Source organism: Hyperolius riggenbachi, chromosome 5 (assembly GCF_040937935.1).
Source record: "Hyperolius riggenbachi isolate aHypRig1 chromosome 5, aHypRig1.pri, whole genome shotgun sequence".
NCBI classification, from domain to species: domain Eukaryota; kingdom Metazoa; phylum Chordata; class Amphibia; order Anura; family Hyperoliidae; genus Hyperolius; species Hyperolius riggenbachi.
Genome location: NC_090650.1, coordinates 57231250 through 57303338, shown reverse-complemented (window position 1 = coordinate 57303338; position 72089 = coordinate 57231250). Strand labels below are relative to the sequence as shown.

At 43.6% G+C, this 72089-nt stretch overlaps 2 protein-coding genes across 2 annotated transcripts; one reads left to right on the top strand and one right to left on the bottom strand.

Moving 5' to 3' along the window:
- The first annotated feature begins 1617 nt into the window (after positions 1-1617).
- On the top strand, positions 1618-9990 carry GJD4 (gap junction protein delta 4). The gene is made up of 2 exons (XM_068238593.1): positions 1618-1681; positions 8960-9990. Exons 1-2 carry the CDS (start codon positions 1618-1620, stop codon positions 9988-9990), a joined length of 1095 nt encoding a protein of 364 aa, XP_068094694.1.
- A 22082-nt stretch (positions 9991-32072) lies between these two features.
- On the bottom strand, positions 32073-50824 carry LOC137519618 (patched domain-containing protein 3-like). Its single transcript, XM_068238592.1, has 4 exons — positions 50072-50824; positions 47070-47191; positions 44768-44913; positions 32073-33801 (listed from the first exon to the last, which is right to left on the bottom strand). The coding sequence occupies exons 1-4, from the start codon at positions 50822-50824 to the stop codon at positions 32132-32134; spliced, it is 2691 nt and encodes an 896-aa protein (XP_068094693.1). The 3' UTR covers positions 32073-32131.
- Between the last annotated feature and the right edge of the window lie 21265 nt (positions 50825-72089).

Sequence of the window (72089 nt, the reverse complement as noted above, 5' to 3'; positions counted from 1 at the left end):
CGGAAAGTACGGATTTCTCGTCCCTGGGGGTTAAAGGATGGAAAAAGGGACGGAGAAATTCGTACGGGCGGGAGTAAAGTGGCTAATAAATTGTGATACCTTTTTCCATACCCTTGTGTAGTGCTGTTCATGGGCTGTATAGCGGTCTTTGTGGTGGATGTTGTCTCTGGGCCCTGGCACACACTAATTGCTGGGTGCTGAGTTTAGTTGTGTATACCATGTTTACCCATTGTAAAGTATTTCCTTTCCCTGATTTACATAGCAAAATGTATCACAGGTAGTGACATCTTTAGTTCTGCCAGGTGATCTGTGCGGAATGTTCGTTACTGAGAGTTCTATGTGCAGAGGGAGATATTGCTAGCTTGGCAGTTGGAAAAAGCTGTTCTTTCCCACAATGCAATGAGGTTCACAGACAGGAAACTGTCAGGACCTCGGTCAGTATATCACACTATTCGTCTACATCTATCTGTCTGCTGCCTGTCTATCTATCTAGAGCAGGTGTGTCAAACTCAAATACAAAGTGGGCCAAAATTGAACACTGAGACCTAGTCACAGGCCAACCTCAATGTCTAGTGGTTAACTTCCTCACTTATAAAGTTCTGAGGTGTCTAATGGCCTCCCTCCAACCCCTTTACAGTTCCCTGTTGTCTAGTGGTCCTCACTCCCCTATACAGTTCCCTAGTGTTCAGTGCTTTCCCCCATATGGCTTCCCTGGTGATCTAGGGCTTCACCTCCAATATAGCTTCCCTGGTGGTCTAGAGTGGGCCACACATAATGCAAAGCGGGGAAACCACTTGAGGGCCAAATTTAATGGCTCTGAGGCCCAGATTTGGGCCGCGGGCTGGAGTTTGACATGTATGCTCTAGAGAGTGCAATGAGATGCAAATTTCCTGGTAAATAGCATGCAACTTGCATCTAATTAAACTCAGCAGCTCTTTTATGCTGCATGATATTTGCTTGCAAATTTGAAAAATTAACATTCCCTAATTGATCATATCTATCTATCTATCTATCTATCTATCTATCTATCTATCTATCTATCTATCTATCTATCTATCTGTCCTCCCATTCCGGCCCATATAGCAGTAGATAAGATAAACAGACAGATATATGTATTTGGCAGTACACAATGTTAATAGTATATACTGACATGCTGTGGCATAAGACAAACATTCTGTATCCTATTGCATTGGACACCTTGCTATACAGGATAAGTATCAGGAAGTGGCATTCTGACAGTGATCAAAGTGGAAGGTTCTATCAGCACGGGGTGGGATATGTACCCCCTGTGGAATTTATAGACGTGTGTCATTCCCTGTTGTGATCTCTTTTTCCGACAAATATTTCAGTAATTTTCAGATACTGGAATGCTCTGGGGTGGTAAGAATAGCCACGATCCCTGGATGGCTTGTCTAGCCTTTTGTCCTGTAGCAGTTGTCAGATGCCTCAGAGGTAAGAGGTGCACACACAGCCCTGCTTATGTCCTTTGCATCCACAGTAATGTGTCTATGGATTGTTTGGTGATTTTTCTTGCTGTTTATAATATGCCACATTTGTCTTCTTTTGCTGTCACTTGGAAAGCCAGCACTGGGGGAGGCAGCGTCATCTGATGTGACAATGGAATATTTCGACTCTATGGGATATGTGATCATCACCTTCAGCTACAATGTCACTGTCACCGGTAGGTAGAATGTATCTAATAATGTGTTCTGAATGCATTTGACAAATGTTCTTGTATTTACATATTGGTCTCTATCCTATATAGGCTGTGCTAAAATACTGTTTAGATTGACAAGTCTGTGTATCTATATTATTATTATTATTATTATTAATTAGTATTTATATAGTGCCAACATCTTCCGCAGCCCTGGACAGAGTAATTTGTCACCTAACTGTCCCCCAGAGGAGCTCACAATCTAATCCCTACCACAGTCATATGTCTATGTATGTATTGTGTAGTGTATGTATCGTAGTCTAGGGCCAATTTAGGGGATGCCAGTTAACTTATTTGTATGTTTTTGGGATGTGGGAGGAAACCAGAGTACCTGGAGGACACCCACGCAGACATGGGGAGAACATACAAACTCCATGCAGATTCACCACCACTATGCCACCATGCTGTCCATGTGTATGTGTGCTTGTATGTGTGTGTGTATGTATATATATATATATATATATATATATATATATATATATATATATATATATATATATATATATATATATATATATATACATATATATATACAGTATATATGCTATAATATTTGAGAAAGGCTAATATGTTTGTAGTATAAAGGTAGCTACACGCCATACAACGTTAATTTATTTTTACAATTTCTCTGATTGATTATAACATTTCAAAAATCTGATCAATGTACCACACACATGTTCAATCCTTCCCCAATTATCAAAAAAAATGGTTTAAAAATCGAAAATTGCTTGGGTCTATAACTCAAGAAATTGACAATCTACCCTACACCATTCATTTTTCAGTTTTATTGATTTGCCCTAAAACTGGGTCATCTTACTGATTTTTCTGATTGACTTCTGGACAATTTGATCACTGAGATTGAATCTGCTGGTCATCTATTGCACCAACGTATCTGATCAATTTAATTTTGTTCAATTTTGTCCTGTTAATCAATTGAAAGTTTCATCGGAGACATGTTGGAAAATCTCTGTGTGATGATGGCAGGAGTGGGGTGGAAGGGGGGGGGGGGGAATCAATAACGTTGTACTGCGTGAAGCAGTACGAAACTTGCGGTTCGATCAATGCTTGATAGATATCTGCTGGAATCTTTCAAAACTTATTTTTCTGTATTGCGTAGGAATCGATTATCAGATAGGGATCAATCGACTTTGCCTATTGAGCCACAATTGACCCATCGATGGCTAGCTCTAAGTAATACTGGGGAAAAATGTAGAATAATTATTAACAATTTTATTTTTAAACACAATTAAAGAAGTCTGTAAAATATGGAATTTATTGCAATAGAAACTTTATGGCTACATTTGTGAATTTTAATTTCTTAGCCTTAGACAAAAGTCTCCGAGGTGAAATTTAATTGTATTTTAGGAGAGCATGAGGGATTTTACTTGATCAAGAGATTGTACTTTTTATTTTTAATTGGCTCAATCATATCAAGCAAGAATCCTATAAAGAATGAATTAAACATATCCCCAAGTTACATCAGCTATTGCCATTCATGGATAAACTGGAGTTCTGTAAATATATAATTGATATAATTACTATTAAATAATTTCTATAATTACAGGTGAAACTCTAAAAATTAGAATATCGTGCAAACGTTTATTTTAGTAGTTCAAATTAAAAGGTGAAACTAATGTATGAAATTGACTCACATGCAAAGCGAAATATCTCAAGTCGTTATTTGTTATAATGAGAACCCCAAAATCAAAATCTCAGACCATTAGACTATTCTGAAAATGTTCAATATTCTAGGCTCAAAGTGTCAGACTCTAATCAGCAAAATACCTGCAAACGGTTCCTATTTCATAATTTAGTTGTACCTTTTAAGTTGAATTACTGAAATAAATGAACTTTCCACAATATTCTAATTTTTCAAGTTTCACCTATAATAGTAGAAATGATTTGATAGTAATTATATCAATGCTATATTTACAGAGCTTTGGTTATTATCCAGTTTATCCACGAATGGCAGTAGTTATGCACAATATTCTAATTTTTCGAGTTTCTTCAGTATATTATACAGTGACATAATTATATAATTAATAACCCTAATCATCTTAATCACAGTTCTGTAAACATATAATTAATTATTTTCTATCATTATATAATTAAGTTATGTTATATAAGTATGTCATTATATCATGAATAGTAATTAATAAATGATGGGGGTAAGAATCTGGAGTGTGCAGAGATTTGTAGAAACATCTCCCACTAATCAGCTTGAAAGCTAAAATGTCATAACATCATGGAACTTTATTATAAACATTATAAACAAAAAGGAAAAACATATAAACAAAATTACATAAAATTACACAATAACTGAGTATAATTTGGGTGATACTGTATATATCAGGATATCAAGTAAATTGACAATATTATTGATGTAGAGGCTCATTTGAAATGTTCTTTTTCTCCTTAATTTTCTTGGGACCCGGGATGGGAAAGTAGTCTGCACAACATACTACGCTGGGAAAATAGTGACAGGGAGTGAATAGACTGGCAGGGCAGTGCTGAACTAGGGATCGCTCTGTATATTTTATCGTTATAGCTAAATGTATGGAGGGAAAGCATTTTCACAAGCTTCCTGAATGTAATGCTGCTGACTTTTGTTGCTAATAATAGAGGCTCCTTCTTATCTAAATAACCTTATTTCCAGATACCATCCTACACACAATCTCTGCTCTACCAACAGTGTTCTCCAGTCTTCCACCTCTGGTCACTTTTCTCACTCCCGCCTAAAAGACCTCTCTCCATCCTCTCACCTTCTCTGGAACCCCTTCCCTCAACACATCTGCCAGTAACCCACACTTACCCTTTTTATGCACAACTTAAAAACTCACCTTTTCAGGAAAGCGTACCTCTCACCTATTGTCTTATCACTTAACTCTTTAGACTGTAAAGCTGATTGGCCAGGGCCATCCAATCACCATACGGCATCAGTCTCCGCATGGCGACTGGCTGGCTGCACGCAGTGCACACCACTTGAAAACTAACTAGGAAATGAGGGGAGAAGACACGTGCGGCGGGAACAGGTAATGTGTACCCTTCTGCTGCGCTGAATACTCTGCATACAGGACTGCCAGCCTTCATTAAAGTGCCGCTTACTTGTCTGCAGGCATGGTCGGAGTAGCCCATTTCCGTTTCCGGCACAATTCCGCATTCCGTCATATAGAAATTCCGTTACCGTTACATTCCGACGGTATACCGGGGCAGTTCCGCGGAATTCCGACTTATACGGAATTCCGTCGGAAAAATTTTAAAATCTCTCTCTCTCTCTCTCTCTCTCTCTCTCTCTCTCTCTCTCTCTCTCTCTCTCTCTCTCTCTCTCTCTCTCTCTCTCTCTCTCTCTCTCTCTCTCTCTCTCTCTCTCTCTCTCTCTCTCTCCTCCTCCTCCTCCTCCTCCTCCTCCTCCTCCTCCTCCTCCTCCTCCTCCTCCTCCTCCTCCTCCTCCTCCTCCTCCTCCTCCTCCCCATCCATCCATCCTTCCATCCATCGCAGTAGGGAATTGCAGATTTTCAAAACAGCTTATATACCATAGCTGGGATTTGAACCCAGAACCTAGTGTGTAGTAGGTATCTCTCCTCCTCCTCCTCCTCCTCCTCCTCCTCCTCCTCCTCCTCCCATCCATCCATCCATCCATCCATCCATCGCAGTAGGGAATTGCAGATTTTCAAAACAGCTTATATACCATAGCTGGGATTTGAACCCAGAACCTAGTGTGTAGTAGGTATCTGTCTTAACCTCTAGACCATGACCCACACTACATGCTAAAGCTGGCGGTAGCATAAACCATACTTCCATTATGATCAATTCGATAGAAAAAGTAGCATGATTAAGGATTTGTACTTTTTGAAAAGCATGCTTATATACCATAGCTGGGATTTTAACCCAGGACCTAGTGTGTAGTAGGTATCTGTCTTAACCTCTAGACCATGACCCACACTACATGCTAAAGCTGGCGGTAGCATAAACCATACTTCCATTATGATCAATTCGATAGAAAAAGTAGCATGATTAAGGATTTGTACTTTTTGAAAAGCATGCTTATATACCATAGCTGGGATTTGAACCCAGGACCTAGTGTGTAGTAGGTATCTGTCTTAACCTCTAGACCATGACCCACACTACATGCTAAAGCTGGCGGTAGCATAAACCATACTTCCATTATGATCAATTCGATAGAAAAAGTAGCATGATTAAGGATTTGTACTTTTTGAAAAGCATGCTTATATACCATAGCTGGGATTTGAACCCAGGACCTAGTGTGTAGTAGGTATCTGTCTTAACCTCTAGACCATGACCCACACTACATGCTAAAGCTGGCGGTAGCATAAACCATACTTCCATTATGATCAATTCGATAGAAAAAGTAGCATGATTAAGGATTTCTACTTTTTGAAAAGCATGCTTATATACCATAGCTGGGATTTGAACCCAGGACCTAGTGTGTAGTAGGTATCTGTCTTACCCTCTAGACCAGGGGTCCCCAATCGTTTTGGGTTGAGGGCCGGGTCAACATACTTCAGACCGCTGGTGGGCCGGAGTAAACATAAAATGATGTAGAAGTCTTTGCGGACCAGACAGTGAAGCATACCCAGGTGACAATCTGCAAGCCAATTGGGAGGGAGGGAGGGAGGGAGAGAGAGATTTTTTGTGCTATTCCGGAAAATTCCGTCGGAATTATAAAATTTCCGCGGAATTCCGTTTGAGAGGTATAGGAATTCCGATTTGACTACCGGAATCGGAATTAACCTAATTCCGGCCGGAATCACGGAATTTATAATTCCGCGGAATTTTCCGAGCATCCCTACTTGTCTGACGCCAAGTGCGTCTCCTCCCATATCCAGTGTCTGCTCTCCGTGCTGCAGTGCTCCTTTCTATGTCTTCTCTCCCAGGGTGCTTGTGTCATGTACCAAAAGGTAGAGGCCAAACACTAGAGACCCGGCGGCATACGAACCAGACCTCTAGTGTTCCGCCTCATTTGACATAGGGAGGAACCCCGTGGCATGTAGAGAAGCCACAGGGAGAGGCTCCACTGCCAGCATTCTGCACAACTTGGGAGTGGAACATCACATAGGGAGACCTGATGGGTATGGCAGGCGGTTCTCAGCTCCACAGATTTTCCACAGATTTTCAATAGATTTCATGCTGAAATCTACTGAAAACCTGTGTACAGTGTGTGGAAGAATTCAATCCTTCACAGATCAGATTTGATCTGAGAAGGTTTAATCTGCAGGTCGGATCTGGTGGTTATCTATTACGGTGGCCATAAATCTAGCGATTTGGTGTTCCAATCGACTAATTGATTTGATAATTTTACTGAATCAAGAGAGAGTTGAGTGTTTTCCATTGTGCGTGATCGACAATAATTAACCGATATCTGGGTGAATTGCGTCGACTTGTCGATTGAGCAGGATGGAAGATATTGGTCGATTGTACAGGAATCAGTTACTGTTCTTATGATTTCTATTGACAAAGAGTCGATTTTTGGATTCACAACATGGAGGCACAACATTATTCAGATAAAGTGAAGGTGAATTGTACAGTATATTGGGTGTGTGTTGGGGGCCATGAGTCGATCAACTTTCAATCAACCACACTATAGTTTACCGCTCAATAAAGTCAATTACTTTGCTCGATGCAAAAACGCTCGATGTATGGCTGCCTATAGTGTATGGCCACCTTTAGGCTTCTGAGATGCAACCTTTAACCCCCTCCCGACCGCCTAACACCGAAAGGTGTCAAGTCCTGGGGCGGGGTTTTGCAGAAGATTGCAGACGCCGATGCGCTTGCATCTCTCTTCTCCATCATCAGTCTCCCATCGGTGATCGCCGGTAGCAGACTGTTAGACAGTGAAACCGCCGTCTATTTACATTGTACAGCACTGCAATCTACGGTAGCGCTGTGCTGGGGACAGCCGTGTCACTCGGCTGTCCCCTAGAGAGTCTCAGGAGCGATCGGCTCTCATAGGCTGATGCCTATGACAGCCGATCGCTGTCATTGGCTGGCGGGGGGTAGGGAGGGCTTGCCAGGGGAGGGAGTGTTGGGAATAAAAAAAAAATAGGACATTTTATTTAAAAAAGAACAAACAAATAAAAAAATAACTAATAAGCCAGCAGCGATCAGAGCCCACCAACAGAAAACTCTGTTGGTGGGCAGAAAGGGGGGGGGGGAATTCATTTGTGTGCTCAATTGTGTGGCTCTACAGCAAGCCATTAAAGCTGCAGGGCCCTAATTTGTAAAACATAGCCTGGTCACTGGGAGGGTAAAGCCTGTGGTCCTTAAGTGGTTAAGGTAGCCATACATCTAGCGTTGATGGGCAGATTCTACCAAGAGACAAATCTCTCTCTGACCAAATCTAAATAGAGAGAGATCTGCCTGCTGCCCATATACCACAGGCCAATATCCGATCGATTTCAGCATGAAATCTCTTGGGAAGCGGCTTTGTGATGCCCCATCCCCCGCCTAGCTAACCTGCTTCTGCGCCCTAATTTAAAATGTGACGCCGAGACCCCTCCCCTAACCTGCTTTGGTATACTTTACCTGTCCGTGTCCACCGCTTGCTCCGGGCTCCGTCTGCAATCCACTTCCACACACCCAATGTGGTTGCCGGCATATACGCAGGTGTGTGTGTGTGTGACATCACACATGCTTATGTTACTCTGGCAACCATGTGTAGCGTGTATGCAGATTGCGGATGGAGTCCGGAGCCAGCAGCTGACATAGACAGGTAAAGTATGCTGCACCAGGCACCTGAGGGGCACATTTTACATTAGGGGACAGCACGGGGGTTTCGTCACGTTGGTCGCTCATCCCGATATTGCTCGCTGTCACCGCCGTCCACCTGATCGAGCACAACAGCCCGACATCTTGCAGCATGTTCAATCGATACATGCGACCAATTTCGGCCTGTCGATCAGGCATGCTCTCGGCAGCTCCGATTTTCATCCGATTCGAGAACAGTTATCGAAGCGGATGGTCGATCAGCCGCCAAGTCGATAGATGTATGGCCACCTTTTCTGTTCCTGTATATTATTTTAACTTGCTAGTGTGCTTTTACATATATTGTACTTCAGCAGTCTATTTAACTGTCCAACTGGAGTTTGTTAGTACTTTTTGTACATGTTTGTTTCTGGAATATTAGTGATGGTATTGTGACATCATTTATCAAAAGAGATTTGGTGCTGAAGTGACAGAATAGTCCCAGACTACATAATCACTAACTCTAGTCTTCTGCTATTTCAGGCAAGATCTGGTTGACCTTAATGACTCTCCTCAGACTGGCTATGGTGGTTCTTGCTGGATACCCTCTCTATCAGGATGAACAGGAGCGCTTTATCTGCAACACATTACAGCCTGGATGTACCAATGTGTGCTATGATATCTTCTCGCCAATGTCCCACATGCGATACTGGCTGATCCAGACAGTGATTGTCTTTCTGCCTTATGCCTTGTTCAGCGTTCATGTGATGCACAAGGTTCTTGCTTACATGGCCAGTGCAAATGACCACTGCAGAAAAAGTAACTCCTCCACTTATCACGGAGTGGGCATACAATTAGAAATACTTGATTTTTCTCGGGCCTACCTTGTTCATGTTCTGCTGAGGTTATGTTTAGAGGTTGGCTTTGGTGTTGGCCAATATTTTCTTTTTGGAATTTTGGTTCCAAGCAGATTCAGCTGTTCCCAGGCTCCCTGCACCAGCAATGTTGACTGCTACATCTCAAGACCAACTGAAAAATCTCTAATGATGATCTTTATCTGGGCAACCGGATTCATATCGCTGATTCTGAGCTTGGTGGATCTGATTGGGGTTTGTCAAAGGAGAAGGCACTCAGAAAAACTTAAAAGACAACTCCTTCTCCTCGAAAATGACTCTCTTAAAGGAGGCTGTTGCTCAGATACTCCGCCACATACAAAATTAGCCACAACACCAGATCAAATGATCTTGTATCCAAACTGTCCTTCACACAACCTTGAGAAAATGGAAGAGCAAGTTAAGGGGGATTCTCATTCCCTGCCATCGTTCGAAGGTGAAACGGCTTCTTACCAGACTGATACTTCTCATGTAGGAAAGTCTAACGCAAATGCGAACAGCAACAAAGCCTGTTCGTGGCAAGTGAACATCACAGAAGACGGCAATGAAACTGAACACCAACTGCTCACCCATCGGCAACCAAAGACTAAGAAAGAGAACTGCAGTACAATTAGTCCAGTGGAGTCACCTCAACTAGAAAAAAAATTAGGGTCGAAAAACAAAAAATCAGAGTGGGTCTGAATCACTTAAATGTTGGTTTTGAAGTACATCTTTCTGTAAGTGCTGCTGTTGTGACACAACAGAATGTCATTGGGGAGATAATGATAGACAGCTGTATAGCTATCAGAATATAAATAATGATTTTACTTGACTTTCCAGATGTACCTTGTTAAAGTCGGTGTGGTCATGTTACTTTACTATGTTACTATGATCTTCCCCAAAGAACACATAGAGTACTAGCCTAGACCAATGATAACACTAGCTTGGGAATGTGAAAAGGAGTTAAACTATGATTAAAGCATACACACCTTGCACAGTTGAGCCTATGGAATAACAGCCCTATACAGGGTTAGTTAGGGCCACAATTAATGACCACAATGCTGCCTCCTTAGCTTGGATAGAAACTGAAATTATATTCTACCTTCTATTACCTTGCATTAATCTGCAGATTAATGGATCAGTGCCCTGCTACAGATTCATGAGGCTACTCCACTGATGTTCTCCACTGAGTGCAGGGGGGATAAAGAGGCACCCAGAGGTACTGTATATAAAATTAGACCAAACAACTAAAGGTGAAAAAAAAGAGGTGGCTTACCTCAATAAAGACAACTTCATATAAAAATAAAAGTAACAATGCACCTCCAATGCATTTTGTGGGTCTGAGCCCACTTCCTCAGGCCAATTAATAGTGCCTAAATTATTAAACACTCGAAACTCAGTGCTCAAGCACACAAAATATGAAGCATAAAACAAATCCAGATATATATATACAAGCTGTTTTTTTTAAATATTTACCTACACAAGTAGGGTGTCCCAATTACACATAGTGATATAGAATGTATATTATGATATAAAAATGTATGATACCACAAATGCAGTATCATTGAGATAGTAGCATAAAAAATACATAAAAATATATAAAAAAGTAAAATTAAATTGTATGTAATAATTTTAGGTACAATTATTTGGCATGAGGAAGTGGGCTCAGACTCATGAAACGCGTAGCCAGTGCATAGTAAAATTTCATTTCTATGAAGTTGTCTTTATTGAGGTAAGCCACCTCCTTTTTCCAATTTTAATCATTTTTAATCTCATTTTATGTACTCCTAGGTGCCTCTTTATCATCTCCATGCTTATCACCCTCGATTGGAGGTTCTTGGTCTCAAGTGGCACCACCATGATTGGTGCCTGGTGTTTTTTTTCCACAAGAGAGCTTCCCTTTTCAAGATGTACAGCCATCTCCTCTTCCACTGAGTGGTAGCTTGATGTAATTTTTGTAAAGCTCCTTGACTAGCTGATGTCACATACATTACTCTTAAAGTGCTTTGTAAGGGGTCCTTGCTTTGCACCAGCACAGACTTCTATAGCTGTTGGCTGCAACTGTCTCACTGAGTTCAGTCTACAGAATACTCAGATAGCTCGTGGTGCCCCAGAACTACAAGGAAAGTATAAGGAGCTATAAGAGGCCAAGTTCCGTCTGTGGCCTTTCGTCTCGGTGACTGAACAGAATGATGATGCAATCTAAGCAGCAGCACCCACCAACATAGATTCTAGCTGTTTCAGGTCATGTGATACAGTTTTTGAAAAAGGACTAAAATAGGGGGGAAATGAATAGAAGCCTCATTTTACACCAAAAAAGGAAACATTTGGGCATACTAAGCAATCATATGGTATATTTAGCCTTATGCCTAGATATGTCCTTTCCCTTTCATACTGACAAATTATTGACAAACTATTTCATTATTTTATACTGTTATTTGCATGTTTGTGTTTTGCTTTATTATTTTCAATGTCAAATTACCTTTTCTTTGTTTTTTAAATGTTTTTTAAATGTTTACTCCGTTATTTTTCCTTTTATCTGTTTTTGGCCCTTATTCAGTTATCTTTCTCCTGAGTTTTTGCACATGACATGTTTTCCTACCTTATCAATAAAATGCTTTAAAAGCTGCCAGTTGCTTAGATTGTCTCAAATTGACTTTTGTTGGATATTACTTTTAAACTACTTGAACTTTTTTGACTTGCTAAGAGCTGAAATGTATTGTGTAGATAAGATAAGTGAGTTAATTAAAAAAGTTAACTGAATCAGGGTCAATTTTTGGTTTACTGACTGTAGTGATACTTTCTTGAGAGTGGTAATTGAACAACATACCACAATTTTAGAGAGAAGACAAAATTATTCATTTACAACCCTCTACCAGGCATGGAGGGGTAAACTAGAAGCCCCCCAGCCTAGTTGCACACACCTAGCTGCAAAGTATATGCAATAACTGTCACGAGTACTGCCTTCACAGAAGGTATACTGTAAAGTGCTGGAGGAGAGTAGTGGAAAACACAGGGTGCATTTATATACAGTGCCAGTGTCTAATCGACTAGTTTCACTCTAATAAAGAGCTTCGTCAGGAAATGAACACAGTGCAAGAAAAATGATAAACAGATAAACCCTCCACCAACAAAAATCCCCCCAGCATCAGCCCAAGTCAGAGCTGGCGGTTTATCTGTTTATCATTTTTCTTGCACTGGGTTCATTTCCGGACTAAGCTCTTTATTAGAGTGAAACTAGTCGGCAGTACTCTTGACAGTACTGTGCCAGTGCCCCTCTCTGTCTTTCCCACCTCCCCCCTCTTCCCATTTCTCCCTTCACACCCTTTCCCTCTTATCTGTTTCCCTACGTTTCCTTCTCACCCATCTCTTTATTCCCTCTTTCTACTTCACTCTCTTTATTACCAAATATCACCCTTCTCCCCTTCTTCACTTTCTCTCCCACTCTATCTCTCTCTCCTCCCCTTCTTCCTCTCCCCCCTTCACAATATCTCTTTTCCCTTTCCCTTACTCTATCTCTCTTTTTCTCCCTGCCCCCTGCCCCCCCAAATTACCTGAAGGGGCGCAGTCTCAGTGCCCCTGGTGGTTTGAAACAGTACCAATACTGGCACATTTGATAAAGTACAACATAAACAAGAAACACTAGTATGAGGTTTCTGACCTTGCGAGCTTGCAATCTAGAGGGTAGTGGGGTGTAGACATAAGGGAGGAGGAAAAAGGGTTAACCGATAAGGCAGTATGCCTCCAATTATAACAAATCGTAAGGTTGTCTGAAAAAGGTGTGTTTTAAGAGTACGCTTGAAGCATGATAGACAGGCTGTGGTAGATAGACAGACACAGAACATTTATATTGCACCTTTTCTCCTGGTGGACTCAAAGCGCCAGAGCTACAGCCACTAGGACGCCCTCTGTAGGCAGTAGCAGTGTTAGGGAGTCTTGCCCAATGTCTCCTTACTGAATAGGTGCTGGTTTACTGAACAGGAAGAGCTGAGATTCGAACCCAGGTCTCCTGTGTCAGAGGCAGAGCTTTCTTAACCAGAGTAAGGCCCCATTCACATCTAAAACCGCTAGCGTTTTGCGGGAGTGATTTTTCCGCGATTAATGCAGAAAATCACTGGACAAGTGTTTTGTGAGCGATCTCGATTAGTGTTTCTATACATGCTAATCCCGGTCACTCAGGAATCGCCGGCAAAACGCTGCATGTAACACGCTTGCTGTTAAAGCTAACCCGGCAATGAGAACACTGCCATAGGATTAAATGGCTAGCGGTTTTAAAAAAAAAACGCTAGCGGTTTGCGGTGAGCGGGAATTGCGCGATTCCCGCTCAAGTGTGAACGAGCCCTTAGAGAGTTCTAAAGGAGAGGTGAGACCTGTGAGAAGTCCTGGATGCGAGAGTGAGAGCATGTGACCAAGCAGGACGACAAAAAGGTCTCATGGGTAGAGAGGTGGTATCTGGAGACTAATAAGAAATGGGGGGAAATTTTGCCTGCCCACAATGCAATATATGGTTATGGATTCAACTGTAGCTGTCGTATTTTGCATTGTGAGTCGCCCTGTACTAGTGTTGGGCGAACAGTGTTCGCCACTGTTCGGGTTCTGCAGAACATCACCCTGTTCGGGTGATGTTCGAGTTCGGCCGAACACCTGACGGTGCTCGGCCAAACCGTTCGGCCACATGGCCGAACTAAGAGCGCATGGCCGAACGTTCCCCGAACGTTCGGCTAGCGCTGTGATTGGCCGAACGGGTCACGTGGTTCGGGCCCGAACGCGCTCTGATTGGCCGAACGGTCACGTGGTTCGGGTAAATAAATACCCGAACCACGTCATATCTCCGCCATTTGTCTGTGGGTTTAGCTTTGGGTAGGCAGGCAGGGTACTTCGCTCTCCAGCCACGCTAGCCAGGGTCCCCCCCAGTCATTGTGTGTCGCTGCTGGGAACAGTAGTACACCGCTCGCTCAGCCACACTATATATAGCATTGTTTACTGCCACTGTGTACCTCGCTCAGCCACGCTATATATATAGCATTGTGTTTTCTGACACTCTGTGTACACGGCTTAGCCTGACTAATATAGCATTGTGTGTACTGCCACTGTGCACCTCGCTCAGCCACACTATATATAGCATTGTGTTTTCTGACACTCTGTGTACACGGCTTAGCCTGACTAATATAGCATTGTGTGTACTGCCACTGTGCACCTCGCTCAGCCACGCTATATATAGCATTGTGTTTTCTGACACTCTGTGTACACGGCTTAGCCTGGCTATATAGCATTGTGTGTACTGCCACTGTGCACCTCGCTCAGCCACGCTATATATAGCATTGTGTTTTCTGACACTCTGTGTACACGGCTTAGCCTGACTAATATAGCATTGTGTGTACTGCCACTGTGCACCTCGCTCAGCCACGCTATATATAGCATTGTGTTTTCTGACACTCTGTGTACACGGCTTAGCCTGACTAATATAGCATTGTGTGTACTGCCACTGTGCACCTCGCTCAGCCACGCTATATATAGCATTGTGTTTTCTGACACTCTGTGTACACGGCTTAGCCTGGCTATATAGCATTGTGTGTACTGCCACTGTGCACCTCGCTCAGCCACGCTATATATAGCATTGTGTTTACTGCCACTCTGTGTACACGGCTCAGCCAGACTATATAGCATTGTGTGTACTGCCACTCTGTGTACACCGCTCAGCCAGACTATATAGCATTGTGTGTACTGCCACTCTGTGTACACGGCTCAGCCAGACTATATAGCATTGTGTGTACTGCCACTCTGTGTACACCGCTCAGCCAGACTATATAGCATTGCGTACTCTGCCAGTCAGTGTGTATATTGCTGGGATCAGTAATACTCCACTCACCGCCAACCACTATATGAGCTCACCATGAGTTCCTCAGAGACCTCCGCTGTGAGCAGCACTCCCAACAACAGCAACAGCCAACGCCCCACGCAAGCTATAACATCCACTACAGCAGCCAGTGGTCAGCAGCAGCCCTCTCCGGAGGAGAATGTTGTGTCCATCGGTCCGTCGCCAGAACGATTAATGAGGGCTGCCATTGAGGAGATGATGGGGCCTGATGTGGAGGAGGAGGTCGGGCTCAGGCCAGCATCCCAAGTTAATGTTGAGGACGATGAGGGGTCTGTGTCTGGGGATGTTGGGGTGGCAGAGGTGGTGGGTGGGTCAGACTCAGGAGAAGAGTTGTATGATGAGGATGATGATCGGGACCATCTGTATGTGCCTCAGAGTCCGACCCCGGAAAACATGTTGTATCGTGTGTTTAGGTACTAAAATCTGCGTTCCCACTTCCCAGTACTGCCTGCAGTGCCCGGGTCCACGGATCCATATAATTTTTTGGGCAGCACTATCAAACTGTGGTACTATGAGTGAGTTGCCATGGTCCTTCTGTGCTGCCTGTCACACTCACCGTCTGTCTGCAGATGGATTGTTCAACACAGCTACGCCATCTGACATGTAGTCCTGGACCTTGACCATCTTCTCTAGGCGATTGGTGTTGGAGGACGTGGAACTGCCCGATTGCTGTTCTGTGGGCTGCTGCATGGGTGTCAGAAAATGTTCCCACTCCAAGGACACTGCCAATACCATTCCCTTTTGGGCACTAGCAGCAGCTTGTGTTCTTTGCTGCCCTCCTGGTCCTCCTGGGTTTGCTGAAGTCAGTCTGTCGGCGTACAACTGGCTAGAGAAGGAGGAGGATGTCAATCTCCTCTCTAAAGTCTCCATCCTCAAGGGCCTGCTGGAATTGTTCCATTTTTGACCTGTCTGACACTTTCTTCAATCAGTTTTTTAACATTGTGTTTGTATAAACTGGGTATAAACCCAGTAATTGGTGTTGTCCAGATTCCAGAATAATGAATAATAATGAATAGTGAATAATGCGCGGGCCGCTTTCAATGCAGTCTAGCATGAATTGAGCCATGTGTGCCAGAGAGTCCTGCCAGACTCCTCTATCTTCATGTTCTTGTAAGCGTTGTGATTGTTGTGATGCACCATATTCGTCACCAGCATCACTTTCTTCCTCTTCTGCTGTCCTTTCCCGCTAAATTGTGGAAGTCCAACGTGCACCGCTCTGTCCCTCGGCAGTGGGGGCATCCAATTCCTGCTCCAACTCCAGCTGTTCCTCGTCCTGTTCTTTGTCATAGCTGGGACCAGCGTTTCCTGAGGCAGGTTGCCTGATGTTGGTATCATCACGCTGATCGTTTTCATCTTCAGAATCCCCCACTTGCATCATGCCAGCGGTTTCCATCTTCAACATTGATTTCTTCAGTAAACACAGCAGTGGTATTGTAATGCTGACTGTAGAGTTGTCACTGCTCAGTCACGCAACGTGGATTGCTCAAAATTTTGGAGGACTTGGCAGAGATCCAACATGGTGGCCCAATCAGATCCACAGAAGCTTGGTAGCTACTAGCTGCTGGAATGCGCCTCGGCACTGCGCAAAAGCGTGCTAGCATGTGCAGCGTAGAATTCCAGCGCGTAGGCAGGGACATCACCCAGCGAGCGATGGTGCGCTGGATTGAAGCGCTCCTGCATCTCTTGGTGAGTCCTTCAGAAGCGGTACTGGACTTTTAACAATGTTTTTTTTTTTTTCCTTCAACAGAAGATCTGCCACGTTGGAGTGAGGAGGACGCCGCCGACCCCGACACCAAGCTGAACCCCGGCGAACTCCAAGCAGAGGATCTTCAGGAACCCTCAAGGCTTTGAGCAAGCTGAGGAGGATCAGCAGTCCCGACGAGACCTCTCCTCATATGCGACTGAGTGCAGTGGAGCTCCCCAGAACAACCTCTCAGTTGTCACTTTGTCACTGGTCACTTTGTCACTTTGTCACTTTGTCATTTTGTTACTTTGTCAGTTGTCACTTTGTCACTGGTCACTTTGTCACTTGTCACTTTGTCATTTTGTCACTTGTCACTTTGTCACTTGTCACTTGTCACTTTGTCACTTGTCACTTTGTCATTTTGTCACTTGTCACTTTGTCATTTTGTCACTTGTCACTTGTCACTTCTCACTTTGTCACTTGTCACTTTGTCATTTTGTCACTTGTAACTTTGTCATTTTGTCACTTTGTCATTTTGTCACTTTGTCACTTTGTCACTAGTCACTTTGTCACTTGGTCACTTGTCCAGATGATCTCGGTACACCTCCTGAGATTCAAATTCCTGCACACATTGCTCTGGGATTTGGGTGTGATGAATGATGCATCTAACTGGCCACCGGAGGCAATTAAGGCCTTCAAAACATTGAAAGCAGCTTTCTGTTCCGCCCCCATTTTGCGTCATGTTGAGTTGTTGACGTCATGTTCATCCTCGGCCTCGCCTTGCATTTCAGTGCGAGGTGCATTTTCCACAGAAAAAGGTTGTGAATCCGGGCACAACATTTGTGGCTGTTCCATTGACCTTTCACAGGTAGAGGATTGTGGGGGTGGGAATAGCTCCTCCGAATAGCCCATTGTGTCCTGAAAACTACTCATTGCATTGCTTTGCGCACACATTTTTTTGTCCTCATGCAAGGCCTGAGTTGCACCTGAAAGCGTGGCCTTCTCCTCCTGCGCCTCCTCCTGTTCCATCACGTCTGCTGCTGCTGGGTTAGCGTTGACGCCCGGTCCCTGTTTATTGAACCTCTTATCTTTATTACATTTATGACTGCATGGCGGTAAAAAGCATGCTATCCGCACGCTTCTTGTCCTCATGCAAGGCCTGGGTTGTTGTGTCTCAAAAAGCATGGCCTTCTCCTCCTGCGCCTGCTCCTGTTCCATCACGTGTGCTGCTGCTGCTGGGTTACCGTTACCGGTCCCTTTTCCTGGAACCTCTTCTCTGTATTACATTTATGACTGCATGGCGACAAAAAGCATGCTACCTGTGCAAAGAAACATGACATTTTCCACATTTAAAAGACAGTTTTTCCTTTGAAACTTTACAATCAATTTTCTCAAAAACTATAAGCTCTTTTTCAAATATTTTTTTCCTCTTGTACCCACTCCCAAGGTGCACATACCCTGCTAATTTGGGGTATGTAGCATGTAAGGAAGCTTTACAAAGCACGAAAGTTCGGGTCCCCATTGACTTCCATTATGTTCGAAGTTCGGGTCGAACACCCGAACATCGCGGCCATGTTCGGCCTGTTCGGCCCGAACCCGAACATCTAGATGTTCGCCCAACACTACCCTGTACCCGCAGCAGGCACCCAAATTGCCCCAACAACTACTATTATATGGGCATATGCTGCAGATGCTGCAGCTGCAAACATCAATGTCAAAGACTGGTTTTGCAATCCATTTTTTAACGGGCTTTTACCAGTGGTCACGGACGGTATTGCAGGAATTTATACACTTATTTATTAAAGTGGAACTGAAGTCTGTTTATTTTCTTCACTTCCTATAAGAGCATATTTACTTCACTTCCTATGAGAGCACAATTAATGACATACACAAAAATCAGTAATGGTTACATGTAAAAATATATTTCTACCATTAAGTAATCCAATTTACAACTTTGGCCTCCCCTTCTTTATTTATCGGCTGCTAAGGAAATGTAGCATTAACAATGGTTACAGGCTTGAAAGTGAGAAAGATCACCAGTGAGCAACCAGCACCTCCTTGTGGTTAGCTGCAAAAATAACATATGATAACACAGTGATGACTGAAGAATGATTTTATTACAATAATAAATGTTAAAGCCACTTTAATCTGCTCAAACCGCTTCCACCCATCTAGTTCCCAGCATCTACTTCTGGTATCCATGTCAATGGGGGTTATGTCACTTCCCCTCTCGCCACTGTAGGTGCAGCATCTTACACAAAGCCTACCTCCCCAGAAGGCATTCAGAATATATTAATTAAGATTGGAAAAACTTTTAATCTAAAATCGAATACCCCATACTTGGGGGGGGGGGGGGGGGGGGGGGGGGGGGATTACCATAATAGGGGATCTTTCACATTCATATAATACAATGAATTTAATTAAACGGCAGCAGCTTCTACAGTGTCTTCCAAAGAATCAATAATCTCTATTCACAGTACTCTGCTGCCACCTGCTGTCTCATTACAATAAAGGCAACTTAACTGCACGAAATGTCATATCATATTCTAACCAGATGTTCCAATCCAAATATGAATGTCTCCTCAAAATACATTACAAAATATGCATCATTAAGAACATATAAATATATGATAAAGACATATAAACATGTACAGGGACTCTAAACCTCTAACAGAAAAAAAAATCTGCTTGTTAAATAATAATTTTACATTAATCATTAGATGATATCAAGCCCAATATTTAGTACTCCAGAGGTCAAAGTAAATAAAATATCTAGCGAGTTTCAAGATTGGAAATCTCTATAATTTTATTAGATCCTCTCCAATTCCCCAGATATCTTTGAATACCACAAAAATTAGACCTGTCAATTCCTTCGGACGAGTTAAATAAAAAATCATCTGACAGAGACTTTCCTTAATTCCCCTCTTTAATATTAGTCTGGTCTGGTCTAGTCTAGCGCGTCTCCACAGCAGGAACTGCTGAGGGCTGTGTAGCGCACACGCAAGGACGCCTGCAAGAGCGGACAAGTCTAGGGAAGGAGTGAGGAGCGCGTTCACAGGGGATCAGTGGCGTAGCTAAGGAGCTGTGGGCCCTGGTGCAGGTTTTACATGGGCCCCCCCCAAGAACATTATACATAGCAATTGATACAGCGCACCAAAACTTGCCAAGGACAACCACAGTGTCAGAGGTGCAAGAAGGGGATTGGGAACAGTGTGTTAAGGATTACTACTATTCAAAGCATCTATAGAAGTGATTATTACCAGCACAGGACCAATAGAGAGCTAATACTGTGATAGAGGGTGGACCCTTCGGGGCCCCTCTGGCCCAAGGGCCCCAGTGCGGTCGCTACCTCTGCACCCCCTATTGCTACGCCCCTGCAGGGGATAATTACCTTACTGGACAGACGGGTTGGGAGCCACAACGGGGCAAAAGAGGGGAGAACGGAGGCATACAGATTTTAAAACGGAGCGGTAAGTGAACACTGACCCCCTCCCACCAGCACAACAAGTTTTTTTAAGCAGAGCAATTTGGGCTCTGGCATCCTTTAACCATTTAAACTTTTTGGACGTAGCTGCTACGTCCAAAAGGCTGCTGCCACGCTGCTATGCACTCCTGCAGCTGATCGCCCACTCCCATGCCACCGCCCGTAAGCTCGGAGATCAATAAATGGGAACATAGTTCCCAGTCATTGATCTAAGTCCCCGTTAGAAAGACCGACATCTTCTATGAGAAGCTGTGATCATTCTAAGTGTTATGTCCCCTCTGTACTTCCTGTAAGTGTACATGGTACACTTGCTGGACCAAAAAAAAAATGACTGAGGCTATCCTGTGGCCATATAGTAATACTACATCTGCATACTTTTTTTTTTTTGAAAATAAATACACACAATTACATTTAAAACTAACTGTTTACCTCCCACACTCAATTACAAAAAGTACCCAAGGGTCTGAACTTTTTTTAATATGCACGTCAAAAGGGTATATTACTATTATTTTTTAAATTATAAGCTTGTAAATAGTGATGGATGCAAAACTGAAAAAATGCACCTTTATTTCCGAGTAAAATATTGGCGTCATACATTGTGATAGGGACATAATTTAAATAGTGTAATAACTGGGACAAATGGACAAACAAAATATGTGGGTTTTAATTATGGTAGCATGTATTATTTTAAAGCTCTAATGCCCGAAAACTGCGAAATAATGATTTTTCTCCCCATTTTTTCTTAATATTCCCATTAAAATGCATTTAGAAAAAAATAATTCTTAGCAAAATGTATCACCCAAAGAAAGCCTAATTGGTGGCGGAAAAAAACAAAATATAGAACATTTCATTGTGATAAGCAGTGATAAAGTTATTGACAATGGGAGAATGGGAGGTGAAAATTGCTTGGATGCATAAGGTAAAAAAACACTAAAGGCTGAAGTGGTTATGATTAAGGACATCTCTAAAATGTTGAATAACCTTTGTAGTAAGATTATAAAATACTGGGGAAAAAAACACAAAGACAACGGGAGCCCAGATGGTGCAGTACGTCACAGGTTGATGAGTGTGTAAAAAAAATGTTCTACAAAGGAATACTCACAAAGGTGGGTTGCACAAGGGGCAACCGACCACTTCAGACAGGTGGAGTTTCTTAAACCTGACTCCACTCAGTCCTGGAGGAGGTCGCTCTCTTGCAAAAAATCTCATGCACTCTAAACCCCGTAAGGTGGTGGAATTCCACCTCGGGTCAAGTGTATGGAGCTCCCCTCACTAAGAAGCGAGGAGAGTAAAGGGGCCCATACACTCCGCCGATTTTCTGGCTGATTGATCGATCAAAATCGATCGATCGATTGCAAATCGGTTGGCCAATCGACCGATCGACGGCCGATTTCGATGGATTTCCATCGAACTGGCAGGGTGGAAAATCTAGGTCGATCTGATGAGATTGCTTATCATTTTGCATTGGCCCTAATGGAAATCTGATGGCAAAAAAATGCCATCAGATCGAATTTCAATAGATATCAAACTGAAATCTATTGGAATTCTATCCTAGTAAAAAATGTTCTAAAAACACACCAGATAGATAAGAAATCCATCTGATGATCTATCTGCTGCTAATCTGACGAGTGTATGGGCACCTTAAGGCACAGAAGGAGGTAAAGAGGCACTGAATGTATATAAAATGCTCTAAAAACACTAAAATTAAGAAAATTGAGGTGGCTTATCTCACAGATGACAACTCACTTTAGGTAGAAATATTTAATAACAAGCACAGGCAAATGCGTTTCGTGGGATCTAGCCCACTTCCTCAGGCCAAATAAAGTGCCGCTGCAGTAAAATAGCCGCATTAGAGGTGCCCCTCGTCTGTGAGGTAAGCCACTTCAATTTTCTTAATTTTAGTGTTTTTAGAGAATTTTATATAGTTAGCAGTAAGATGTCATAGTGTAAGATGTCTTAGTAGTAAGATGTCATTATCAGCATCACCCTGCACCATTTTGTGTGGCGCAATTTTTTTTATGTATGGCCCAGTATAGAGGCTTTGTATTAAAGTCTATGTCCAGTCTCCATTGCAGTTCACACTCATAACTGCATGCGTTATGAAACTGTCCACTGGGGCTTACATTAGGGACTTTTTTTTTTTAATATGTTTGTCATGAGAATATTTTACTGTTATTTTAGTAAATAAAGTCTTGTAATTATTGACCACCAGACACAAAACTTCCAAAACAGAAAAATACACCTTTATTTCCAAATAATATATTGTCGCCATACATTGTACTAGGAACATTATTTAAATGCTGTGATAGCTGGGATTAATGGGCAAATAAAATGTGTGGGATTTAATCATAGTAGCATAGTGGATGGAATTGGAAAAATAGTGTAGTTTTTCATTTTTTCTTGTTTTTCCCTATAAAATGCATAGAAAATAAGGTAATTACTGAAAACTAGTTTCACCCCAAAAAAGCCTAATTTGTGGCAAAAAAAAAAAACAAGGGTATACAGTGGGTTGCAAAAGTATATAAATATGAAGTTTTCCACATTTTGTCACATTACTGCCACAAACATGCACCAATTTTATTGGAATTCCACGTGAAAGACCAATACAAAGTGGTGTACATGTGAGAAGTGGATCGAAAATCCTACATCATTCCAAACATTTTTTACAAATAAATAACTGCAAAGTGGGGTATGCGTAATTATTCTGCCCCCTGAGTCAATACTTTGTAGAACCACCTTTTGCTGCAATTACAGCTGCCAGTCTTTTAGGGTATGTCTCTACCAGCTTTGCACATCTAGAGACTGAAATCCTTGCCCATTCTTCTTTGCAAAACAGCTCCAGCTCAGTCAGATTCGATGGACAACGTTTGTGAACAGCAGTTTTCAGATCTTGCCACAGATTCTAAATTGGATTTAGATCTGGACTATGACTGGGCCATTCTAACACATAGATATGTTTTGTTTTAAACCATTCCATTGTTGCCCTGGCTTTATGTTTAGGGTCATTGTCCTTCTGGAAGGTGAACCTCCGCCCCAGTCTCAAGTCTTTTGCAGTCTCCAAGATGTTTTCTTCCAAGTTTGCCCTGTATTTGGCTCCATCCATCTTCCCATCAACTCTGACCAGCTTCCCTGTCCCTGCTGAAGAAAAGCACCTCCCGAGCATGATGCTGCCACCAACATATTTGACAGTGGGGATGGTGTGTTCAGAGTGATGTGCAGTGTTAGCTTTCTGCCACACATAGCGTTTTGCATTTTTGCCAAAAAGTTCCATTTTGGTCTCATCTGACCAGAGCACCTTCTTCCACATGGTTGTTGTGTCCCCCCACATGGCTTGTCGCAAACTGCAAACGGGACTTCTTATGCTTTCTGTTAACAATGCCTTTCTTCTTGCCACTCTTCCATAAAGGCCAACTTTATACAGTGCATGACTAATAGTTGTCCTATGGACAGTCTCTGAGCTGTAAATCTGAGCTGTAGATCTCTGCAGCTCATCCAGAGTCACCATGGGCCTCTTGACTGCATTTCTGATCAGCGCTCTCCTTGTTCGGCCTGTGAGTTTAGGTGGATGGCCTTGTCTTGGTAGGGTGTACAGTTGTGCCATACTCCTTCCATTTCTAATTGATCGCTTGAACAGTGCTCCGTGGGATGTTCAAGGCTTTGGAAATCTTTTTGTAGCCTAAGCCTGCTTTAAATTTCTCAATAACTTGATCCCTGACCTGTCTTGGACCTGTCTTGTGTGTTCTTTGGACTTCACGGTGTTGTTCCTCCCAATATTCTCTTAGACAACCTCTGAGGCCCTCACAGAGCAGCTGTATTTGTACTGACATTAGATTACACACAGGTGCACTATATTTAGTCATTAGCACTCATCAGGCAATGTCTATAGGCAACTGACTGCACTCAGATCAAAGGGGGCCGAATAATTATGCACACACCACTTTGCAGTTATTTGTAAAAAATGTTTGGAATCATGTATGATTTTCGTTCCACTTCTCACGTGTACACCACTTTGTGTTGGTCTTTCATGTGGAATTCCAATAAAATTGATTCATGTTTGTGGCAGTAATATGACAAAATGTGGAAAACTTCAAGGGGGCCGAATACTTTTGCAACCCACTGTAGATCATTTTGTTGGGATAAGTAGTAATAACGTTATTGGCGATTGTATGGGAGGAGCGCTGTAAGGTCAAAATTGCTCTGGTCCATAAGGAAAAAAACCCTTGGAGGTGAACTAGTTAAGATCTGAATGATTTATAGCAGTGGTTCCCAACCTTTTTGAAGTCGTGACACATCACACCAAATTCTCAAATCTCCATGACACATCACAATTATACAACAGAAAAATACTAATAAAAATCCCAAAATGGATGAAAGAGTGCATTATCCTGAATACACTCAGTGAAACTGTGGGGCAGTCAGCCCACCCACCTGTGATTTCACAGCACCGACAATTTGCACCGCGTGTTATAGCCGTAGTGCATCCCCCCCCCCAAAAAAAAATAAAGCCATCAGCCTCAGTATAGGTAGCTAGGTGATGGTGCTCTCCATGTAGGTAGCCAGGTGTAGGTGCCCTCAGTGTAGGTAGACAGCTATAGGTGCACCCAATATGGGAAGTCAGGTGTATGTGCCCACAGTATAGGTAGCCAAGCATAGGTGCCCCCATTATAGTAAGTCAGTCAGGTGTGGTGCATCAGTATAAGTAGTCAGGCATAGGTACCTACAGTATAGGAAGTCAGGTGTAGGTGCAGCAGTATAGGTAGTCAGCTATAGGTGATCCCAGTATAGGAAGTCAGGTGTAGGTGCTTCAGCATAGTTAGCCAAGCATAAGTGATCCCAGTATAGGAAGTCAGGTGTAGGAGGACCCCGTATAAGTAGCCAGACATAAGTGCCTTAAGTATAGGTAGTCAGATGTAGGCAGTGGCGCTGACTCACCAGCGCCGCTTGTTTCAGCGCTGACATCACTCTTCTCTCCCCGCCTCCGCTCTGACTGTAGTTAGAGCAGGGCTACAAGAAAATGGCAGCCGATGTCCGCATTTGTGGACATTGGCGGCCATTTTCTTGTAGTCCTGCTCTAACTACAGTCAGAGCGGAGGTGGGGAGAAGCAGGGAGAGACAACGGGGCAGCGAACGGCGACACATACCCGATGCTGCCACAACACATGAATATGTCGCGGCACAGAAGTTGGGAATGTGTGATTTATAGGATGAGGGTTATATGGACAATTTAGTTGATACATTTTGGAACCACTTGTAAACACAGGCTCAATCCAAGCTTGTTGCACACTTCTTAAAGCAGTAGGATCAGCCATACGATGCCAGGGAAAAAAAACACATATATAAGTAGATAAATACTTGATCTACTTACATAACACATGTATTATACTGTCCATGTTTTGATTTCAGTGAAAGTTCTATAGTAAATTACAAGAATTCAGTTCCTGGTGGGGGCCATGTCTTTTGCCCACAGTTAAGGCTAACTCGTGATGTCATTTCTGCCCTTTACTTTTTTTTCTTGTCTCCTCCAATCGCTGAGTGGCCTCAGCCTTGCTTGTAAACACAAGTGAGTAGGGGATTAGGTTTCAGATAAGAAGCTGGCAGGGAAATAAAGGGAAGATGAGGAATAGATTATAGATAAAAAGAACCCCCAGCATGCAATTCTTTGGCACGACTACTAAAGATCCAGTGTTCCTTAAGTATGTGATAACTCCAAATCATAACAACAGAAAAAGTTTTGAAAGTTTTGAATGCTGGATTAGCATCTTTATCACTTAATACACTCAGACCAGTTGCTGTTGAAATTAGATTTTTATGGTGACGATACCGCTTTAAAGTTTCCAACAGTCAAATATAAATTAGCTCTCTACACAGAACTGAGCGCCTGAAGGCCCTATGCCACTGCAGGAGATAAAAACTCAGACTAAGGTCACAGGGTAAAACCAGTAACACAACACAATGAAATGAAAAAGAAGTCACATTGCATGCTATGCTATCATTGCATTGCATACAGTGAAGCACAAAGCCAATGAAAAGGATGCTTTATTGCCACTGTTAATGTATGCATTATGCATTAATGCACTGCAAGCACTATGTTGGTATACTGTTGGATCGCATCACACTGAATGCACTCTGAATGTCGCATAGACTTACTATTGCAGTGAGACGCTCTGTAATAAAATCTTCATAGTAATGGTCAGTTTCGGGTAATACACCCCTTCTTAAGGTACATAGAAGGCCAAATAACAATGAGAGTTTATTATTATTATTATTTATTTATAAAGCGCCAACATATTCCGTGGCGCTGTACAATGTAAGAAAACAAAAAAGGGATACATAACGATACAGACAATGATATACATCAAATATGAACACTGATACAAAATACAGCACTGCTGATTACAATTTGATTTAACATGATGACTAAAATGTATAAATGTCTAACAGTGTGCAAGCAATTAAATTAATAACAGTCCATGACACAAAAGGATGAGAGCCCTGCCCTTGCGAGCTTACAATCTAAAGGATTGTTTATCAGCTTTTTAATTAAGCAGTGGTGACTGCTGGCCCTTACTATGAAAATTGGCCTTTAGTAACTATGGGTCTTGGCATACGTTGTCCTGTTTTGCATAGCTGCTCTCCTGCTCCTCAGCAGAACTTAGCTGTTGAGTGGGGGAAACAAGAATAAGGAAAATGGTAGTGACCAGCTTAAAGCGGACCTGAACTCAAAGCTTCCTCTCTGCTTTAAAAGATAAGCAACAGCGTAATAACCTTTAAAGAAAAACGTTTCCTTGTTACAGCTGATACAAATCCTGCAATAAATCTGGAGTGCCTGCTTTCATGGAAGTAGACGTAGCGTTAGCATAGTGTGTTTACAAATTAGCTGCTCTGCCATGGCAGAGGAGGTCCCTGAGCTGACACAGCTGAAAGATCAAATTATGGTGGTGATTAGTCACAGATGAGGGGGAATTAGACAGGCTAAACTCTCTAAATACGTACAGGGTGCATTTCTTTAGGTTTTCCTTCCTTCCTGTGCAAGAGTTCAGGTCCACTTTAAAGACAAACCAGGCACCTCCAGGCCATGGGCCTCAAAGCAGCTAACCTGGCTGCTATTGTTACATCCCTTTGTTTTGTACATGCTCTCCAATATGCACATGCTCCGCTGGACCTCCCTCTAAATCAGAGATCTGTGGAGCCTCATGAAGGTAGTTGGAGCCTTTATTGCATTTTATAAAAACAAATCAACACTTTATAAACTCTACTATATACAAATGTGTGGTTTATTGTATATGGTAACGGAAACTGCCAGTTAAACCTATGTGAGAAAAACCAGCGATCAAAACGTATAAAACAATTTCTCGATTATTCTGTTCATTTGTTCTAGACTAAAAAAAAAATGTGTTTTTGCAAAGCAAGCTACATAAAAACTGTGACAGAAAAATCCAAAAATGTCAAACAGAAAGTAGAGTGCATAAAAATGCCATCTTCTTTGTAGGCCTCTAGAGAGCCTTCTCTGTGACAGTGATATAGGAGGTTTTATGCTACGTACACACATGCGACAACGATCGTTCGTTGAGAACGACGAACAAACTTTTAATTGATGAAAGAACGACCTAAGTAAAGTTAGTTTTAAAAGGTGTGTAACGATCTGATCGTTAGAACGAACGTTACATCACGTAAAGCAACTATTGCGCTTGCGCATAAAAATGAGAAGTTTCAGGGAGAAATAGTGAAATGCGCATGTCAAGCCTAGTACGAACGACCGTTTCCAACGATGTACTACTTTCTGCAAACGATCGTCGTTGGTTAAAATCCGCCGAGACAGAACTTTCTTTTGTAGCGATTTGGCTCGTTCGTCGTTTGCCTTAATAGTCGGTGGTTCGTTTTTTGTAACGATCGTCGTTGGTAAAGATCGGGGAACGATCGTTACAAACGACTATAGTCGCATGTGTGTACGCACCTTAAGTTTTTGGTGCCATTTCCTCTCATCGATATGTCAAGTTACAATTGGGTTGATTCACAAAGGTTACTTATTGTTCACCTTTACTGTAAGGAGTGCTAATGCAGGAGATAAACAAATGAGATATAATTCATGAGATAAATAGATAAGGAGAGCTAAACCATGATTTAAAGTGGACCCAAATTAAAAATACAAGATTTCAGAAATAAAATCTATTTTCTAAATTATAATAATAAATAGCAGCCTTTTTTTAGCTGCATGATGACAAATATAAAATATTTTACATTTATTGGAGAAACCCCTACATTCCTTTCAAATTGCCGGGACAGAATCCGCCAAACTGATGGATTAGATGGTGTCCAGCAAAGGAGGAATTGCTAATGGCTGCCACCTGTATAGCCCTAGTTATGAAAAGAGAAGGGTGAAAAGTATGCACTGAAATGCTCAAAGGCTTGAAAGAGTGTTTATTTATCTTTGTATGTGTCAGAGTGGTGCAACTAAATATTTTGAATTAAAAAAATGTTTGGTTTTTGGTCTGCTTTAAGTCAGTTAATTAGAGTTATACAATGAGTTAAATGAGCTAAATCGTGAGTTAAGTTAGATAAGGAGAGCTAAACAATGAGTTAAGTCAGTTAAGGAGAGCTAAATCATGTGTTAGGTCATTTAAGGAGATATAAATTGTGAGTTAATAAGTAAGGTGAGATAATTTAAAAGAAAAGCTTTCTGAATAAGGCCCATATTGTAGAATCTCTGGGCTAGAGATGGTACTACACACTAGAGAAGGCACTGTACATCCAGTGGTGGCTATACTCAGTGGGCTGCTACGGTTCTTCCCCCTTGAGATCATTTAGAGGACAATCTTAGAATTTTGGTCCCGAAGTTTCTCTGGAATTTTCTCAAAATCAATTTGTTGCTCTATCCCTTCTTCTGTATTCTGCAAAACAATCCACTTCCACTCTTGGATGTGGTAATTTATCATAGGCCAGGATCACCAACCCACTATTCCTGTTCTCACAGTCAACAACAGGGATGAGTGAGAGCAATTTAATGAAATGTCCAATAGTCCCAAACATAGGACGGGAGACGTGGGGGAGGGGGCAGTAAGGGACAGAGACAGAGTAAACTCACCTAAGCAATCGCCTTGCGCGCTCCACACCACTCTCCATCTTCCCAACACTTCTAACTTTTCAGCATGAATCTTGGTTTAGAAGGAGAAAGTGGTGGGAAGACAGAGAGCAGCATGGAGTGCAATAGCTAGAGGTAGCAACTTAAGCAAGTTAACCCACTATGCTCCCCCCTCTCTTCCCTCACACGGTTTGGGACAATTTTGCATTTTAGTCAATTTATTTTGGCTAAAATATTTTGGTTGCATTAAGAAAATTCTGGACTTGTGTAGGGTAAGGTGCTGATATTTTTTTCTGTTAATATTTAGCCCATTTACCCCAAATATTTCACTTGCTCTCATTGAAATACCTCTCATATAGTCCCTCCTCCCAGGCCATATTTACATCACAGGAGCCTATATGTGCAGATGTCCTGGTACCCTAGATCAGTGTTTCTCAACTTTTTTGACTCAAGTACCCCCTATCGCAATTCAGTTCCAGCCGAGTACCCCTGGTAACTTACGCTCCCTCCTCTCCTTGTAACTAACAGCCACTCCACTCGTCCCGCACTGAGTCCCTTTGAGTCCAGTGGCTGTATGTATAGGAGGTGATCCCCGCACGTTGATTGGCCCAATCTGCTTCCTATCAAGTGACAGTGTATTGTGCCAATCAAAACGCTGGGATCACGTACTAGAAAGCCACTGGATCCGCCGGGGCTAAGGGTGGGAGGAGTAAAGCAGCCGTTGGTTACAAGGAGAGGGGGCAGTGTAAGTAACCAGCACACGCTAAGCTGCACTACCGCAGCATAGCGTGCTGAGCTTGTGATCCTCTGTGGAGGGGGTAAAAACAACCCAAAACTGACACCTAGGGCTCTATCAGCCCCCTGCAGCTGAAATGTCCCACGCTGTCCTCCTACCATCCTCCGTTCCCCGCCGACGGTCACGGTCTAATTACGCGTCTAACTAGACTGCTGCTGTGTGGGTGCTCGCTCCCTCGTGTGCCGTCGAGATCTTACTGCGCAGGCGCAGTACAAGAAAACTTTGTACTGCACCTGAGCAGTAAGCTCCCGATGACGTGCGCAGGAGAGAGCACTATTCGTCTGGTTAGACGAATATTAGACCGGGACCAGCGGCGGGGAATTGAGGATTGTAGGAGGATGGCGTGGGACATGACAGCTGCAGGGGGCGATAGAAGCCCCAGGTAAGTGTTGGTTTGTGTTTATTTAACCCCACCACAGAACCCCTTTAGGCTTCCCCCTAATACTGTGCATGCTGCAGCCGTTTTCAATACAGTGCTTAGAGTCCTTCACACGGAGTTCACCCCCAGCATGAATCCTTCCTCTTATCTATTGTAGAGACAGATCTGTGGGCTGTGACATGCCTCTCTGCCCCCCCCCCCCCATAGACTGCTCGCTCCTCGGCTCCTCGCATTCCAATAAGAAATAAAGTCTATAGCCGGGATGGCTGCAGCAGCCCAGCTACGACACAAAAAGAAACTCCTTGTGCAGCAATACGCTGGAGACCGATTCACAGCACTCCGTTCATACTGCGGAACGGACCTGAACTTACTCTATGCTGGGGGAGCAGCTCCACAGAAGCACAGTCTGAGGAAGTGGTGATTTATACGCATGTCTGCTACGGAGGGCAGCATTGAGACAACACATCAGCGTGGTTTGCATGCCGAGCGCGGCTAGCAGACCACACAAGTGGATATTAGTAAGCCAGCACAGCTGTGTTGCGTACCCCTGACTGTGGTCTCGCGAACCCCCTGGGGTACGCGAACCACGTGTTGAGAACCCTTGCCCTAGATTTCACCCTCCATGAACCTACAAGTCCCAGCGAAACCCTACAAAGTGTGCTGGCTCTCACAGCTGTCACTTCTCCTTTTTTTCCCTTGCCCATCATAAGTAGCTACAGGTGTCCCTTAGTATTAGGTAGCTAGGTGTACCCTCAGTATTAAGTAACTAGTCCCTGACTGAAGGTAGATTGCGTCAGTGGAATGCCGAGAGCTGGGTGAGTAACATCTCATTTACCCTCTGCATAGGGAAGGAGGGAGGGAGGCACCAGGGGAGGGAAGTGAGCCTCCTTTCCATCATCAGGCACCTGTAGGCACATGCCTACAGAGCCTTATGGTAAATCCTGCCCTGGTCCCTCCATTGTAGCTCTCTCATTGCAGTGCCTTCACTTTGCTTTCAAAATGTTCCATGCCGATCTCTGTAAGGAGGGAGACTTGGCAAGGAAATGTATGGCTTATGCATTACACAGATAGCATACCGCTATGAACACCTATTGTGTAGGTCTATGATGTGTGTATAATGTAATTTACACCTGCTCAACTTTATGAATGCTTTATGTATTTGAATCAAGGCCAAGGGCATTACAGCATGTTTACACTTATTTCTGATGCCTGCTTATTACTTGCATAAAAGCTGCAGCCTTGATGGCTATGTCAGCACTACACACAGAACAGGGAGAATGAGTTTTACTGCAGGAAAGTACAAATAGTCATTTCTGCTTTGTTTTATAGTTTAAAAGACCTTTTAAAATGGAAACTGTGACAGAATGATGCAATGTTACAAGCTAAAAACTAAAAAAACTAAAAACTAAACTAAAAACTGAAAAAAAATGAGATTGTTTTCTTTGCTACTAATGTTCTATTCATTATCCATACTACACATACAATTCATTATACTTTTTTCTGCTTCAGGTTTGCTTCAGGAGAAATTCACCTAAAAAATAAATTATGGACAGTCGGGATCTGGGAAGTTTGGCGAGTGTGAATAAGGATTTGCTGTTCTATAATTTTTACCGGGCTCAGTTAATGTAATTCCATTTGAATACTGAAGGACATTAGCAGATACGTTTATCTTTGTGTCTTCATTATGTTTTCTGCCACAGCTTCCAAACAAGGCCAAAAACACCGGGAGGAAAACCAGTCCATGCAGCACTCCAAATGCGATAACAAGGAATATGATCTTGAAAAATGTTCTGAAGATGTAACTCTCTGCAGTGGAAAGTGCCACCACTCCTAAGATGGTGGACACACCTCCCTGCAGGATGGGGTAGCCAAGAGAGTGAAGAGCATCAACCACCCTCTCATTCGCTGTAGATCTCTTGTTGGAAACAAAGGCGTATGAAATATGAGCTGAGAAATCTACAGAGAACCCAATGCAAATAACAAGGTTGATCATTGATATGGAGTCTAAGTTAACATCCCAATAAGCCATGAAGCCAGTGACCCCCACAATAATAGAAGCTATGGTGAAGGTGACCCACAGAGAACAAAGAGGGTTTGGAATTAGCAGTAACGAGATAACAAACATAACAGCGGCAGCTAAAGCAATGTTCTGGATAGTGTTCTGGATGATGACCGCATACTGGTCAAAGTAGATAAATGCTGGGTGGTACACAAGAACGGGGATCTCACAGGCCTCTCCCGTGTCCCGAACCTGGTTTAACATGTCTCTTTCAGCAACTGCAGTACTCACATTCACCGTCTGGATGAAGAACCGAGATGCTATTATAGCTTCTCCTTGAATGTCTACATCTTGTCTGTAGTCTGGAGCTACAGTAAAGAGTCTAGATAAATTTCCCATAAAATCATTTTTATTATTTATGTCCACCTTGTATGCTCCAGCTACCATTAGGTATGTTCTCAGCCAAGACTCAGATAGGTCTTGGCTAACATAGGGTGTTGCTTGAAATGACTCTAAACACCTATTGGTTTTATTACGGATATCTGAATCCCAATATGCAATTTCCTCTGTCACCATAACCATGACTCTGGGACCATATTCAGAAAAATATGTATCTTCATTGTCATAAAAAGATCGAACATAAGAGCTATCGGTGGCCAAGTTTCTTAAATCGATTCCTTCCTGCACCTGGAGACACCCGTATATGCCGCTGGCCAAATACCCACAATACAAAAATAACACAAGGATTTTGGCCCATGTATTTGTAAGAAATGGCCCATATTGTTTGTGAAAAAAATTAGTAATAGGATGGTCCTCCTCTTTACCGGTAATTTCACTGTATCCTCCCCCAACACAGCAGATGTTATAGGAAGAGGAGCGGAGCTTGTCTTTTTGTTCTGGCACTCGTTTACAACTAAACCAATGTCTGTTACTTGATTCCCTTCTACCATTTAATGCTAAGAATGCACCGAAACAAGTGACATTATACAAGAAACAGAACAATATGGCAGTCCCGGTATATATACAGAATGACTGCACCGACTCAAAAGAGGTCAGAATCCCGATGTAGAATGCTACAACGTCTGTGAGAGTTGTGATAGTTATTGAGACTGCAGCTTCTGCGTAGGTATGAGCCATTCTATCTTCAACACTGTCCTTTACTTTAGTTTGTTGCCAACTGGAGATCATGATGAACATGTTATCCGCTCCAACGCCTGTAAGAAGAAGTTAAGACAAAGACAAATTAAAAATCAAATCAGGAACGAAAATATATTTTACACACACAGATAGATAGATAGATGGATAGACAGACAGACAGACAGACAGAGAGCTCCTGCCAGCCCCCTGCAGCTGCCCTCTGCCCGCGCTGTTACAAAACGATCATCTGGTCCCCTGCCGTGGCTCAGTTTCATTATCGCCCACTTCCAAGTGAACTTCCATTGCGCCTGCGTGGCCCTGGCTGGATGTGTCCTTATTCGTTCTCCCAAATATCTACTACACCTGTGCAGGACGCACCCAGTGACGGGAGAGTGAACGAGGACGCGTGCGGCACAGGGACACGCAGTGAAGAAAGCAAAACTGAGCCGTGGCAGGGGGACCGGATGATCATTTGGTAATGGCGCGAGCACAGGGTGGATGCAGGGGGCTGGCAGAAGCCCCTGGTAAGTGAAACAATTTTTTATTTTTTTTTAGGTACTTCAGATTTTTTTTCCTTTAAGAGCCTCCCATTGGATAATTACTGCATGGATGATTAAATTATGTGCCCAAAGAATGAGGTCTGCTGACTATCTGAATGTCCTTAACCTGCCAGATTATTCCATTAGTGAATTTCTCCTTCCCTGGTGGCATAGGTATATTTCAAGATGAAAATGCCAGTGTTCATTGGGCTCAAATTCTGAAAGGGTGGTTCAGGCAGCATGACATGAGATATCATTTTTACACATGGATTGAATACCACAGAGTCCAGACCTTAAATCCTTGAAAATCTGTGGAATGTACTGGAGTACAATTTAAGCAGTGATCCGACTCTCCCATCAACTCTCGTCTTGTCGAAAAATAAATGCACAGAAATAAATGTTGTGACATTCCAAAAGCTTATTAAAATGAAGCCACAGCAAATACATGCTGTAATCAAAGATAAAGACGACCCAACAAAACATTAGAGAGTGCAACATTTTTTTCTGCACAGGTAGTGTACATACAGGCCCAAACTTTTATGCATAGAAGATTGGTGGATATACAGTTTATTAGTATTTACTGTACTTGTTTTCTTATTTATGTGTGGTATATTGCATGCTATGTATTTAACCACTTAAATCCAACTGGACAAATATATAGGTCCCACAGGAGCCGCTTAGTGGCAATCTGGATGGATATATGTGTCCAGTGGTGTTACGTCGGGTACGAGTGGTCTACCAAGCCAACCAATCCCCTGTGAATGAATCAACATACCTCGAATCACGATGCATGATGATTCATTCACTAGCAGGAGATTGCTTAGTGCCACCTAGTGGCCAGAAAGTAAAATTAAGGTAAAATAAATGAATAACTGCATTGTACATTTAATAAAGCTTTATTAACCCCCATCCTCCCCCATAGCTACAAAAAAAAAAAGTCTAAAAAAAAAAAGTTTGAGTTAAAAAATAAATAAATGCATAAATAGTTACCTTAGGGACTGAACTTTTTTTTTTATATGTACTGTATGTTGAGAGTATATTACTGTTATATTATGAGGGCTTGTTGTAATTAGTGATGGATGCAAAACTGAAAAATATGCACCAAAAAAAAAATTTGGCGCCATACATTGTACTAGGGAAATATTTTAAACATTGCAATAACAAATGGGCAAATAAAATGTGTGTGTGCACAGTAGAACATTTATTTTAAAAACTTTAATGGCCGAATACTTTGTAATAATGATTTTTTCCCATTTTTTTCTTATTATTCCAGTTAAAATGCATTTAGAATAAAATAATTCTTAGCAACATGTGCCACCCAAAGAAAGCCTAAATGGTGATGAAAGCCTAATTAGTGAATAAAGATAGATATAGATCGAGTGAAAAAGTTTGGAACATTAGTGCACTGCCCACCATTAAGGTGGCCACTAATGATCCAATCTTTTTTATCCAATTTTACCAAATCTATATAGTATAAAGGTGCCCATACACGGTACAATAAAAATGTTCAATGTTCCCGTTTATTCGACCAAAATGATTGAATCGAATGAAAGTTTAAAAGCATATTTTTTATTTTCGATCAAGAATAAAGAATCGATTATACTGTTTTTTTTTCAATAAAAATCAAATCGGACATATTGGGAAAATCTTCATATTTGATCTAACGGAATAATTGAAGAAAATTATCTAATAGAAAAAAATGGAAAAATTGTACCATGTATGGGCACCATAAGGGTAAATATGGTAAATATATATTGAATGGATCATTGAGGCAGTTCCCTTCTAAGATTGGATGAAAAAGATTGGATCATTAGTGTCCACCATTAGCCTGGTCAATGTCTCAAGGCTGGTACTCACAATTCCATTTTTGCCATCATTTAACCTCCCTGGCGGTAAGCCCGAGCTGAGCTCGGGCTATGCCGCGCAGGGGGAGATCTCAGCCCCTGGTGGGGCGATTTTCATTTTGTAAATTGCTGTGCGCGCAGCCAGCACTTTGCTAGCCGCGCGCACAGCTTGATCGCCGCCGCTCTGCGGCGATCGGCATCACGCAGCGGCTGAAGAGGGCCCCCCCCTCGCCAGAGCCCTGCGCTGCCCGGATCAATGAGTTCCGGGCAGCGCTATGGGCTGGATCGTGTGTCCCTGACGTCAGGACGTCGGCTGACGTCCATGACGTCATCCCGATCGTCGCCATGGCGACAGGAGAAGCCAAACAGGGGAACGCGTTGTATACGCGTTCCCCTGTTTGCTATTGTTGCCGGCGGCGATCGGACTAGAGGGCCACATGCGCCCTCTAGTGGTGTTTCATGTAGCTACCACTCTGGTAGCTTTACATGAAACTTTAAAAAAAAAAAAAAAAAAAATTGGAATTCTGCAATTTTTGCAGAAAAAATTAACCGCCAAGGAGGTTAATATTTTCTAACCTGTCCAATCTGTTTCTGATCAAGAATGAGATCAATTTTCAGATCATTACTGCACGAAATCAATCCCATTCTTGATCGAAAGCAAATCGGACATGTTGGAAATTGTCAGGAAATTTCCTGTCAATCTGATGGGCAAATTGTATCATATGTACCAGGCAATAGAATGAGTAATATCTAGAACATCCATTTGGATCCTACAGCCAACTGTGGCAAGTGTAGTTTTTATTTTAGGAGTAGTCTGGCAACCCGTGCGAGTTTCTGGTTTGCCTATCTGTAATGCACCTTCTATTACTGTATTAAGAATGTTAGTGTTAGGTCCATGGGTGTCACAGAACGAGGAAATGTAGTTATATGTTTTGAACCTGCAACTGCAGCTCCATGTAACTAATACCTGTGTTTCTTGATGACACTTAGAAACAGGTTTTAATGCAGCTAGCTGCGAGTTACTTGGAGTATTTTTTGTATGTTTGGTTTCTTTCAATTCTACCTGATGCCCTCATTCTCATCTTAAAGAGAACCTGTAACAAAAAAAAGTTCCCCTGGGTGGTACTCACCTCAGGAGGGGAAGCCTCAGGGTCCCAATGAGGCTTCCCCCTCCCCTGTAGCTGCAAGCAGTCCAGCGTTGGCTCCCCCGAAGTGTCCGGCAATCCTCCCTCGACAAGCCTGACAAGCTACATTTATTTACCTTCCCTGGCTCCAGCGGGGGCGCTGTTGCGGCTCTCAGCACGGAGATAGGCGAAAATAGCCGATCTCTGTCGGGTCCGCTCTACTGCGCAGGCATAGGAGACTTGGACCTGTGCAGTAGAGCGGCCCAACAGCGATCGCTATTTCCGCCTATCTCCGAGCGGAGAGCCGATACTGCACCTGCGCTGGAGCCGGGAAGGTAAATATTTACATCCAGACTGTTCGGAGGGGCACAGCGAGACCGCTGTGGGCACAGGAGGATGGGGGAGCCTTGATAGGATCCAGAGACTTCCCCCTACCGAGGTGAGTACCTGCAGTGGAGGTTTTTTTTGTTACAGGTTTTCTTAAAAGGGAACCTGAACCGAGTAAAATTATTTAAAATAAACACATGATGTAGCTGCAAATGAATATTACGTACTTACCTCGCCATCAGTTCCTCTCAGAAGCTCACCATTTCCTTCTTACAGTGATCCCTTCCAGTTCTGACAAGATTATGTCAGAACTGAAATATACCAGTTGCTGTCAGTTATATATCAGCTGCTGTCAGTTACAACTGAATGTGCAAGGTAATGTCCATGTTTCCCTATGGCTCAAGTGGGCAATATAACAGTTTAACAGTATGCTGACCAGGAAGCTGTTATGGGTTAATGGCCATTTTCAAAATGGAGGACAGAGAATTCCATCGATCATGGTGGACAAACAGGACGCATGAGAGGAGAAATAGATTGATGAGCAGACTACATGGGAGGTAAGTATGACCTGTGTATGTTTATTTTGACTTTTTATTTTCAGTTCAGGTTCTCTTTACGCATGTTAAGAATTGTCAGCATTTTGCTGCCTCAAGTTATTATTATTGTGACTTTGTATAATACTAACAGTGGCTGGATGGTGTAATGGTTAAGGCCTCTGCCTCTGACACAGGAGACCAGGATTCGATTTTTGCGGCTCCTCCTGTTCAGTAAGCCAGCACCTATTCCGTAAGGAGTCCTTGGGCTAAATTCCCTAACACTGATACTGCCTACTGAGTGCATCCTAGTGGCTACAGCTCTGGTGCTTTGAGTCCGCCAGGAGAAAAGCGCAATATAAATGTTATTTGTCTTATCTTACACAGTGCTTTTTATATTCTATGGTCATATCCATGGTTATATCTCAAACTGTCCTTCAGAGGAGTCTAGGCCCTAACAATTTTTTGGTGGGACCAATTTACTGATTAGTATCTTTGGGTGATTTGGGAGGAAAGTGGGGCACCCAAAGGAAGCCCAAACAAATCTGTGAAGAACCTGGGACTATACCAGGGGTTCCACCTTCCATTGGTTTTTCTTTTTTTTAAAGGGGGGGAGGGAGGGGGGTTGATAATCTTTATAAAAAACTCTGAATTTTTGGTACTGCACCAATGTTCAGAGCCTAAACGCAGTACTGCATTGTACTGTAAAACCTTTAAATTAGAGAAGCCCAATGTATTTAAATAGAAAAGTTTTCACATTTCAAAGTGCGAACATGATAAAAAAATGTGATCTTCTCAGCTGATCGCCACTTTTATGCATGTATTACAGGCATATATGAATTTAAGGCGCCATGGGAAATCGGGCACAGGAACAGTGCCGATGTTAGTATGGTATATTGATAAATTTACTGATACTGTACTACTTAAAATGTTAATTTTCGTTAGTAAAATATTGGTAATTTTTAACAATATTTTACTATAGCTAAACCTAACCCTATTCTTACACTGAACCGTCCACTACCAATGCCTAACCCTAACCCCCCCAGGTGGTACCTAAGCCTAAGATGTTTCCTGGTGATGCCTAACCCTAATGCTGGGCATACACGGGAGAAACTCTCCTTATCAATCGAGCCGCTGATGGCTCGATTGATAATATCCGTCAGGTCCGCATGCGGACAGGCGGGGGTTGATCCGGCGGCTAATCGGCCGCCAGATGGACCCGTGTATGCCCAGCATAAGACCCTAACCGTAGCCGCTGCACAAAAAACAGCAAAAAAAAATTAATTATTGGGCACCAAGCGGCGCCCAAATATCCCCTTTCTTGCCAGTTTTGCTGGTTTAAAAAACAGAGAAGACCCAGCAAAAAATGATAATCGTCATGCGTTGCCTGGCACCCAAATTTCTCTTTTGGCTGATATTGCCGATATTTTCAATTAGAGTGTATGGTGGTGAGTCAGTTAGATGACATATAACTTGAAAAATGGAAAAAAAAATTGTTAGCACTTTATACTATTACCATCACTGTAATTATCACTGAGGATATTTGGTTTTGTGAAATATTTGCCTTTAGTTTTCAGACATTTTTCCTATCTAAGAACTCAATACTGTACAATGCAAATAGAACTGGGCTATTCGCTTTAGGAATTAATTCAACTGATTATACAATACAAAACAACACAATACTAAAGTGCCTTGATAAAGTTGTGAAGCAAAAGCATTTATACATACAGATTGAACATTTTACTACAAGATTTTAGAAAATAATGTCAAATATCTGTAATGCAAAAGGTCCTCTATGACAGCGGTGATTATACCAATAGCATACAATACTAACAAATACAACAATACTAACAAAAACATTTTTTCACATAAGTCTACTGCATGCGGTAAAAGCAGTTTGCTGTTCTGGTAGATTTTAGTCATAAGTTACTGCATGCGGCAAATTAGGTCATAAAATGTGCTGTATTTTACCAAAAATTTGAATTCTCATTAGAAATAGGGGGCATGTTAGCACATCATTTACCAATCAGTTTACGACCTGCCTTTACCTGGCGGTAAAGTCAATCTGTGTGCATTTTGCAGGTTTTAGTGTTTAGAGTTCCTGTTCAGTTCCTATTCCTGTTTTAGTGAAATTCATATTCAGGCTGTGTAATAGAGAAGAATAGTAGAAATAAAAATAAATAAAACTCCAAATATTTACTATTTTTTTTTAGGGGCTGCCAATACTGTAAATATCCAGTCTACGCAGGAGAAGTGCGCCCTCTACGTGTCTCTCCAGCGGCTGCTTCTTTTACGTCACTAGTTCTCTTACTTCAATTACGTCACCCACTAGTAACCCTGGTACTATACTATAATATTGTACTATGTTTATTTGCTGATACACACTGTGGCATAGGTTTTGTTTTTTTGTGTTTTTAATACAGGTAGAATATGGATTGATAGATAACTCATAGCCATGGGCGTCCGCAGAAAATTTTCCAGGGGGGGGGCAAAAAGTGGGGAGCAAAAAAAATCTGGGCTGGTGTGCGCGGCAAAAAATGGAGCTACGCAAAATGGGTGTGGTCATGAACCAGAATGTGGGTGTGGTCGTGGGTGGAGACAAGTTTACATGAACTAAGCAATGGTGGGACATTAGATTAGGACAGTGGTGGCGAACCTTTTGGAGGTCGAGTGTCCAAACTGCAAAGTCACTTTACTATCACAAAGTGCCAACAGCAATTTAAACTAAATACAAACGTTTTAACTCATACATGAACATTATGGAAAATTAAGTTGAAAATAAACTGTGAAGATAAACAATTTCATCCATCGTACTCCTGAAAAAAATTATTCATTTTTTTAGAACCTCCCAGTTTCATTTTCTGTTTTAAAAAGCGGAAAAAGTAGGTTTAATGCTATTGTCTCATATGATGATGATTCAGCTTTTTCCATAGTCTCGCAGTTAGCAATCATGTGACCCCCAACAAGACAAATTCAGCAATCATGATCCCCCCCCCCCCCCCCCATCAAGACAAATTCAGCAATCATGAGGCCCCCAACATGACCAACTCAGCAATCATGAGGCCCCCAACAAGACAAATTCAGCAATCATGAGGCCCCCAACAAGACAAATTCAGCAATCATGAGGCCCCCAACAAGACAAATTCAGCAATCTTGAGGCCCCCAACAAATCATGAGGCCCCCAACAAGACAAAGTCAGTAACCATGAGGCCCGCAACAAGACAAATTCAGCAGTCATGAGGCACATAAATAGACAGCTTTTCACATAAATAGGCAGAATGCCCCCTTAATATGTAGGCACCTCTCACCTGGCAGCAGTTCCCCAAAATACACTCAATCTGACAGCAGTGGTTCCCCAAAAATAGGTAGCCCCAGGTCTATAGGTGTCCCCAGAATAGGTGGCCAGCGGTATAGATGTCCCCAGAACTGGTAGCCAGGGGTAGAGATGTCCCCAGAACAGGTAGCCAGGGGTATATGTGCCCAGTATATGTAGGCAGGGGTATATGTGCCCAGTATATGTAGGCAGGGGTATATGTGCCCAGTATATGTAGGCAGGGGTATATGTCCCCAGTATATGTAGGCAGGGGTATATGTCCCCAGTATATGTAGGCAGGGGTATATGTCCCAGTATATGTAGCCAGGGGGATGCGTCCCAGTATATGTAGCCAGGGGGATATGTCCCAGTATATGTAGGCAGGGGGTATATGTCCCAGTATATGTAGGCAGGGGTATATGTCCCAGTATATGTAGCCAGGGGGATATGTCCCAGTATATGTAGGCAGGGGTATATGTCCCAGTATATGTAGGCAGGGGTATATGTCCCAGTATATGTAGCCAGGGGTATATGTCCCAGTATATGTAGGCAGGTGTATATGTCCCAGTATATGTAGCCAGGGGTATATGTCCCAGTATATGTAGGCAGGGGTATATGTCCCAGTATATGTAGGCAGGGGTATATGTCCCAGTATATGTAGCCAGGGGTATATGTCCCAGTATATGTAGGCAGGGGTATATGTCCCAGTATATGTAGCCAGGGGTATATGTCCCAGTATATGTAGGCAGGGGTATATGTCCCAGTATATGTAGGCAGGTGTATATGTCCCAGTATATGTAGGCAGGTGTATATGTCCCAGTATATGTAGGCAGGGGTATATGTCCCAGTATATGTAGGCAGGTGTATATGTCCCAGTATATGTAGGCAGGGGTATATGTCCCAGTATATGTAGGCAGGGGTATATGTCCCAGTATATGTAGGCAGGGGTATATGTCCCAGTATATGTAGCCAGGGGGATATGTCCCCAGAAAAAGTGGCCATGTCTGCGTGCAGGAGGAGGGGAGCAGCGGAGAGAAGAGGGAGAGCTATGGGCACTCACCTTAGGGGGCTCTCCCTCCCTCTCTCGCTGTCCCCTCCGGAGTCCGGAATGAAGTGTGCAGCGGCTGGCAGCGGGCGGAACTTACCTCCTCTCGTCGCACGCGCCGGATGGATTACCCGCTACTCTGGCCTGATCCAGACCAGAGTGCGGCACCAGAACTTCCGGCGCAGGAGCGAGAGGAGGTAAGTTCCGCCCGCTGCCAGCCGCTGCACAGTGCACACTTCATTCCGGAGGGGACAGCGAGGGAGAGAGAGCCCCCTAAGGTGAGGGAAGGGGGGGGGAGACGTCCGCCCTTCCCCACTGTGCCCATAGCTCTCTCTCTTCTCTGCGCTGTTCCCTCCTGCTGGCTGCACGGGCACGCGGCCAGGGGGGGGCAGCGGGCGGCCAGGCTCGGGCAGATGCCCGGTTTTGCCATATGTGCGGACGCCCATGCTCATAGCTTCTAGCTTTCTAATAATTGAACTCAAAATGTAATCTCTCTCCTCAGAAGTGCATCTTTCAACATTATGTACTTCTCATGGTTTGGCACTGTACAGAAATGCTGTCTGTCTCAGCTGAGCCCTTTTTGGCAATGTGGACATGTCCTTACTAATAATGAAGTAGGGAAGAGAGTACAGGGCAGGAGATAAGTCCTAGTGGCTTTATCTCAGGGGATACATTAATGACCACCTTGGGATCTGGTACGTGACGTTTGCATTGGTCAGGCTTGTTTACAGGCAGTTAAATATATTATTTGAATGTGAATGGTACAGTTAACAGAGGCTGAATATCCATAGGGGGATATGGAGTTTCTGTTTGATATACAGGTACTGCATTGCCTGAAAATACAAGTAAATAATGCTGCCCTAATAGCATCTTTGGAGTACACGTTATCATCGGTATTCATTATGTTATTAAAGCTTTCCGGCAGGGAACATGCTAGACAGAAACGCTAGCACTGGGGAAAACGCTAGCACTTTTGCCTGTACGTTTTCTGCACAGAAAACTGTTTTTAACTGCGAACTGTTACTCAGTGGGCTAGTTCATATTGGAATGCATTTTTGCAGGCATACAAAAATCTGACATCATGCAGCATAATTCTGCACATTGTGTGAGATTTCATTAGCTGTGAAAAAAATGTGAGTGTTTTTTTTTTTTGCAAACAAACACACGATTTGTAGAAAAACGTGCTGGAAATGCACACAGAAAACTGAAAGACAAGAGTCATGTATCCCCTGCCTTTATTGTTAACTGTATTTTGTTCCATTGATTAGGTAAATTAATAAAAAATGCAAACAGGGAACACACAAAATAACACAATACTCGTGAAACAAAATTGCGAACAAAAATGCAGCAAAAGAATATATGAAAAAAGCACAGTGCAGAAAAAGCATGTTTTTCTGCACTGCCTTGCCTAGCATGCTCCCATCCAGAGCCGGGACAAGGTCCTCCAGTGCCCAAGGCTGAAATGCCAAAGTGTGCCCCTCCATTCCTCCCACCCCAGCAGTCACACAATGATTGCTAATTTGCTATTAGACTAAGAGGCTCCTCAGAGCCCCCAACACCTTAATCTCTGGTTATCTGGCTTGAAGGCACTGCCGTCTATCCCCTTTTCTTATTTTTCTCTACTTTCAAACACAATAGGGGAATGATAGCTGAGTGAGTTGTGTGCCCCTCCTACACTGCACCCTGAGGCTGGAGCCTCTCTCGCCTCTGCCTCAGACTGGCCCTGATCACACCCATAGTGTTTTCATTCTAAATTATATAGTTATTAGTACATGTAGTATTAGTTAGATGCATCTCTATACTTTGCAGATGCAGGTGCAGATCCCAGACTCACAAATCCCAAAATGGTCATAGGTATATGACCATAAATACATCATTGTAGATACCTATCCGCAGGGCCGGTTCTCTCATGAAGGAAGGTGAAACATTCGGATCAGGTGCAGAGATTACAGGGGCAGCATTTTTTTTTACTGTGTTTACACCAACAGCATGCAGTCAGAGGTGGCTCTGCTGTCCTGACTGAGGAGGAATGGAGTGGCTGAGGGGGAGCAGTTTGTCCCAGTCTCACAGCCAGCCAGTGTGCTATTGTAATGTGAGAACATTAAATGATGCAGAGTAAATTGTCGGGTGTTGTGTGAGCATTCCAAATCGTGGAGGGGGGGGGGGGCTAGTGCGGCATCCTCACAAGTTTGCCTCGGGCAGCAAAAAGTCTGGAACCGGCCCTGCCTATCTGATGCAGGCTTTTATATAGTGGTGCAATTCAAAATATTGATGTGCCATAACTTAAATTGTGCAGATGCAAAAAGTGAAAAACTCACCTAAAACAAGAAAAGGAGCATTGGCTACAGTGATAACAAAAGGCACTCCGCAAAGTAACATGAGCCCAAAACTAGAAAGTACAGCTAAACCAGAGGACATGACTCCGAAAGCAGCAACCCAAACTTTATTCCTCACACAATCGAACCTAAAGCAAATGAGAAGCATAAAGTATGGTTTAATATTATAATTTCATCTTACAACTTACAGTATGTACCAAAATACTTCATATTAAACATTAGCCATAAAAACTGTGATTATGTGAGAAACACACTCCGATGCTAAATTTCAGAAAAGACGTATGCATTATATATATATATATACAGTGGTGTGAAAAACTATTTAAATGTTTCTGCTCATCAAAAACCATTAACTATTAGTCAAAGATAACATAATTGAACACAAAATGCAGTTTTAAATGATGGTCTGTATTATTTATTCAGAAAAAAAACCTCAAAACCTACATGGCCCTGTGTGAAAAAGAAATTGCCCCCTGAACCTAATAACTGGTTGGGCCACCCTTAGCAGCAATAACTGCAATCAAGCGTTTGCGATAACTTGCAACGAGTCTTTTACAGCGCTCTGGAGGAATTTTGGCCCACTCATCTTTGCAGAATTGTTGCAATTCAGCTTTATTTAAGGGTTTTCTAGCATGAACCGCCTTTTTAAGGTCATGCCACAAGATCTCAATAGGATTCAGGTCAGGACTTTGACTAGGCCACTCCAAAGTCTTCATTTTGTTTTTCTTCAGCCATTCAGAGGTGGATTTGCTGGTGTGTTTTGGGTCATTGTCCTGCTGCAGCACCCAAGATCGCTTCAGCTTGAGTTGACGAACAGATGGCCGGACATTCTCCTTCAGGATTTTTTGGTAGACAGTAGAATTCATGGTTCCATCTATCACAGCAAGCCTTCCAGGTCCTGAAGCAGCAAAACAACCCCAGACCATCACACTACCACCACCATATTTTACTGTTGGTATGATGTTCTTTTGCTGAAATGCTGTGTTACTTCTACGCCAGATGTAACGGGACACACAACTTCTAAAAAAATCAACTTTTGTCTCGTCGGTCCACAAGGTACTCGTCGGTACACAAGTCTTGGCAATCATTGAGATGCTTTTTAGCAGAATTGAGGCGAGCCTTAATGTTCTTTTTGCTTAAAAGTGGTTTGCGCCTTGCATATCTGCCATGCAGGCTGTTTTTGCCCAGTCTCTTTCTTATGGTGGAGTCGTGAACACTGACCTTAATTGAGGCAAGTGAGGCCTGCAGTTCTTTAGATGTTGTCCTGGGGTCTTTTGTGGCCTCTCAGATGAGTTTTCTCTGCGCTCTTGGGGTAATTTTGGTCGGCCGGCCACTCCTGGGAAGGTTCATCACTGTTCCATGTTTTTGCCATTTGTGGATAATGGCTCTCACTGTGGTTCGCTGGAGTCCCAAAGCTTTAGAAATGGCTTTATAACCTTTACCAGACTGATAGATCTCAATTACAGTACTTTTGTTCTCATTTGTTCCTGAATTTCTTTGGATCTTGGCATGGTGTCTAGCTTTTCAGGTGCTTTTGGTCTACTTCTCTGTGTCAGATAGCTCCTATTTAAGTGATTTCTTGATTGAAACAGGTGTGGCAGTAATCAGGCCTGGGGGTGACTACAGAAATTGAACTCAGGTGTGATAAACCACAGTTAAGTTATTTTTTAACAAGGGGGGGCAATCACTTTTTCACACAGGGCCATGTAGATTTGGAGTTTTTTCCTCACTAAATAATAAAAACCATCATTTAAAACTGCATTTTGTGTTCAATTATGTTATCTTTGACTAATAGTTAACGGTTTTTGATGAGCAGAAACATTTAAGTGTGACAAACATGCAAAAGAATAAGAAATCAGGAAGGGGGCAAATAGTTTTTCACACCACTGTATATATATATATATATATATATATATATATATATATATATACCGTATATATATATATATATATATATATATATATATATATATTTTTTTTTTTTTTTGGGGGGGGGGGGGGGGTTCTTTCTGTAATATTACTTTAAAAATAATAGAGTAATAATAATAATAATGAGAAGAAGAAGAATAGTAGTAGTGGTTTTCTGTTTTGACCACAGAGTTAGTCTTTTTACATTCATGCTTGTTTTTCAACTTTTGTATCTCATAGTTGTTGTAACTCTTCATAAATATTTCACTTGTGCACATCTTTAATATGCATAATTTTAACTTGTTGCAGGTTTTTAATATGCATATGTTTACCTTACATGGACACACACTTTAAAGAAATACATGTATAATCTTACCTTGTGCATGACATAATAGAAAAAAATATGGTGACAAAATAGGTAATGGAAAACAGAGGAAGGACAGATTTTGATGTCTTTTCAAATTCCTGCTGTCTGGATAGTGAGGAAAGATAAGAGATCTAAAAGGAAAAAAAAACAAAACAAAAAAAAACAAAGGCAAATTAAAATAATGATTTTTTTTAGAGAAATGACAATGTAAAATCCTATCTATCTATCTATCTATCTATCTATCTATCTATCTATCTATCTATCTATCTATCTGATTTTTGAAACAAAATTAGCCCCTTATTTCAAATCTCAGCTTATATTTGGCTAAATGCAAAAAGTACAGTAGAGCATCCATCCATCACTTTGTCTGCAGTCATTAAATGCAGACAGCATGCAAACTAATGAGCAGGGTTATCTATCTATCTATCTATCTATCTATCTATCTATCTATCTATCTATCTATCTATCTATCATTATTATTATTTTGTATTTATATAGTACTGACATCTTCCGCAGCGCTGTACAGGGTATACAGTCTGCCTTTAAGAGGAGCTCACAATCTAATCTCTACCATAGTCATATGTCCATTATTGTTATTATTTAGTATTTTGTATATCGCTGACATCTTCCGCAGCACTATACAGAGTATATTGGAAAAATATGGGGAGAAAATACTATCCATCTATTTATCTATCTATCTATCTCCAACTGCGAACGCCAAGGGTTTAACCTCCCTAGCATTCTGATTATATGCGGCGCACGGCCGCGGGAGGTTTTTTTTGGCTAATGTTTTTTTTTTTAACATGTAGCTAGCCTAGAGCTAACTACATGCTTCCCCCTCCCTTCGGTATCCCACCCACCCCTCCAATCGCCGCCGGCGCAAATACCCAACAGGAAATCCCGTTCTGAACGGGATTTCCTGTATGGGCTTCCCCCGTCGCCATGGCGACGATCGGACTGACGTCATTGACGTCATGACGTCAGGGGGAGTCCCGATCCACCCCATAGCGCAGCCTGGCGGTGATTGGCCAGACTGCGCAAGGGGTCTAGGGGGAGGGCCCTCTTTCACGGCGGGTAGCGGCGGATCGGCAGCGAGCGACAGCGATCGGAACAAACATGCAGCTAGCAAAGTGCTAGCTGCGTGTTGGAAAATAAAATAATGCAAAACGGCCCACCAGGGCCTGAGCAATCCAGCGCCGCGGTACTGGACGAGCTGAGCTCGTCCGTAACGCCCAGCTGGTTAAAAGCATTAACTCACCTTTTCACTCTGGCCTACCACCCCTCACTGGTGCTCTAAACGCGCAGCTGAACTCTGGTCCCCTACCTTTTGTGTCCCTACCTCTCCCTCTAGATTGTAAGCCTTTAGGCAGGGTCCTCCTCCTTGTGTGTCCTACCTGATCATGCACCTCCATTACTGTGCACCCAGCTGCTACGCATTTGAGTGAACTTAAATTGCCTAATCCACATCCAGTGACTGGCTAAGCATTACCTTGTACTCATACTGTGCTGCGTGATCTGGTTTTCCCCTAAATATTGTCTGTAACCTTAACTAATGTCCAACGCTGCGTAATATGTTGGAGCATTATAAATACAATAAATAAATTAAGCACCTACACCAGAGCAACTGGCATGTACTGAACGTCCTCCAATGCCTAGTACACACCATGCAATTTTACCATCAGATCAATTGGAAATTTCCAGTCGGTCAATAATTTCCAACATGTCTGATCTTCTTACAAATGAGAAAGCTATTGATTTAGAGATCAGTACTGTACAAAATCGATCCCATTCTCGGAAAAATTGCGAGAGGTGTCCCGGGCATAAGAGCGGAGGTGTGCATGCATACAGCCGTTGCAGCCCAAGCTATAATTCACAATGTTTTTGGAATCATCACTTCGATCTAATATGACACAGGTGACAGTGACTAACTTTTTCTACTTTTCTAAAAAGACACTTTAAAAAAAAAATCCAGTCCAGATTAGCTGGGTCATTTGCATGCGTCTATCAAATAAAGGCGCACGGAAATGTGGGTGCCCAGTAATGCCGATAGTAAAATATTGGTATTAAATACCGATATTTTACTATAGCTAAACCTAACCCTGCTCTCACACAGAACCCTCCCTCCTGATGCCTGACCCTTAAAGGGATACTGTAGGGGGGTTGGGGGAAAATGAGTTGAACTTACCCGAGGCTTCTAATGGTCCCCCACAGACATCCTGTGCCCGTGCAGCCACTCACCGATGCTCCGGCCCCGCCTCCGGGTCACTTCTGGAATTTCAGACTTTAAAGTCGGAAAACCACTGCGCCTGCGTTGCCGTGTCCTCGCTCCCGCTAATGTCACCAGGAGCATACTGCGCAGGCACAGACCATACTGGGCCTGTGCATTATGCTCCTGGTGACATCAGTGGGAGCGAGGACACAGCAAAGCAGACTTAGTGGTTTTCATACTTTAAAGTCTGAAATTCTAGAAGTGAACTGGAGGCGGAGCCGGAGCATCCGTGAGGATGTCTGTGGGGGACCATTAGAAGCCTCAGATAAGTCCAACACATTTTCCCCCGACCCCCTACAGTATCCCTTTAAAACTCCGGAAATGCAAAAATTACCCACCTGATGCCTAACCATCAACCCCCCCCCCCCCCCCCAAACTACCTTCCTGATGCCTAATCCATTCCTTACACAACTCCCCCTGCCCCCCAACTACATCCCTCATGCCCTAACCATTAACCCCCCCCCCCCAAACTACCTTCCTGACGCCTAATCCTTACACAACTCCCCCCCGCCCCCCAACTACATCACTTAACCTAAAAAAATTAAAGAAACACCCAAATTTGTGCTCTGGCACGGCGCCCAAATACTTATAAAATGCATTGGCGCCCATAGGGGCACCCAATAAGTCCACTTGCTGTATACTCAAATTTACTGCTTCACATTTACATTTACTGCTGTTTCTCAACAAGGAATAAATCGTCTTATAAATGATGGGAAAATATTCATGAATCCGTCTTCCTTACCTGTACTTGCTGCAGTTGTAACATCTCTAAATTCTCAGAGATGTTTTGGATGAAGTGGTGAATCCATTGGTGGCTGTTGTCCTTGTCTTGCTCGCTGTCTTCCCTCAGGTAATACACTAACCGAATAGCTTCAGCCCTCTGCACAGTGTTGTCAAGATTTAGCGTGACACCCCCTAGATAAGTTCCCAGGAATGATTTCTCCTGAAACATGGGGTAGCTAATGGTTATTGTATCTATTAGACTCACATTATTTCGTACTTCATTAAGCAGTGGGTTGGCCTCTGCACATTTCTTGCCCAGGACCTCTGCACAGAGCTTCTGAAAATTCACAGACACCTCAGCACCCTGTTCACCTATATTGATGTGGAAATTCTGCACCATCTCATCCAGCTTCAGTAGCTCTCTGAACGTATCAGCATTGATGACATTGTCAGCTACACTGACCGCGATGAGAGAGACGTAGGAGCCTTCCGTATACAGTCTCTGTGCAGAGAACTGCCCCGAGTCATTGGTTGGGAAGTGTGTCCTCACAAAATCTCTCTCGGCTTTAGCTGGACCCCCGACTGGTGTAAATTTCTCTTCTATATCATTAGCCTGCCTCTGATTTAAAAAGTAGAAGCCGGCCCCCAAACCAGCAGATAGGACCAAAGGAAGGAAGAGGAACCACCAGGGGTATCTGGCGACCACCTTCCCTAATTTCGAGAAGGCCACAGAGAGTGGTCTCTCAATGCAGTCTGTCCGACACCGAGACATTATTCCTGCTCTGCAGACAACTACTGAATGATACAGAAGCAGAGAAAAGCAAATCCAGCTTGGTTAATAATATATTTAAAGTGTAATCATAACAAAGTGACCATAGATAAGAAGACAGCAGCGTTAGTCAGGTGTGAGGATGACGAACACTTGAATGCCTTCCAGGAAGCAGTAAAATTATTTGATTACCAAGGAAGTTCCTGGACATTTGGATGACAGGTTAATCAGTGATCATAGAATGGCAATGAGTTCCAGAGAAATGTAAAACTTCACTTCTAGAGTATCAATAATGCCGGCATGCTCTGATGCTGTCAGATTATAATTACTGTACCTGCATTGTGTCATTTGCTTATAACGGTGACACAATGGAATTTGATCCCAGAAAGTTTTTTTTATCATGTATGTTTTTAATGCCAACAGTCTCATACATCAGGTCTTGTTCAGTCAACATCACTGCCCAGAAATCAAAATATTATTAACTTAGAGTTTGCATTGCTGTATACCATTACTAAGCAATCAAATCATAACAATGAAACTACTGTATTTAGAGTGCCAACACCAGAGTCATTTTACGTGTAAATAATTAACCTGAACCAAGCTGACCCACCACCGATACCTAATCTTAAGAACTCCCCCCCAGCTAGTGCCCAACCTTAAAAACCCTCCACCACTGACGTCTAACCTTTAATTCCCCCCTGCACCACTGACCCCCTCAAAAGACTCCCACCCTGTGATGCCTAAACTCAACCAACCACCCACACACACACACCAATGCCTACTCTTAACCGAACCCCTTTGCACTAATCACAAAATATTGGGTGCCATGGAAGCTTGGATCCTGCCATAGGCGTCCATACTAATATCGATCGGCACACGATAAGATAACGGGTGCTGGAGTCGCCCACTATGCAAGCGGTTGTCCAAATTTCCCGCAGTAGCCAATATTTGTATGGGTGCCAATGGCAGCGCTCAAACAACCACAGGAACCATATGCGCCTAAACGACCTGCTTCCTGGCAGATTACTATTCCAGCCAAAAACTGCATGAGTATGATAGTAGCCCCTGTGACAGTGAAGGTTGTGGTGGTGTGTGTGTTGGGAGGGGGGGACTGGGCGTGGTAACATTTTTTTAAAGGTAAGTATTCATAGTTAATTCAGAATAATAAAGGACTTTTTTCGTGATTGTGTTTTCAATTCTTCTTATCCTTTGTCCCCCCAGGGCGTCATCGGCCCCCACCTCCTCCTGAGACACCAGTGGTGGGGAAAAGCCCTTAGTCCATGGATTAGACAAGGGCTCTCTCTGGTGGAGAGGGGGAGGCTTGGCTGCCCCTCCCCTGCAGAACCCCCCATACTATGGACCATGCAGGCTGGTATAGCTCAGAATGGTGGCATAGTGGTTAGTGCTCTCACCTTGTAGCACTGGCTTCCCGGTTTGAATCTGAATATGTTCTCCCCGTGCCTATGTGGGTTTCCTCCGGGCACTCCGGTTTCCTCCCACACCCCAAAAACATACAGATAAGTTTATTGGCTTCCCCTATAAAAAAAAAAAATGGCCCTAGACTAAGATACATACACTACACATACATAGACATACGACTACTATACTGTGCACACTGCCTTATTTTATTGCTGAGCCTAGCTGCTGGCACGCCCTACACTGTGTGGGATAGGAGTGTGTACGCCATCTCTCTGTACATCACGCTAGCCGTCTTGTCATACACGCCGTCACCTGTGCACACCATCTGATCAGCAATGTGCCCAATCACAACAGGGCAGGGCAGGAGGAGGCTAGTGTGGGGCCGAGAAACATAGTGCCAAGGCGAATCAGAGTGGGGCATGTGCAGGATGGAAGGACATACAGACACACAGCAGCCAGCTTGGAAATTGTTAATATAGATAAGTACCTTCATTTTTCACATATAAGACACACTTTTTTCTCCCCCCAAAATGTGGAAAAAAAGTCCCTGCATCTCATATGCCAAATACAGGAAGTCCCAGACTTACGAACGCTCGCCAATATGAACTGCAGCGATTTTGGTGACTCCCTTTATTGTCCCCATGACTCCCTCCGCTCCCCCCTTGTGTCCTTCTCTGCTCCCTCTGAATAATGTAAAGCAGCACAAGTATGACTCGCCTCATCCAGTCATTGGTGTCAGTGACGATCAGAGACACCTCTTCTCCTTCACAGCTCCCCTAGTGCCAGCTTCTGCTGATGATGCAATCAGCGTCATCAGCAACAAGGATGGGTAACTCCTTGCAGATATAGGCCAACCATTCTGAAACCGATGGGGGTGAAGCATGGTTCCATTCGAGCACAATAAGCTAAGGTTTTGGCATAAAATGTGAGACTGCTAAACAAAAGCCTCTTAGGTTCCCCTTTATGAATATCCTTAATGATTCCAAGCAACATTTTTTTTTGTATCTTTGGGAAAGACCTTTTAGATCCAATAGCCTACTTCAGTCCAGTAATGAAATAATTGTGGGCATTACTAAACCATATGATAAAGAAACAGAGGCCTGTTGCCCACATCTACCACAGGCATCAGTCCTAAAAATACCCAGATAAGCGGGGGGCGGTAATACACACTATGAAGTAGTTGAAATGTAGCCATACATCTAGCAATGTACGGGTAGATTCGACCAAGAGACAAATCTCTCTCTAATAGAATCTGACAAGAGAGAGTTCTGTCAGCTGCCCATACACCACAGGCCGATTCCCAATCAATTTCATGCTGAAATCGATCCAGAATCGGCCTTGTGCGCTGCATCTGCCACCTCGCTGCACCAACGCTGTCCCCTAATGAAAAACCTCCCCCCGTTGCCCAGTGTAAAGTATACATTACCTTTCCGCGACCTCCGCTTGTCCCCCGCTGGCTTCCGGGATTCCTTCTCTGCATACACGCGCGCCCCACGTGGTTTCCTAGTAAGGGGCGCGTGTGTGATGTCACACAAGTGCCCTTCCTAGGAAACCACGTGGGGTGCACGTGTATGTACAGCAGAATGCTCCCGGAGCAGCAGAGGCACAAGTGCAGGCCGCAGACAGGTAAGGTATACTTTACACTGGGCCCCCGGGGAACATTTTTCATTAGGTGGGACAGCGTCGGGGGTTTTGTCGCATTCGTCGATCATTGCGACATTGCACACCGTTCCCGCTGCACACCAAATCGAGCAAGTCGGCTGTACATCTTGCAGCATGCGCCATCGATAATGCAACCAATTTTTGTCCAGAAATTGGTTGCATTGTAGGTCGGGCATGCATTTGGCGGCACTGATTTTCATCCAGTTTGATTATAATAATCGAATCAGATGGTCGATCAGCCGCCAAGTCGCCTGATGTATGGCCACCTTAAGAGAGATTAACTTATCCCTGGCTTTTACAGAATACAGTAATGATTCCTCCCCCCAGACCCGGGACAAGGTCCTCCAGCACCCAAGGCTGAGACACAAAAGTGCGCCCCTCCATCCCTTCCACTCCAGCCATCACACACTGATTGCTATTAGAATAAGATTCTCCAAGGGCCCCCAACCGCCCATCACCTTAATCTCTAGTTATCTGGCTTGCAGTCACTGCCATGTATCCCCTTTTCTTATTTCTCTCTGCTTCAAACACAATAGGGTAATGATAGCTGAGTGAGCTGTGTGCCCCCTCCTACACTGCACTGTGAAACTGAAGCCTCTCTCCCTTCTGCCTTGTCCCGGCCCTGCCTCCCATCCCTCCAGATCCAAAATTACACTTTTGATACAGCCTCTCAATAATACTAAAACTTTTATATCTTTTAGTGCACCGTAAAAAAAAAAAATAACACATAAAACAACCCTATATGTTACATGATAAAAAAGCCTTTGATTGTGTCGAACACGATAAGCTGTGGACACCTTAAGCGAACTGGGCGTGCCAACTCATTTGGTCAACCTGATAAGATCACTATATGACGGCCAAGAAGCCAAAGTGCGAACACCGTATGGAGACACTGATTGGTTAAAAATTGGTGAAGGTGTGAGGCAAGGTTGTAGCCTATCCCTCCTCCTGTTCAATCTTTACGCCAAAGTGATCATGAGAAAATTAGATCTTGAGGAAACAGAAATTGGAGTGAAAATTGGTGTATGGAACATCAATAACCTTCGGTATGCTGATGACACAACTCTTCTCTCAGAAACAGCGGGTGGCCTGCAGCATCTGATTAATCGATTCAAATAGGAAATTGCAAAATTCGACCTCCTCCTGAATATCAAAAAGACCAAGTCATGATGAATACAGTAAATGACGGCAATATCAAGATAGCAGTTGACAATAATAGGATTGAGTGTGTGCAGGAATTCACCTTCCTCTGCTCTCAGATCGATCGAAATGGTGATTGAAGTCATGAAATAAAACGTTGGATAACCCTCGGCAGAAACACGATGGTAAGCATGAACCAAATATGGAGAAGCAAAGACATCATTACGACCAAATGTAGACTGGTTCATGTCATCATATTCCTCATAACCATGTATGGCTTTGAAAGTTGGACCCTAAGAAGAGCAGATAGAAGAAAAATAGACTTCTTCGAGTTGTGGTGCCGCCGATGGTTGCTTCGCATTCCATGGACAGCAAGGATGACGAACAAAGTATTGGAACGTATAAGACCAGACATGTCACTGGAAGGCAATTTCACCAGACTCAGACTCAGATATTTCGGCCAGGTGATGCAATCAAATTCCTTAGAGAAAGATGCTAATGCTAGGACTGATCATCAGTGGCAAAAGGCGACAAGGCCGCCAGAGAACGTGTTGGCTTGACACTATCAAAGCTAACACAGGATTGAGCTTAAGGCAACTGGCAGAAATGGTACAAGATCGGACAGCATGGAGAGACCTAACCTATAGAATCACCAAGAGTTGAATACAACTGAATGGACAACATCATCATTATCATACAGTGGGATGCAAAAGTTTGGGCAACCTTTTTAATCGTCATGATTTTCCTGTATAAATTGTTGGTTGTTACGATAAAAAATGTCAGTTAACCACTTCCCGACCGCCCACTACACAGGGGCGGCGGGGAAGTGGAGCCCTGCAGGACGGCCTCACCCACAGAGGCGGCGGTCCATTTAAGGGCATGGGCGGAGCGATCGCGTCATCCGTGACGCGATCCTCCGCCGGCGCCTGTCACCGCTCGCTCGCCGCAACATCCCGCCGGCTATACGGAAGCGCCGGCGGGATGTTAACCCCGCGATCGCCGCATACAAAGTGTATAATACACTTTGTAATGTTTACAAAGTGTATTATACAGGCTTCCTCCTGCCCTGGTGGTCCCAGTGTCCGAGGGACCACCAGGGCAGGCTGCAGCCACCCTAGTCTGCACCAAGCACACTGATTTTCTCCCCCCCCCGCCCCAGATCGCCCACAGCACCCATCAGACCCCCCCCCTGCCCACCCCCCAGACCCCTGTTTGCACCCAATCACCCCCCTAATCACCCATCAATCACTCCCTGTCACTATCTGTCAACGCTATTTTTTTTTTTATCCCCCCCCCTGCTCCCTGCCCCCTCCTGATCACCCCCCACCCCTCAGATTCTCCCCAGACCCCCCCCCCAGACCACCCCCCCCTGTTTACTGTATGCATCTATCCCCCTGATCACCTGTCAATCACCTGTCAATCACCTGTCAATCACCCGTCAATCACCCATCAATCCCCCGTCAATCACCCCCTGTCACTGCCACCCATCAATCAGCCCCTAACCTGCCCCTTGCGGGCAATCTGATCACCCCCCCACACCAATAGATCGCCCACAGATCCGACATCAGATCACCTCCCAAATCCATTGTTTACATCTATTCTCTCCTCTAAACACCCACTAATTAACCATCAATCACCCATCAATCACCCCCTATCACCACTTGTCACTTTTACCTATCAGATCAGACCCTAATCTGCCCCTTGCGGGCACCCAATCACCCGCCCACACGCTCAGATTGCCCTCTGACCCCCCCTTATCAATTCACCAGTGCATTAATTACATCTGTTCTTCCCTGTAATAACCCACTGATCACCTGTCAATCACCTGCCAATCACCTATCACCCATCAATCACCCCCTGTCACTGCCACCCATCAATCAGCCCCTAACCTGCCCCTTGCGGGCAATCTGATCACCCACCCACACCATTAGATCGCCCGCAAACCCGCCGTCAGATTACCTCCCAAATGTATCGTTTACATCTGTTATCTTCTCTAAACACCCACTAATTACCCATCAATCACCCCCTATCACCACCTGTCACTGTTACCTATCAGATCAGACCCTAATCTGCCCCTTGCGGGCACCCAATCACCCGCCCACACGCTCAGATTGCCCTCTGACCCCCCCTTATCAATTCACCAGTGCATTAATTACATCTGTTCTTCCCTGTAATAACCCACTGATCACCTGTCAATCACCTGCCAATCACCTATCACCCATCAATCACCCCCTGTCACTGCCACCCATCAATCAGCCCCTAACCTGCCCCTTGCGGGCAATCTGATCACCCACCCACACCATTAGATCGCCCGCAAACCCGCCGTCAGATTACCTCCCAAATGTATCGTTTACATCTGTTATCTTCTCTAAACACCCACTAATTACCCATCAATCACCCCCTATCACCACCTGTCACTGTTACCTATCAGATCAGACCCTAATCTGCCCCTTGCGGGCACCCAATCACCCGCCCACACGCTCAGATTGCCCTCAGACACCCCCCCCCCCTTATCAATTCGCCAGTGCATTAATTACATCTGTCCTTCCCTGTAATAACCCACTGATCACCTGTCAATCACCTGCCAATCACCTATCACCCATCAATCACCCCCTGTCACTGCCACCCAACAATCAGCCCCTAACCTGCCCCTTGCGGGCAATCTGATCACCCACCCACACCAATAGATCGCCCGCAGATCCGACATCAGATCACCACCCAAGCGCAGTGTTTCCATCTATTCTCTCCTCTAAACACCCACTAATTACCCATCAATCACCCATCAATCACTCCCTATCACCACCTGTCACTGTTACCTATCAGATCAGACCCTAATCTGCCCCTTGCGGGCACCCAATCGACCGCCTACACGCTCAGATTGCCCTCAGACCCCCCCTTATCAATTCGCCAGTGCAATATTTACATCTGTTCTCCCCTGTAATAACCCACTGATTACCTGTCAATCACCTATCAATCACCCATCAATCACCCCCTGTCACTGCCACCCATCAATCACCCCCTGTCACTGCCACCCATCAATCACCCGCTGTCACTGCCACCCATCAATCAGCCCCTAACCTGCCCCTTGCGGGCAAACTGATCACCCACCCACACCAATAGATCGCCCGCAGATCCGACATCAGATCACCACCCAAGCGCAGTGTTTCCATCTATTCTCTACCCTAAACACCCACTAATTACCCATCAATCACCCCCTGTCACTGCTACCTATCAGATTAGACCCCTATCTGCCCCTAGGGCACTCAATCACCCGCCCACACCCTCAGAATGCCCTCAGACCCCAGCCCTGATCACCTCGCCAGTGCATTGCTTGCATCCATTCCCCCCTCTAATCACACCTTGAGACACCCATCAATCACCTCCTGTCACCCCCTAGCACACCTACCCATCAGATCAGGCCCCAATTTGCCCCGTGTGGGCTCCTGATCACTCGGCCAAACCCTCAGACCCCCTTCCGATCACCTCCCCAGTGCATGGATTGCATCTATTTTCCCCTCTAACCACCCCCTGAGACACCCATCAATCACCTCCTGTCACCCCCCTAGCACTCCTATCCATCAGATCAGGCCCAATACAACCTGTCATCTAAAAGCCCACCCTGCTTATGACCGGTTCCACAAAATTCGCCCCCTCATAGACCACCTGTCATCAAAATTTGCAGATGCTTATACCCCTGAACAGTCATTTTGAGACATTTGGTTTCCAGACTACTCACGGTTTTGGGCCTGTAAAATGCCAGGGCGGTATAGGAACCCCACAAGTGACCCCATTTTAGAAAAAAAAGACACCCCAAGGTATTATGTTAGGTGTATGACGAGTTCATAGAAGATTTAATTTTTTGTCAAAAGTTAGCGGAAATTAATTTTTATTAGTTTTTTTTCACAAAGTGTCATTTTTCACTAACTTGTGACAAAAAATAAAATCTTCTATGAACTTGCCATACACCTAACGGAATACCTTGGGGTGTCTTCTTTCTAAAATGGGGTCACTTGTGGGGTTCCTATACTGCCCTGGCATTTTAGGGGCCCTAAACCGCGAGGAGTAGTCTAGAAAACAAATGCTTCAAAATGACCTGTGAATAGGACGTTGGGCCCCTTAGCGCACCTAGGCTGCAAAAAAGTGTCACACATGTGGTACCGCCGTACTCAGGAAAAGTAGTATAATGTGTTTTGGGGTGTATTTTTACACATACCCATGCTGGGTGGGAGAAATTTCTATGTAAATGGACAATTGTGTGTAAAAAAATCAAACAATTGTCATTTACAGAGATATTTCTCCCACTTAGCATGGGTATGTGTAAAAATACACCCCAAAACGCATTATACTACTTCTCCTGAGTACAGCGGTACCACATGTGTGGCACTTTTTTACACCCTAAGTACGCTAAGGGGCCCAAAGTCCAATGAGTACCTTTAGGATTTCACAGGTCATTTTGCGACATTTGGTTTCAAGACTACTCCTCACGGTTTAGGGCCCCTAAAATGCCAGGGCAGTATAGGAACCCCACAAATGACCCCATTCTAGAAAGAAGACACCCAAAGGTATTCCGTACGGAGTATAGTGAGTTCATAGAAGATTTTATTTTTTGTCACAAGTTAGCGGAAAATGACACTTTGTGAAAAAAAACTATTAAAATCAATTTCCGCTAACTTGTGACAAAAAAATAAAAACTTCTATGAACTCACCATACTCCTAACGGAATACCTTGGGGTGTCTTCTTTCTAAAATGGGGTCATTAGTGGGGTTCCTATACTGCCCTGGCATTTTAGGGGCCCTAAACCGTGAGGAGTAGTCTTGAAACAAAAATGACCTGTGAAATCCTAAAGGTACTCATTGGACTTTGGGCCCCTTAGCGTACTTAGGGTGTAAAAAAGTGCCACACATGTGGTACCGCCGTACTCAGGAGAAGTAGTATAATGCGTTTTGGGGTGTATTTTTACACATACCCATGCTAAGTGGGAGAAATATCTCTGTAAATGACAATTGTTTGATTTTTTTACACACAATTGTCCATTTACATAGAAATTTCTCCCACCCAGCATGGGTATGTGTAAAAATACACCCCAAAACACATTGTACTACTTCTCCCGAGTATGGCGATACCACATGTGTGGCACTTTTTTGCACCCTAAGTGCGCTAAAGGGCCCAAAGTCCAATGAGTACCTTTAGGATTTCACAGGTCATTTTGAGAAATTTCGTTTCAAGACTACTCCTCACGGTTTAGGGCCCCTAAAATGCCAGGGCAGTATAGGAACCCCACAAATGACCCCATTTTAGAAAGAAGACACCCCAAGGTATTCCGTTAGGAGTATGGTGAGTTCATAGAAGATTTTATTTTTTGTCAAAAGTTAGCGGAAATTGATTTTAATTGTGTTTTTTCACAAAGTGTCATTTTCCGCTAACTTGTGACAAAAAATAAAATCTTCTATGAACTCGCCATACTACTAACGGAATACCTTGGGGTGTCTTCTTTCTAAAATGGGGTCATTTGTGGGGTTCCTATACTGCCCTGGCATTTTAGGGGCCCTAAACCGTGAGGAGTAGTCTTGAAACGAAATTTCTCAAAATGACCTGTGAAATCCTAAAGGTACTCATTGGACTTTGGGCCCTTTAGCGCAGTTAGGGTGCAAAAAAGTGCCACACATGTGGTATCGCCGTACTCAGGAGAAGTAGTATAATGTGTTTTGTGGTGTATTTTTACACATACCCATGCTGAGTGGGAGAAATATCTCTGTAAATGGACAATTGTGTGTAAAAAAAATTAACAAATTGTCATTTACAGAGATATTTCTCCCACCCAGCATGGGTATGTGTAAAAATACACCTCAAAACACATTATACTACTTCTCCTGAGTACGGCAATACCACATGTGTGGCACTTTTTTGCAGCCTAACTGCGCTAAGGGGTCCAAAGTCCAATGAGCACTTTTAGGCTTTACAGGGGTGCTTACAATTTAGCACCCCCCAAAATGTCAGGACAGTAAACACACCCCACAAATGATCCCATTTTGGAAAGTAGACCCTTCAAGGTATTCAGAGAGGGGCATGGTGAGTCCGTGGCAGATTTCATTTTTTTTTGTCGCAAGTTAGAAGAAATGGAAACTTTTTTTTTTTTTTTTTTTTTCTCACAAAGTGTCATTTTCCGCTTACTTGTGACAAAAAATAATATCTTCTATGAACTCACTATGCCTCTCAGTAAATACTTTGGGATGTCTTCTTTCCAAAATGGGGTCATTTGGGGGGTATTTATACTATCCTGGAATTCTAGCCCCTCATGAAACATGACAGGGGGTCAGAAAAGTCAGAGATGCTTGAAAATGGGAAAATTCACTTTTGGCACCATAGTTTGTAAACGCTATAACTTTTACCCAAACCAATAAATATACACTGAATGGGTTTTTTTTTATCAAAAACATGTTTGTCCACATTTTTCGCGCTGCATGTATACAGAAATTTTACTTTATTTGAAAAATGTCAGCACAGAAAGTTAAAAAAATCATTTTTTTGCCAAAATTCATGTCTTTTTTGATGAATATAATAAAAAGTAAAAATCGCAGGAGCAATCAAATAGCATCAAAAGAAAGCTTTATTAGTGACAAGAAAAGGAGCCAAAATTCATTTAGGTGGTAGGTTGTATGAGCGAGCAATAAACCGTGAAAGCTGCAGTGGTCTGAATGGAAAAAAAGTGGCCGGTCCTTAAGGGGTAGAAAGCCCTAGGTCCTCAAGTGGTTAAATAGACACACAGAGTGATATTTGAGAAGTGAAATGAAGTTTGTTGGATTTACAGAAAGTGTGCAATAATTGTTTAAACAAAATTTGGGCACTACAAAAAAGAAATGGAATCAATATTTAGTAGAAATTACAGCCTCCAAACACTTCCTGTAGGTTCCAATGAGAGTCTGGGTTCTGCTTGAAGGTATTTTTGACCATTTCTCTTTACAAAACATCACTAGTTCATTCAGGTTTGATGGCTTCTGAGCATGGACAGCTCTCTTTAACTAACACCACATATTTTCAGTTATTTTCAGGTCTGGGGAGTGTGGACTAAGATGGCCATTCCAGAACGTTGTACTTGTTCCCCTGAATGTATGCCTTAGTGGATTTTGAGCAGTGTTTAGGGTCGCGTCAGAGACTAGAGAGAGCAACGCACGCTGGAGCGCACGGACACTGCCCGCCGCTGCCCAGACAGTAAGAGGGGAGAGCCCCGAGGTGAGGGAGGGGGGAAATGTGGGGAAAAGTGTGGCCATGGCTTTCCCCTCATGCTGTGACCCCTCTAGCCCCTCAAAACGGGCCCGAGAGTGCCCGGGCCCCCCTGCGGGAGCAAGGGCTGCAGGCCCTATTGTTACGCCAGTGTGTGTGTTCCATGACATAGAATCTACGTTCTGCATTAAGAACATTTGTGCATGTGATCGTGCACGCTCCCGCGGGTGCACGTGGCCATACACGTGCATGCTCATTCACGTGCACAGTCTTGTGAATGATTGTTGCTAGCTAATAGCTTACTTCAATAAAGTTAGGAGGAAAAAAAGTTGTATAAGTTAAAAATAAATAAATTTAAAGTGACATGATCACAATAAAATAAAAAAGTTTTTTTTTTTTCTTTTTTAAATCCCCATTTAATTTTTTACCCCAGCCTATTAATCTATTATTAACCCTTGCAATACCTATACTTGTTTATAAACTATTAATGACTGCCACCTGTAGCGATCGAATGCGATCGCTAGGGCGAAAGTTTCCGTCCCTAATGCTCTACAGATGTAACGCTCTGCCATTGCTTAGCGATCCACCTGTACAGCTCTATGCCCCCTGAACTGCCGCCCTAGCGAAGGCATTCAATTGACACAGATGTGCAGACTGGGGATAACGGTCCGCCACATGCTCAGCTAGTAACAAAATATGGCATATGGGGTGGGGTGTCGTTTTAATCAGGAAGGGCCAAAGAATTCAGTTTTCTGTGTTCTATAACTGTGGGATGTGTCATGTGAAAATTAGGAAGGGAGAAAAATGAAAAAAAATGATATTTTCTGCATTTGCAGCTTATTTTTCCCTATAAAATGACTATAAAATAAAACTGATTTGTGATAACAATATTACCTAAAAGCTTAAGTACCTAAATGGCATAAGTCGAAAAAAGTTACAGCTGTATCAAAACAACACAGCTAAAGTGTCAAAATGTCAGGAACCTTAAGACTGGTTTCACACCAGGACGTTGCGTTTTAGGGGACGTTATGGTCACACTACGTGCCCCTAACGCAACGCCTGGTGCTCTCTGCTTTGGACGTCAGAGTGAGCCGCGTTGTGCAGCTCACTCTGGCGTCCGTGATGCCGTGATGCGCACTCTTGGACGCATGCCGCATCACGTGGCCCCGCCGGCCAATTGCCGCACAGAGCGGCCGCTCCAGGAAGTAAACACTGCACGTCACTGAGTGCAGTGAATATTAATTAGCCATGAGATTTCCCTATTAAATACATTAGATGCGATGCGATTCGCATAGTGATGTGCGGGATGTGAATTCTGATGGCTCTGCCGTGCAGATTTCTCCCGCACAGAAAAATGCTCAGGATTACTGACAAGTGGTAACAGGGCCATCCACTTGTATTGGCTATGCGAATCCGCATGCGGACAACACATGCGGATTCGCGATAGTGGAAACTGGCCCTAAGGGTTAAAAACCGTGGAACACGAACCAGTTAAAGTTTCAAAAGCTTGCAAATAAATTTTGTAAAGTTAGTCATTAAAGGTATCACTTAAACAACATTTGTTGCTACGTGACATCTTCGGATTCTCTCCATGACTGATAGCAGACCACACGCAACTTGATAACGTGGTAGTGACAGACATATCTTCAGGACCTGTTCCTAAGAATTCTGAACGACTAGTCATTCATATTTATTTTCTCTTCCACTGGCGATAGCAGTGGGTGAGAGTCAGTACATTGTAAAAGGTCAATGGCAAATGCTCTGTAAATCAATAATAATATTACTCATAAACACAGAGAAAGCAGACTGACTTTTTCTGTGTATGTACCTGACTATCGGTATTATCTAAATAGCAGCTATAACTATCTACTGCAGATAGCCGAGAAGCGCCTCTGCAACATCTTCCTCATAACACTACGATCATTCACAAAGGGTCATTAGGTACTATCAGAGATGGATTAAAGGGAACCAGAGAGGAACGGCATGAAAAAATAGAACAAGATTTTTTACATACCTGGGGCTTCTTCCAGCCCCATAAGCCTGGATCGCTCCCACGCCGCCATCTTCCGCTTCCTGGATCGGCGGTACCGGGTCCCGTCACTTCCGGCAGACGCATTACATCTTAAAGGGAACCAGAGAGGTTGGGGGGGGGGGGCGCTTCTATACATACCTGGGGCCTCCTCCAGCCCCAGATGATGCGCTGCAGTCTCACCTTTTCTAGTACTGAGCAAGAGCCGATCCAGACAGTCATAAATGATGTCATGATGGATTTGACGATTGCAGTGTAGAACTGCACCATTCGTTTTTTGATAGGCCACACTTTTTCAGCTGCCATACATGGTACATCTTCTGTCGCACTATCTTGGTGATGGTGACAGTATTGTTGTCCCATTTTAGGTTGTTGGCTACATGCAGCTGGAAGAGGTCAAGTGCAGTATCGGACATGAGAAAGCTGTGATTATCACCAGAAAGATACCTACTACCTTCTTTGACCTTTCTCCACTTCAGCTTACCAAAAGGACCTCAAGGGGCTGCCAAATCTACTACTTTGTCTAGGGCCTCATTACATCTTAAAGCGGAATGAAACCCAGCATTTCTACTTTGCTCTAATAGATTATTTACAGCATATTATATACAACCAGCATTTTTTTTTTTACTAGAACTGCATTCAAAGGGTTAACACAGGCTTTAGAAGCTTCCCTGCCTGCAGAGCTGGCCGCTTCCGAACTTTACATAATGTTATCTTGTGTTTAATTGTATCAAGTGAAAAATGTAAACAAAGCCTTCTCTCACACTGCTGGGTCCCCTGAACAAAGTCAGACAAGCATAAATGCTTTCTGATTAAGTTAGAGGATGAATAAAGCAGTTATAAATAAAATACGTCAGCTCTCAGAGTAAAATAAGTGTACTATAGGAACGTATAATTTCTAAATGAATAATAATACTTATGCACAAAAGCTAATATGCTAACCTTATGGCATATAAAAAGTAGGAAAACATGTTTTTATTGGATATTATGTCAGCGTTTTATACCGCTTGAATAAAGGACATACAAAGTGACAGAGTGTATAGGAGTGAAATACCTGTGTTTATAAATCTACTGGGACACAGTCTGCGTCCTTGTTCTTCCCCATACTGAGAACCGGCACCATCCGATGTAGTTTGCTCTTTTATTTTCTTATAATCAGCATAACAGCAATCATGGCAATGTTTTAGGGCAGCCGTCCCTTTATTAAGCTGTGCTGTCTGTGAACCTAGTTGGTTCACAGACAGCACAGCTTGATAAAGGGGCAGCTGCCCCTTTATCAAGCTGTATGCTGATTATAAGAAAACAAAAAGAGCAAACTACATCGGATGGTGCTGGTTCTTTTTATTCTCATTGCACAGTGATCCAGAGTGCAGCTGGTTCCACCAAGGCACATCCATTGCTACTACAGAGGGGTGCTCCACTACTCGACTTACAGTGTTCTTCCCCATACTAGCTCCAATTGAACTGCAAATGCTCCATTCCGGGCCTCACCCCAGGTCCGCATTGCTGACCCGGAAACAGAATTTCTCCATAGCTTCCCACATCTCCACAGTCCGATAAGTTTTTTTTGGTCATTTTTTTGTATGCTGATTGACCGAATACTTCCAAGTTGTGTCTGCATTCTCTGATTGGTCCATTGCTTCCGGGTTCTGTGACTGCGCTAAAATTAATTGCAGTAATGCAGTATTTCCGCAGAAATCCGATTTCCGAGTTCTGATCGGAAATTCAGAAATTTCAATTTTGCTAAATCCGCATGAGCATCCGTACAGTCGCAGCAGATTTTCTATGGTCATCATCCATTTTTCTATCTGGTACATATCCTGTTTCCCCCTGAAAATAAGCCCTACTGGAAAAATAAGCCCTAGTTACAATTGTGAGCATGTTGGAAATATAAGCCCTACCCTAAAAAATAAGCCCTACTGGAAAAATAAGCCCTAGTTAGAATTTGTAGCATGTTCTAAATATAAGCCCTACCCTAAAAATAAGCCCTAGCGGCAGTTAAAGGACTTATGAGGCCAAAATCGTTAAAAAAAGTCAAGTACCTGCAAGATGTTTAAATGCACGGAGGACGCCGTCCGCGCCCTCAGTGCAGTTCCGCCGGGTTCCCTTCCTGAAAGCGCCCCCCATGCCAATCGCGACCCCACAGGCCGGGTCAGGCTCTCATGCCGCTCCTAATATGGCCGCCGGAGCTGGCCGCAGCTGCGCAGTCCGCATTGCCGCGAGTGCGGCTGCGCAGCTCTAGGGCCAACTCCTCTGATCCAGGCTACAGTGCGTGGTTCGGAGGGTTGGCTCTAGAGCTGCGCAGCCGCACTCGCGGCAATGCGGACTGCGCAGCCGCGGCCAGCTCCGGCGGCCATATTGGAAGCGGCATGAGAGCCCGACCCGGCCTGTGGGGTCGCGATCGGCACGGGGGGCACTTTCAGGAACGGGACCTGGCGGAACTGCACGGAGGGCGCAGACGGCGTCCTCCGTGCATTTAAACATCTTGCAGGTACTTTACTTTTTTAACGATTTTGGCCTCGTAAGTCCTTTAAAGAGGAGGAAGGGGCAGTCAGCAAGCGGGGACACAGCGGTGCAGTGCTGATCGGGCAGTGGTCCTGTGATCCCAGCATACAGCAAGGTTATCAGCTGTGTAGAGAGAGATGACAGGACAGGTGTCTGATAAGCACATTGCACAGGAGGAAGAGGCGGCCAGCAAGCGAGGACACAGCAGTGAGATGCCGATTGAGCAACGGTCCTGGCTTACCAGCACACAGTAAGGTTATGCGCAGGAATAACAGGGCAGGTGCCTGTTCAGTATGGAAGCATACCTTTGGATCCAGCAGAGGAAGAGGGGGCACATTGGGGACTGTTGAAAGGAGAGGTGGGCCCATACTTTTTCTCAGTTTTCTCCAAGTTGATATATTCACACCTTTACAATAAAATATGTTTTAAACCCCAAGCAAGAAAATACACAAAATAATTTTGATTGGACTTTTTTAACTACTTTTGGTTCTTTTTCATTTGTGAAATGCTGAAAAGTTAATGCTGAAAAATTATCACCTAGGAGAAAAACTGAATTGCATATTGGCCATGAAGTGAGAAGTTGTGGGTGCCAGAGCTTGAGATTGTCCATGAAAGGATTTATCTATTGGCTGCTGGGTCATTGATAAGAGCCTGTAATTTTCAGGCAATTTAATTTGGTAACGCTATTCTTTCACTGAATTAATCATGACTGGTGTATCATGTCTCCGTGCCTACTAGCTTGTCTATGACTTCAGGCAAACCTAATGTGTAAAAGTGTTTAAAAACTGACTTTTGTGCACAAAAACATAGGTTTTTAAAGTTTAGCCACACCCTCCTGAAAAACTGCCATGGCAAATTTTTCTGCCATCACAAAGGCTTCCAAGAGATTGTGCCATAAGAGGGTGGGAGATAGCGCTTAGATCAGCCCCATAGGCAAGTTCAGTGGGGATTACTGGTGCCCAGAATACCCCCTCAGACTGGGGCCAGAGCAGTGTCAAGGGACAGGCACAAGTTGAGACACCAGAATGTCTGCAGGCATCCCGCAGATTACAGCACTGTGCTGCTGACAGCACTATGTGCCACCCTGCCCCCTTTCTCTCCCGGCTTCAGTTGACTTTGGATGTAGCAGTAACGTGTGTACAGATATTGGAGTTCCTCTGGGAAACTTTACACAGTACAGATCCAGGTATGAACATCTCTGTGCCCCTGCTGTGGGGTTGTAAACAAGGAAGTCGGGACCTTGTAGAAGGCTTCACTTTCCCCTTCATTACAGATGTCGACTGTCCTCATAATTATCTGTATTCACTGGCTGCTGTAACATCAAACTGAATATGTTGCAGAGGCAAGTGGATACAGATAGCAATGCTTACAATCAGCCAACTTCTGTAGTGATAGTAGAAGAAGCACTGAAGGAGGTCTGGACAACATAAGCCAGCTGAATACTTCCTGGTCTCTGGCTGCGCATGTGATAGCCCTTTTAAATCCAATTAGCTCTATTTCTCACTGAAGTGTGTGTCTCCCTTTCCCCAATGTCTTTCTCTCACTCTCTCCTGCTGTTAAATCCTCTCTCCCATTTACCCCGTCTTTCCTCCACAGTGTCACGGTATGTCTGTGTATTATCTCAGTATGGCCCTGCAAAATAGAATATTGCAATTCTTGTCAGGTGTCTCTCATCTGTTTTTGTGTTGCCTCCCATTCCCTCTGTGCTGTGCCTCTCTCTCTCTCCCATTCTGTCGTGTGTGTGTGTGTGTGTGTGTGTGTGTGTGTCTCTGTCACCCCCAATCCTGTCGCTACCTTTTCCCCTTTCCTCTCTTTACTTTTACCCCACTCTCTTCTTCCTCTTTTTCCTATTCTCCTGCCTCACCAACTCCCCCCCCCCCCCCCCCCCCTCCTGCACACACTTTTATAAAATACAAAATTCAGCATAGTCTCTTTCTAACTTCTATTTTGTATTTATATGGGAGATCTTCTGATCTTAAGAACAGAGTACATAGTCATGTCCCTGACTATCCTCAGACAAGCTCACAATCTGATCCCTACCATAGTCATACTCTATTGTCCTACCATATTATTATATTGTGCCTGGCTGAAAGAGACCTTCAGGATCCCCCTTTGAAAATCCTGGGTTTTCCCCTAAGCCCAGGTATGTTTTGTGCCATTGAGCAAGTCAATCAAACAGAGGAAGGGAGGAGCAGTGATGCTCGGACCCCCGATCACGGATTTAAGTGATCACGATCACGACTCCACCCAATTTCAAATTGATCACGGATAGAAGTGGAATTCCGTTTCGAATGCGGTTTCGAGTCGGAATTCAGCATTAAACCTGTGATCACGAGTCAAAATTTGTGATTTCCCACTGACTTTAGTGGTTAATAGCAAAGCCCCCTCACATGCTAGAAACACCAAATTTGCAGGATATGTTAAGAAAATATGTTCAAGAAGACCTTATAGTTTTCAAGAAAATCAATTTTAAAGTTAGAAGAAAAAAGGTGCGATTTAAAAATGACAGTTACTGTATTAAAATGTATATAAATGTAATTTTATTTTTGTGTTAATTGTTTGAATTTTTATTTTTTAAATGACATGGGGTCCCCCCTCCCGAGTCTTTTTAACCCCTTTTCTCCCATGCAGGCTTGGATAGCCAGAATGCGGAGCCCCGGCCACATTGGGCTTCGCACCCTGACTATACCAGCGCGCATGGTCCATGGTATGGGGGGGCTTTGGGGGGGGAAGGATGGCCAAGCCTTCCCCTCCCACCTGGAGCCCTTGTCCAATCCATGGACTAGGGGTGCTTCCCCACCTCCGGTTCCCCAGGAAGAGGTGGGTGAGATGACCCCAGGGGGGGGGGGTTTATAGTGGGACCCCAAGATGCCAACCCCCCCTCCTAGGAGAAATGAGTATAGAGGTACGAGGTACCCCTTACCCATGTTCACAATGGGTTAAGTGTAATGAAAACACAACCACAAGTAGTTTATTTTATTATTCCTAAAATCTGGTGCAAATTTGGTGTTTCTAGCATGTGAGGGGGCTTTGATATTAACCGCTAAAGTCAGCGGGTAATTGACAGTAACCAACTCACGATTACGGCTGGAATCCAGAATCACGGGTCGAATTCAGATGCTGTGATAGCCGTGATGGGTGCATTCGAAATCAGTATCCGTGATTGCTGCTGAAAACGGATTACAAACACAGAACATTTATATTGCGCTTATCTCCTGGCAGACTCAAAGCGCCAGAGCTGCAGCCACTAGAACGCGCTCTATAGGCAGTAGCAGTATTAGGGAGACTTGCTCAAGGTCTCCTAATGAATAGGTGCTGGCTTACTGAACAGCCATTACGATTTCAAGCTTCTGAGTGCTGAAATCAGTTTGTGATCACGGGTTAGCCATGGTCACGAGCTTGTGATGAGCACCACTGGGGAGAAGAGAGTGTAGTGCTAACTGCATTATTTACAGTGACACACAATGGAACATACCAGAGCTGCCGCAGTGCTTCTCTCCTGCTTAATACAAAAATCACCTCTTGCTGCATTTGGTTAGTTAAAGGGGAACTGAAGAGAGAGGTATATGAAGGCTGTCCTGTTTATTTCCTTTTAATCAATACCAGTTGCCTGGCAGCCCTGCTGGTCTATTTCTCTGCAGTAGTATCTGATTAAAACCAGAAACAAGCATGCAGCTAGTCTTGTCAGATCAGACTTATAAGTCTGAACCACTGAAACACCTGATCTGCTGCATGCTTGTTCAGGGGCTATGGCTAATAGTATTAGAGGCAGAGGATCAGCAGGGCTGCCAGGCAACTGGTATTGTCTAAAAGGAAATAAACATGACAGCCTCCATATACCTCTCTCTTCAGTTCCCCTTTAAAGGACAACTGTGAGAGGGATATGGAGGCTGCCATATTTATTTCCTTTTAAGCAATACTAGTTGCTTGGTTATTCTGCTGATCCCTTGCCTGTAATACTTTCAGCCAGAGACCCTGAACAAGCATGCAGCAGATCAGGTGTTTCTTACATTATTGTCAGATCTGACAAGATTAGCTGCATGCTTGTTTCTGGTATTATTCAGACACTACTGCAGGACTAGATTAGTAATACTACAAGGCAACTGGTATTGTTTAAAAGGAAATAAATAGAGCAACCTCTATAGTCTTCTGACTACAATTGTCCTTTAAGGTTTGTTGCTCATTTACTAATATTCATAAATAATGTTATGAATTAAAAAATCTCAGCATCTTAAGTCCACAAATTGCCAGGCATCCTAAAGATGCACTGAGCACATCACTAGGGTTGCATCACATCTCTTTACCACTAAATAGCACCTTTTCTACATATGGGGGGGGGGGGGGGGGTTACAAAGTACAAGAATGTATGCTTGGGAATGAATCCAAGCCCATACAGAAGCTGATAGAAGTCTCGTTGTGGTGTTTTTTTTTTTAAAGAAAACCTGTAATAACCCCCCCTCCCCCCAGGAAACTTACCTTGTGAGGGGGAAGCCTCTGGATCCTAAAGAGGCTTCCCTCATCCTCCTCCGTCCCTGTGATGTTGGCCCCCGAGCACCTGTGAGCTAAATATTTACCTACCGCGATCCAGCACAGGCGCAGTAGCAGCTTTCCGATTGGGCTCAGGCAGAAATAGCCAAACCCGATCAGGGTCTGCTCTACTGTGCAGGCGAGTAGTGTCTGTGCAGTAGAGCATATCCGTTTGGGCTCAAAGCAGAAATAGTCAAGCGCGATAAGATCAGAAAGCTGCTACTGCGCCTGCGCTGGAACCCGGGGAAGGTAAATATTGCAGGTGGCACAGGTGCTACTGCACCTGGGCCACAGCCAACATCCATGTCCGCTTGGTTTCAAGGGAGCCTGTGTTGGAATGGAGTAACAAAAGAGGACAGGGTAAGCGTAATTAGGAGGTAAGTATCCCCCCGGGGGGAGGGGGAGTATTGTTGTTTATTACAGTGTCTCTTTAGAATGATCCCACAGGCCCAAGACTGGTTTGGCTGCTGTCCAAGGAAACAGATGAATGTGGAAGATGCTAAAAACAGTGGTGGAGGCGTCCTTGAAGATATACTAGTATAGGTAATTTATAGATTAGAATTGTGATATCTTACCTGCTGAGAAGGAAAAACCATTGGTTAATGGAAAAAGTATTTATTAATGCACTATAGAGTCTTTTATAGTATAGACAACTCGTTTCATGAGTCTTGGCCTGCTTCTTCAGGTCAATACAAGTGCCGGATAAGTTTTCAGCCACGAGCGTGAGCGCCTAAAAAAAATTATGTGGAGATGGCTTTCTTTGT

What these genes read in the sequence shown, in the direction of transcription:
- GJD4 (XM_068238593.1), top strand. Translation starts at nt 1,618, where the DNA reads ATGGAATATTTCGACTCTATGGGATATGTGATCATCACCTTCAGCTAC. An exon ending in CTACAATGTCACTGTCACCG is followed by an intron (nt 1,682 to 8,959) that starts GTAGGTAGAATG and finishes CTGCTATTTCAG; the next exon opens with GCAAGATCTGGTTGACCTTA.
- LOC137519618 (XM_068238592.1), bottom strand. Translation starts at nt 50,824, where the DNA reads ATGTCTCGGTGTCGGACAGACTGCATTGAGAGACCACTCTCTGTGGCC. An exon ending in TCTATTATGTCATGCACAAG is followed by an intron (nt 44,914 to 47,069) that starts GTAAGATTATAC and finishes CATTTGCTTTAG; the next exon opens with GTTCGATTGTGTGAGGAATA. An exon ending in TGCTCCTTTTCTTGTTTTAG is followed by an intron (nt 33,802 to 44,767) that starts GTGAGTTTTTCA and finishes TTCTTCTTACAG; the next exon opens with GCGTTGGAGCGGATAACATG.